The sequence below is a fragment of the Macadamia integrifolia genome, unplaced genomic scaffold (genome assembly GCF_013358625.1).
Source record: "Macadamia integrifolia cultivar HAES 741 unplaced genomic scaffold, SCU_Mint_v3 scaffold337, whole genome shotgun sequence".
Lineage (NCBI taxonomy): Eukaryota > Viridiplantae > Streptophyta > Magnoliopsida > Proteales > Proteaceae > Macadamia > Macadamia integrifolia.
In genome coordinates, this window is record NW_024869435.1 from 88785 (window position 1) to 158993 (window position 70209).

At 37.3% G+C, this 70209-nt stretch overlaps 2 protein-coding genes and 1 long non-coding RNA gene across 9 annotated transcripts; 2 read left to right on the forward strand and 1 right to left on the reverse strand.

Moving 5' to 3' along the window:
• Positions 1 to 398: 398 nt before the first annotated feature.
• On the reverse strand, positions 399 to 6091 carry LOC122068070 (MADS-box protein GGM13-like). 2 transcript variants are annotated; one of them, XM_042631917.1, is made up of 8 exons: positions 5960 to 6091; positions 5393 to 5612; positions 2420 to 2486; positions 1943 to 2104; positions 1722 to 1763; positions 1617 to 1658; positions 1023 to 1275; positions 399 to 626 (listed from the first exon to the last, which is right to left on the reverse strand). In XM_042631917.1, the coding sequence occupies exons 2-7, from the start codon at positions 5578 to 5580 to the stop codon at positions 1030 to 1032; spliced, it is 747 nt and encodes a 248-aa protein (XP_042487851.1). In that variant the 5' UTR covers positions 5581 to 5612; positions 5960 to 6091; the 3' UTR covers positions 399 to 626; positions 1023 to 1029. The 2 variants fall into 2 exon arrangements, with proteins under 2 accessions (XP_042487851.1, XP_042487852.1); XM_042631918.1 differs by having other exon boundaries at positions 5916 to 6013.
• A 6086-nt stretch (positions 6092 to 12177) lies between these two features.
• On the forward strand, positions 12178 to 13854 carry LOC122068053. The gene is made up of 2 exons (XR_006136958.1): positions 12178 to 12780; positions 12943 to 13854. It is a non-coding gene; the product is annotated as an uncharacterized LOC122068053 (long non-coding RNA).
• A 5755-nt stretch (positions 13855 to 19609) lies between these two features.
• Positions 19610 to 44486, forward strand: LOC122068068. 6 transcript variants are annotated; one of them, XM_042631911.1, is made up of 7 exons: positions 19611 to 19644; positions 19854 to 19972; positions 35637 to 35837; positions 40675 to 40990; positions 41209 to 41314; positions 43479 to 43622; positions 44142 to 44486. In XM_042631911.1, exons 4-7 carry the CDS (start codon positions 40722 to 40724, stop codon positions 44394 to 44396), a joined length of 774 nt encoding a protein of 257 aa, XP_042487845.1. In that variant the 5' UTR covers positions 19611 to 19644; positions 19854 to 19972; positions 35637 to 35837; positions 40675 to 40721; the 3' UTR covers positions 44397 to 44486. The 6 variants fall into 6 exon arrangements, with proteins under 6 accessions (XP_042487843.1, XP_042487847.1, XP_042487845.1 ...); XM_042631909.1 differs by lacking the exon at positions 35637 to 35837 and having other exon boundaries at positions 19610 to 19644; XM_042631913.1 differs by lacking the exon at positions 35637 to 35837 and having other exon boundaries at positions 19610 to 19644; positions 40698 to 40990.
• Positions 44487 to 70209: the final 25723 nt, after the last annotated feature.

Sequence of the window (70209 nt, forward strand, 5' to 3'; positions counted from 1 at the left end):
AGATCCCAACTTTCAATCCGATTCTCAAGTCTATGAATGTTGAGTTCAACTAGGTATGTCAAGTTCGATTAAATACCCCTAAGACTCAAAAGAGTTGAGCTCAAAGAGTGGGAACTACATAACAGCAAAGCGAAAAAGAATTGAACCTTTGGTTGCCCAGCCCTAAGCCCCAAAATCTTGAAGGTAGGTCCGGATTAAGCCCATAAGTTCTTATCCATAGCGTGAGAGGCTTATAATGAGCTCCTTGGAATGTATATTTATGTTCTCCTGGCTATCGAATACGCACTGGGTACACCCCTCGCTGGAGAGGATCTGAATCTGTACGTAAGACTCATTGTATACCATTTTATTCAAGTTACAAGCATGCATTTATGGCAAACAAGAGAGTTTAATCCATGTAGAGAATTACTAATAACTATATATCCTCTCAATGCTTACATAATTAGATACTAATTTATAGAATCCACAACACAAACCTACTAGTAATAATAATGAGTCCCAAATATAAAGTAATTAGACAATTGTCTCAGTTCAGTTGGGGGTTCCATCTAAAAAACAAACTCCTCATGACAACCTTCTTCATGGTCTGATGATGAAATCAGCCCTTTACAACAGATCTCAGGTTTCTGTGGAAATAAACAACAGTAAATTCAAATTAGTATAAGCTTATATTGACCTATTAAGAGCTTATAACAACTTCTCCAATTTTACAGTTGGATGTAGGGTTTCAAAAATTATAATTGGATTGGGTGAATTACTTGATTCGGACTCAAATTGACACCACCAATTCTAATTTTTAATAATTTGGTTACTTATTATGATCTTGTATCACTCGTATGAGGCTGATCCCACATCAATTTCGAAAAAGATTTGATGTGGGTTGATATGGTCTTAATTCTCTTACTATGTAAATCAGTTTATGAGGTTGAGTTCTTTTTAAGTTTGTATCATTGCCACTTTAGTTAAATAATGATGTTTTTGAAGAGGAGGAAGAATGACAAGGAAGGGGCTAGTGGATATACCGTACTATTAAAGCTGCAAACCTCCATGGCGTGGTGGGAGAGTGACTTCTTGGAGGTTAGGCTGAGTGGGCTGAAGACGGCCTTGATGAGGGAGAAAGTGATGAGGGGAGAGAGGGGAGATATGAAGCAAGTTTCTCCCAGCTCCCAAGTCATCTCCATAAAGCCCCATATCCAATACTGGCTGCTGCTGCTGCTCCTGTATGCTCTTCTGTTCTGCCATCACTACTGCTTGGTGGTGCTCCAGCTCTTGAATCTAATTATTATATATATATATATATATATCAACCTTTAATTGCACATGAACTTCCATCTTCAAACTTCAAAAAACACCTACCTAGCTACCTTAAACTATGCAAATGATACACACTATTATTCTAAGTCATCTTTCATAATAAATAATGGGTTTTGAAAATCTGTGAAACATGGGAAGCCAATTTGAAACAACCATAGCATAGAAGATCTTCTATAATTATGGGAATGTGATACAATTATATTGGATTGGCCCACATACTTACTAGGAGACTTTTTTTTTTCAAAATATTTGAACTATAGAAATCAGATATATTCACAGTATAGGTAATTAGCTATACTTACACAACAGTACATTTGGTTGTTCTGATCCTGTAAGATTTGCTCCTGCAACCACATAGACTAATAAGTTTCAAACTAGAGAGAGAGAGAGAGAGAGAGATTATGTACCTTCCTACGAAGATTGTCAAGCTGTTGATTCAATAGCTGATACTGTGAGTTATGAAACAAAGAGGATTAAATTCCATTATATATACATATATATATATATATATATATAGAGAGAGAGAGAGAGAGAGAGAGAGAGAGAGAGAGAGAGAGAGAGAGAGAGAGATTATGGGGATCAGAATTGCATATAAGAAGATTGACTTAAGGGAGGCATGAAATATTACCTTTCTGGTTCGAACTTTATCAACAGAATTCTCTAGTGTTTGTTCAAGCTGAAGCAAATCGTTATAAGGTAAAGATGCCAAATCCTCTCCATAGAAGTGTCGCATGCTTGCCTGAAGCTTATCGCTTTCACCTCTCATCTTTGTCAGCTCATTAAATATTTGCTGCCACATTTCAGAAATATTCAAAATCTTTAAAAGGGTTTCATAGAACAAATTTGATATGGGAAATGATTCACAAAGGGATTCATTATATATAAACAGATGATCCACACTCCTATTCCCACCCTCTTCCATATGAACTTCATATACCAAACTCTTAAAATTCATTGAATATTGTAATATTTTTTGTTGCTAAAGGTCAGCACCAGTATACTAGAAAAAAAAAAAAGAAAGGAAAGAATTTACGAATTTAACATCTAGGCATACCTAAACAAATACAAGAAGTATCAGAAAGTAATAATCTGAGATTGACTTTACCCTGTTATCATACTCTTGAACACGAGTCCCTGAGACTTTTTGGTACCGTTCGATTATTTGGTGCATGCTATAACATTAGAACAAAATCAAAATGTTAGTCAGGTTTAGAAACAATTGAGCTTAATTCATTGAATTGTTCCTTAGTGATTTAGCAAATTCTGTGACTAACTAGCCCCTATGGCCATGGTACGTAGATTTGAGTCCCTAGCAGGTAAGTGCTATGATCATGTCATGAAGAATTGTTACAAAAGAAGATATAGTATGGAGAATGAATCACAAAGAACTATCATTTACCAAATATGATAATCATTATGGAACCAGCAATTCATACATTCAAGACCAGTAAGTGATCAATTGTAGAACCTTATCAGATAAAACAATATGATAGCTAAAATATGGATATTACTTATATATATATATATCATAGTGTAGAAACAAAAAAATTAAAACGATGTAGGAAACAGATGGAAAATCCCAAACGAACAATCACTCAAAGATTTACAGAGTTAGACAAGATCGCCTATCATAGATAAAAATCATGATTCATGCAACGTGAGGTTTGGACGAAATGCATGCATCAAAGTTTTACGGTCAACTATACTGCACTACTTAATGCTATGCCACATAAGAGATAATCTTAGCAATTTATATTTGAATATATAAAATGGACATTATGATTTAATTAGAGTAATTCAAATGTTGCCAACGAGTGTGATATAAAAGAAGGCTACTTATCATTTGCATGAAATAACTGACACTTTCTTACTGTTATTCCCCCCCTCCCCTTCCCTTTTTTTTTTCGTTCTTTTTTCGCTAATGGTCAGCAAGAAATATATAAAAAGAAAAAATAGATTACAGTTGGTGTCTGAGAATCAGTTAGAGGAGAAAAAAATTAGAAGATTCACCTTCGGCTTTGCCATCAATAGGTACAACAAATTAACCCTAATCCTTAAAAAAAAAAAACGCCATAGTATAAGGAGGGATTAGTCCACAAATATAGATTTACTTCGCCCATGAAAATCCTATGAAACGTCATAACCTACAAAGCCAGGATGGTGATCCCAAGTGATTATAGAAAGCTTGTAACCTTGGTTCATGAATCAAGTGAATTTATAACTTTTTTTTGTTTATCTACTTTTTTCAATTTTATAAAATTCATTAACCTTTGATTTAGTCTGAATGTGAGATCAAAAGAAGCAAGAGCTAGCAGACGCAAATAATAAAATGAAAAAAAAAAAATCCTTCTCCCCATTGGCATTCACAATTATATTTAATTATAAGCTCATGCATCCACGCATATACATACCCCCTACGCTGATCAAACACATACACATAAACATACAAAAACTGGGTCCCCAAAACTAATTAGTGATCCTCCACTTGGGGTACACTAAAAATTAGAAGTCCTTGATCCTAATTATGTGGTCACTGGCTTTCAAGGGTCTTGACAGAAATCCATTTATAAGTTGATCAGAATTACCCAAAAAATGTCTCCTGTAAGCTAGGAGATCTCAACATTGACAGGTTCTTTAGTATAATAAGCTCAATATTACCAAATTATTATTATTTTTTTTTTGGGGGGGCGGGGGGGGGTGGATAAAACCACATTAATCCTCACACATGGTAATGTCAGTTAAGCTTGATCCTAATTGGAATAACAAGATACTTTTGATAAATTATGATTAATGTTGTCAAAATTTGTGAGCTCCTTCATATATAGTCTTGGATCGAGTTTTCCTAAGGCCATGGTGAATAGATTCTCATGGTGTAACATTCAAATGAGTGTGGAGACTATATATACTAAAACCCTACAAGAGTTTGTGAACCCTAATGGTGGGTGAAGGAAAACTTTCTTCCGTACTTTTTTATCTCAAAATTCTCTCAAAGAAAAACAAAAGTTATTAAATTTGCATTATATGAGTCCACTAATTAGACTATATATTAGCTTGTTTGAACAACAGCACAAAACATGATCATGTGACGTTATGGTACTGTTGTATGTGATTAATTAGACATGCATATATTTAGTTTGATCCTTCTTTCTTCAGGGGGTGGGAGGATTAATGATTAGTTTCATCCTTTATAGGATGGAAATTAATTACCACTATTCTTTCTCCATTAAACAAATAACTAACCCTAATTAAAATGGAAAAACAAAAGAATAAAACAATATCTTAATCTTAACATCTGATGTGTTTCTTCTTCTTCTTCTTCTTCTCACACTTTGTGAGGGGCCGAGGGCAGGAATGGATGAAATTCTGGTTGAAACGTCATGGCCACTGTAACAAAACTAGGAGACTCTCAGTTCATGATTGGTTCTGCAAGTTGACCGACTGCTTTGAATAGTACTATACTTTAGTTGCCTTTGATGTTTTTTTTCTGGGTTGCAGATCAGAGGACCAGTTGTTCCAGGGTTTTATGACGTCAGATGATGTTCCAAACCAGCCCTCATTCCCCTCCACACTCAAACCACCCTCTCCACACCCCTCGCCCCTCAAAAAAAAAAAAAAAAACTGAAGGTACTATTAAATACAAATAAGCAGCTACAGTGCTTTACTCATTGATTTCAACAGTAAGACTGCAAAATAATCATAACTGGCTGCCATACACATCAGGTCAGAGAAACTAAAGACCCTGCAAGTAACCCTAGGCACACACACACTCAGAGAGAGAGAGAGAGATGCAATGCAGCACAACCATGTCTTGTAGGACCAAAAAAAAGAAGGTACAGGGTAAGTCTTGGACTAGGTTTTACAAGAAAAGACAAATGAAAATGAAAGGTTAGACAATATGAACTATGAACTTGTAAACCTCAAATTACACCCATTATTATTGCATTAGATGTCACTGCAAGAAGAATAAAAGACTTAATAACAAAGTAAAAAACTTCACCCATATGCACAACCCACCAAAAAAAAAAAAAAAAAAAAAAAAGAGGAGAGAGAGGAAAAGATTATTGAGAAGCTTACAGACCTACGATGGGGGCTGCAATATTCATACAACTTGCCAGTGGTAGAGAAAACGATGAGGCCCAGATGAGCATCACACAGCACAGCAAGCTCATGAGCCTTCTTCATCAGCCCTCCCCGGCGCTTAGAGAAGGTGACTTGCCTGTTGGTTGAATTCTCGATCCGTTTGATCTCTATCTTTCCTCTCCCCATAATTGTCCAACACTGCAGCTTTGTCTCTCTTCCTGTTAGGGAAAGACCAAAAAAATGGAATTTTACCCCTTTTATTATGCCTGAATTTCCTGGTTTGAGTCACAAAACCCAACTATCAAAGCCAGAGAAAAAAAAAATCAATCCCAAGAAAGGCACAAAGGTGAAGGTTTTGGTTTTTGGCAAGAAAGCTTAATAAAGGATTAGTAGGCTCAAAGAACTGTCATCAAACGTGGAAACCTAGTATTTAAAAACACAACAAACTCTCTCTCTCTCTCTCTCTCTCTCTCTTAATACTTGCTTAGTTTGTAGTGAAGGAGATGAAAGAAGAGACACACCAGAGAAGAGAGTGGAGGAAGGAAGAGAAGGTGGAGTCTTCAACCTGTGCTTGCCTCTTCTTGCTAGGTTTGCTTGTTGGAGTAGACAGTGGAATGAAGTGTAAGATATTTGTAGGGAAAAGTTGAAAGGGAAGACAACCCAAAAGTGCCCACAGGACCATATCTTTACTTGAAATTACCAAATTGCACCTCATCAATAGAAGATGACCAGGACTAAAATGTAAAAACAGTGGAATATATAAAGAGAGAGATGGAAGCACCAGTCCAATTTCCAGTCCCAAAGAAAAGGACTTTTAACCACCACTGCCCCTGTCATTGCCAAGTAGCTTCATGGGTTTTGCTAATTATAGACATTGGGTTCATGGTCTTCTAAGAGAATTATCCTTTTTCGGCTACATGAGAAAGCTTGCCTACCTGGACTAGGACTTATAGAGCTATCCCATGTTGGTAACCACCCACACCATCCATGGGTGTGGGGACCATCCCCAAAGGTGGTCCCTCCACTCCATGGACGGTGTGAGATGGGGTGGCATGGTTACCTACAGGGGAGGGGATCTGGACTCAAGAGTATTCTACTTGTCTTACTAATTTTGCAAGATCACTTATATTAATAAGTATCTATTTTTTTGTTAAAAGGTCACTTGTATTTAGGTAAATATTGAATTAGTCAAATGATGAGTGTACCATAAGGCTTTAATACCAAATAGGGTTTTGTTAGTACTTGACTTCTTGCTGGTTTCACTTAGGTGCATTGGTTTTTGGTCTTGATCATACTTAGGCTGCATTTTAAAGAATTTATACCAAACACACCCTTAATTTAAAAAGAAGGCTCCATTATATGATTTCAAGCACTTTCAAAGTATATTGTATAGTTCATTCTCTTTGATCACGTTTTAATTACGAAAGACTAACGCTATGTTCGATATGATTAATTTCTTAGAATATATTATGGCAGCCTTTAAGAGTACAAAAGGATGATTAAATGGGTGGAATCATATGTCCATGATGGATAAATTGTTGTAATTAGTTCCTGCAATATCAAGTCTGAGGTTCTAATGCTGCATATGTTAGATTTTGATTAATGGTACAAATGGTAAACCTATATACTTCTTTTTAATTAGTATCCTAACAATAATCAGGTTGAGATAGGGGGTAATATTTTTTTTATTTCTATTCTTTCTTAAAATGTTAAATAGCAAAGGAAATAGGGTCCATGACATGGTGGTTTGTTCTGGACTAGAATGAAAAATGTAGTCATCAAATTACTCAATATAACATTTCTCTAATAATTGTTGGTATCAATTATGTACATGTTCACGTACAACCCAAATATCTACTATGTGCAAAGTCAGGGGAAGCTGAATTTTTGAGGTATGTAGATCCTAAGGTCCTCAACTCACATGTTAATTTCGACCAAAATCAAGTTTTTCGTAATTATCGTATCATGTAATTTCTATTCAACTACAGTCATAATTGTCGCATCATCTGTTCATGTGAGAGAAAGATCTAAGGGCTCTATAGGAAGCCCCTTCTAGGGGAATCTTAAAATCCCTTTTGCCTTCCACTATAGAAGAATAACAGGCATGTTAAATTCAAATTATTTCATATACTAAGAAATATAATTAGATTAAGAACTTAAGTCGAGGCTAATTATAAAGCATATGCTTCTATCCGTAAAGTGCTAAGCCAATAGTACATAATGTGTACATTCAAGAAACTTATTATTTTAACTTCTCTGAAGTTGTTATCCCATGTCTCTTTAAGGTTCTTGGTGAAGATTTTCCTTTTTAAAAAATGAAACTTTTTTTTAAAACTTTTAATGGTTCTATGTATTATGTCCATACCATTTATTAGTGAAATTGCAAAAATAAGTGCAAGCCAAGGGTATCATTTGTTTGTGGCAAGGGTTATTTTGTGAATTCCATAGTCCTTTTCATAATTTACAAACTTAAGAACATGTGAAGGACTACTTAGAGAAGAAACTTAGGTTAATGAGATTGGTCCCCTCATGTTCGATATCTGCCACCTTTCTTTCTCAGCCTAATGGAATCCCACTTATCCTGCTCTCTCTCTCTCTCTCTCTCTCTCTCACTCTCTCTCTGGACTGAAATGAAATGTAAACCCAGGGCCAACCAACATCTGAACCACTTCTGAATTTGCTAAACCAGACCCAACAACCCCTGAATCAGGTTTTGGATTATCATCCTCAATATCAAATGACTCAATATATCATTTCTCTAATAACTGTCGACACATATTATGTAACTTGTTAAAAATATTCAATGGGAAATGTGTCGTTACCATTATGAGCTGAAGAGTTTCATCCACAACCCAAATAGCTGCCATGTAGCAAATTGGATGAATTTTAATTTGTCAGCATGTGGACCTCAAGGTTTTCTGCTCACATCTCAAATTTAAATTAAAACATAGTCTTCATAAGTGGCACGTCATGTCATTTATATCCAACTATAGTCATATTAGTCATATCATTTGTCCATGTGAAAGAAAGATCTTGGGGCCACATGGAAAGCCCTCTCTACGGTGAAGCTTAAAAGACTATAGAAGAATAACAGACATCTTGATTCAATATTATTTCATTAACTAAGAAAATATAATTGTATTAATGAGAAATAGGGGTCTTATATCATACCAAAGGCAAAGATTTAAAAGCAAGATGTCACGGCTTTAGTCCTTTGTAAGCAACCACGCGCACTTAGCACTCTTGTTAGCTCTAAGTTAACTTTAATATGCTCTTTAAGGAACTTGGGAAGAGATCTTGCGACACTTAAAGAGAGTTTAAGAGAATAAGAATTTAGTTTGCACTACAAAGCTTTGCTACAAGACTTGTATGCTCACTTGCCTAGTGTCTTGGCCAAATGATGCCATTCCTATTTATAGGTAACCAACATCCTAAAAAATTCCTCGGATCCTTACACTTCTCCTCCATCCAATGTTTAGGAATGTTCTTACAACAGCCAAAAAATAAGAGGTTGAGGCATGAGGCCAAGAAGCTACGCAGTGGTGCATGTCTCCTTTAGTCTCACATCAGATAGGGGAGACGTTCCTGGGCGCACTTAATAACCTCATGTTATCCTCCCATATCAAAATGCATTTTAAAGCATAGAGGCCCATGACTCACAAAGACAGTATCTTGGCATGGTGATGAGCACATTTATGTGTGAAATCTAAGGTAGTAAAACATGCATTTTACATATTTAGAATGGAGCTACCTTGGGTTTTACTCTTTTTTTGCAGGTTTTATATTTTCAAGGCCTTAAGGATTATCGGGCGCTATATCTTCAATTTTACACGTAAAGAGGTCCTATTTATTTCCATGGTTGCGAAGAGGACGAAATTCTGAGCAAGATGGACGTGTTCAATTAAAAGTATACATTCGTTTGGTCACCCGTACAAATGATTATTCTTTTCAGGCCAGAAAAAGAATAATGGATTAGAACTGAACTGAGATGCAGAATTAGCCCATTTGCAGTTGTCCCAAAGGTACAAGGAATATTTCAAATGCCAACAAGGATCGATGGACCACATCCTTAAGTGATTAAAGATTTGTTTTTGGTAACAACAACTACCTAGTGTAGTTGGTGAGCTATGGTGTGCAAAATTCCCTTGCTCACCAAGAGTTCTTAAGTTTGAATCTTATGGTTGTTTTTTTTAGAGAATTTTGTTGAAGATTTTCTGTTTTTCACTCACTTAAAGCACTAAGGGCATGGAGGGGATTTCCATATCAAATTAGAAGCAAGCAAAATCGTGGAAGGGTTCCTTCCTTGGAGGGAGAAAAAGAAGAGAAATAAATTAGAAAAAAAAAAAGGAAAGAAAATAAGCAAACAAATTATAGGAAATTTCTCAAAATATATTTCTCTCTTCTCTCTCCTCCACCTTAGCACTTTTGGTCTCAAAAGATCTCACAACCAATTGTGGGTTTCTCTCTTTTAGGAAAGAGAAATTTGTTGCCCTACCTCCCCATTCTCTATAAATACAACTCATGTAAGAGGAGGAGAGACAATTCATTCTTCTTCTAGTTTTTTTTTTAGTTGCTCTCTCTTTCTCTTGCTCACTCTTTAGTTTTAGTTCTTCTCTATTTTTGCTTTAATCATTTTTGTAATAGTTTTTTTATGTCAATTAGTGCAAGCACTCTTTTATTTTTATTCAGCCTTTTTATGTTTATGATTTATGCAATTGAGTTGTAATTTTTTAAGTTATAGTTCTAGGCTTAGATCTAGGTGACAAGATCACGAGCCGTGGAGCAATATTTTTTTTTTTCAAGTTCAAGCATTGATTTAAGTAGGCTCCTTCAGTAGTCTTTTCTCCCCCCTCTCATTCCCTCTTCTAACTACCCTTTCTTTCTTAATTTAGGATTTTTATTTTCAGTCGTTACATTATTGCTATCCCTTTCCCCCAAGGTTCATGGCTAGTGTATGTGTTGGCTTTGCCCCTCCTAGCCATAGAACCATCAATTTATTGCTTTTATTTTAATTGTCTCCCTTTCCCTAAAGCCAAGTAGAGTAACCCTTGTAAGAGTGACTCTCTGGTCAAGTAGGGAAGCTCATATTATGATGCATCCCTCGGGCTAAGTAGAGAAACCTACTTGTGAGTCTCTCTCTAGCTTTATCCCCTTTCTTTTACTTTATTTTTATTTTAGCATTTTTTTTTTCATTTATTTTTTTTTAATTGCATGGGTTGTTTATTTTCAGTTATTTAATTATTTAATTTTAATTGTGTGGCTTGCGTCTTTAAATTCTTAGATGAAGAATGGTTAGGACGTTATTTTAGATACATATGTTTAGGATGGTAATTAGAATTAGATCACAACCATTAATCAGTTCACTTTCACATTATCAAAAGAAATAAAAAAAATAAAGTGGCTGCTCTCCCTGTGTTCGACCCGTAACTACATTGATCCATACGCTTGCAGTTACATTTTAAATCTCAAACACATGGTCTGAGGGTTGAGGCATTATAGTTCTAGTCATGGAGACTAGAAAGTCCCCACCTCCTTAAAGGAGAACTCTATAATCATCCTACTTTTTTTGCTATGTACAAGTAACATCTAGATCCTTCCTTACTTTCAAATGTTTTTCTAGAAGTCTCTTTGATTCCCTCACAAAATGATAGAAGGGTCCAAACAATGGACTATCTCTAGAAGTATCTAGGCTTGCTACACTTTGCAAGAAAGTTCTAGAAACTAAACCTTAGCCCAATGAATTAAGTTTATGGGATCGTGGTGTTGGGCAGGTTGTTGTGACACCTAGGGCCCATTTGATTTTGCTTCTAGAAACGGTTTTTCCGTTTTTCTGTGCTCAAAACAGAAAAACACCCCAAAAACCGTTTAATTTTTCTATTTCGTTTCACAAGTTTTTGAAAACAGAAATAGAAATTTATGCCTATTTCTATGTCCGAAAACAAGAATGGAGTAACAAGTTATTAAACTTGTTTTTCTGTTTCTAGAAATAAGTGGGAGCAACAAAAATTATGAAAAACCCGATGCTCCACTCAACCTACCCAAACCCCCAACCCATTGTCAAAACTTCTTGCTATCTAAATATAGCTATTAAACCTGGTTGTGTGAAGCTCACAGTTTCGGAATGCTTTCATCCTTCTGAAGCTCATCTTCATGAAGCATACATGCAACTCCAACGTCATGCCTTCACTCGTGAGTTGCATTCCTACAACGTCATGCCTTCACTCATGTCTTAAACTCGACTACACTATTGAAAATGTTTTGGGAAAGAAAAAAATCAAACACCTTTATGCATTTCCAAAAATCGTTTCTTAGCACAAAAATGGCAAAAACTGTTTCTGCTATTTCTAGACACATAAACAGAAGAAACAAAACCAAACAGGCCCCTAATGCTCTCTCTCTCTCTCTCTCTTAAACATAAATTTAAATTATACCAAAAAGAGCCTAAAAGGAATAAAAGTAAAAAAAAAAAATACAACTGCTTTAATAAACGGCCTTCTAATATATATGAATTTGTCAACAAATACAGCAAAAGGTCAATAAAGTACAAGTTGTCTCCCACCCTCCCCCCTCTTTCTCATAAATATATACTATAGAAGGATTACAATTAATTTAATGTTAAATGGCCCTACTGGCATACATACATTTGTCAATAATACGTCAAAAGGTTGATAAAATGAAAATGTTCAACGGCCCTACTGGCATATATACATTTGTCAATAATATTGCAAAAGGTCTATAAAGCACAAGCTGGCTTCCCCTTCATCTTCAGATGACAGAGAAAGTTCATTAGTCGGTGTTTTCATCCACTTTACAACCAAGGGATGAAATCTTTCTTCGAGCATGGGGGGAGGTGGGGTGTGATCTTGCCGATGAAATTTTTGAACCACCTTTGTATCGAGGTTTGATCTACTATGTGAGATTGGGACAAGCAACCTCTATTTGGAAGGAGAGACTGAAGTTGTTATTACCACTTCTATTGGAGGGGGGAGGCTTTCTCTAGATTTGAAAGCATATTTTGTTGGCCTAGCAACAGCGAGCTCCTCTTGAAAAGATGATCCAGATTAGCACAATCTTATGGAACCCATGTCCCTAGGTACATCAAGCCACCATTATTCAATAACCCTCCAACTCTATAGAGGATCATGAGATTAACGATTTCGTACGAATTGTAACTCCAGTTGACAATGGCGACCATCATTTCCAAATAGAAGCAACACTTGTTTGTTGTGCAATACAGGCCAGATAGCATGGCAAAATTTTTTTTCCTATGTCAAGAAAATTTCCAATGTGTCATCCCTCACAATAGAAACCACAAAGTAGCATGTTACATATTCGACATGGAGCCCCAATTTTCAAGCATTCTAAAGCCTCTCAAACTCCAAACAGGTACAAATTAGCTTTGTTTTGTGTAGAGAATCATTTTCCATATTCATTTGAATGCTACCATTCAGCCATTTATCAAGAATTGCCTCATGTTGAAGGCATTCATTCACCAAAAAGCCCTCATATGACTCATGAAATGCTTCTTTGCCCTTTTTTCTTTTGCAGGACTAAAAGGTAGAATGGCCACTAGTGAGATCCAACATCTAAAGAACAGATCGGTTAGTTGCCTGTACCGCCTTCTCTTCGGGAAATTCAAGTTCGATATCCATCTGTTTCCACTATTCTCGGTTCACAAATTCAAACATGTCGACACAAAATGCTATCATGCTCTATTGTTTTGTGTGTGTGTATGTGTGTATGTATCATCGTCTGTTTGTGACTACGTTTTTCTAGAGGTCTATCTTTGTTTCTAACCTCTTTCCCTTGCTTTCCTCTCTCCCTCTGCTTCGAGTCAATTTTTTTGTACAATTTTAACTCTTTATATTTCTCATTTTTATTGAGAACTACAACCTTATATCACTTTTTTTCTTGTTTCTTTCCCCTATGGGATTCTAACCTTGAATTCTCTATCTCTGCATGTTATTATAAGATTAACAGAAATGAGTGATAAGCCTAGAGGCCGAAACCATCCACCTATACAAGCGAATTGGTGGTTGGTTCTAAGTTTAGGCGGATAGTTTTGGGTCTCATGCTTATTTTGTCATTCATTTTTGTTGATCTTACAATAACATGCAGAGACAGAGAATTCAAGGTTTAGAGTCCCATAGGGGAAAGAAACAAGAAAAGAAGTGAGATAAGGTTGTAGTTCTCAATAAAAATGAAAAATCTAGAGAGAGAGTTAAAATTATATAAAAAATTGACTGAACCAGAGGGAAAGAGAAAAGTAAGGGACAGATGTTAGAAAGAATGATAGACATCTAGAAAGATAAACACAATCACAAACAGACGATGACACAAACATGCGCGCAAGAGAGAGAAAGAGAGTTTGTGTTGTTATCAACCTTTTGCATAATTTATTGACAATGTATATGCAATACTAGAGTCAGTTGAATGTTAAATCAATTGCATTCTTTTTTATATTTTTATTTCTCTATGTTGTGTATCCGACACATAAATATAAGAGATAAAAAATTCTATCTAGTCGTGCATCCTTACGCTCAAACACAAGGGTGACAAAAAGATCACCCTGGCCTACCTCCTGATTGAATGCCTTTGTACCTCCTCAGATTGATCCCCATATTGGAGCAATGATGCACGGCCAGTTAGAGATCTCTCCACCCCCACCCTAATCCCTAAACATAAATCTATCCAGAAGCCTAGTAGATGTACATAATGTGTACACTCAAGAAACTTATTATTTTAGTGTTAATTAATTTCTGAAGTTCTTCCATGTCTCATTAAGGTTCCTGTTGGTGAAGATTTTCCATTAAAAAGTTTAAGAAAATCAAATAATTCTTTCTTCCTCCACCATTTAATGGTTCCATGTATTTTGTCTTTACCAATTTATTGGTGAAATTGCAGAAATAGGTGCAAACCAAGGGTATAATTTGTTTGTGGCAGGGGCTATTCTGAGAACTCTCCCTGTTCATAACTTACATATATATGTAAGAACATGTGAATGACTACTTACAGAAGAAAGCCTGCCTAGGCTTAATAAGATTGGTCCCCTCAGGTCCAAATCAAATCCCACTTACCCCCACCCCCATCTCTCTCTCTCTCTCTCTCTCTCTCTCTCTCTCTCTCTCTCTCTCTCTCTCTCTCTCTTCATGTGGTTACTGTGCCATGGGAGGATAGGCAGGGATTGGACTCTCTCCAAGGACTGCACCTCCAATGCCCCTCTAAACGATCATTCAAGGGTTGGGAGGCTTGATCACATATCTCAACACCTATCAACAAATAAGGATGTGTGTTCAACCCTTTCCAGGTCGTTAGTGTTGGAGGGGATCCCAATCCGGTAGGCACAGGTAATGAATAGTCTGTGGGTCAAAGGGTAGGATAGTATTTTTATGCCCGCCTATGTCTACGACCAGAGAACATTATTTTTCCCTCACCTCTGTATTCATAGAATTCAAGAAGATAGGAGAGAATATGAGATTCACAATGAAATTATATGAAATTCTAATCAAAATTATCTCTCTTCTCCCTCTTACAAATAAACATTATAAAGACCAATCAAGTAGCATGTATGGTTTTAGTGTATGGTAGCGAATTAGGTATTAATCATCGCAAAAAATGATACAAGATCGGTATGGATCGGTATTTTATCATCCATATCAAATAGAAATATCCTTGATTTTCTTAAAAATTATATTTGTTTTATATTTGTACTTGATTTGTGTTGATCCAGTGACAAATCCACCGATACTAAGAACCATGCATGGTTGCGTGTAATGGTTTTCTAGAGAACAATTGAGAGATTAGTAACCCAAAATCTGGAAAAAAACATTGAGGAGAGAAATGATCAATCTGATGGAAGATTTTCACCAAAAGGAGTAAATGAGACGTTTCGGGGTCACATGACAAGTGAGACTAATTGGCTGAAATGCATGATTATCCTGCCATGCACCACCGACAAATAGAATCAGTATTTTTCCCATAAATGGTCGTTCAAGTGGTCCTATGATAGTTTCATGTCCCCTTCGTTCCATCCATTTTGGTTGCAATGGGCTCATGGCCCTTGCGCCTCTTACTACTACTGACAATGTGAACATGAAACTGTGAAAGATTGTGTGTGTGTCAAGAGAGAGAGAATTTGTGTATGTGCTAGAGATAGAGAGAGATGTTGAGTGTTATATATATGTATATTTAAGTGATATCGAATCAGATTCACATACGAGAATAATCTCGTACATCCCTGGTCTGTGAATTTGGGATTCACTTTTTCTCTCTTCATTTAAGAGATTCTAAATCCACGGATCTCATCCACGAATCTCAGACGTACGAGATTATTCTCATAGGTGAATCTGATCCGGATTCTGTTTGAGTCATCTAAGGTCATTATTATTCATTCTTACTAGATAACATTGACAATACCACTCTATTCTCGATACCTATTCCAATGGGAAAATCCGTTTGTGAAGGAGGTGGTTTCAACCTCTCTTTCATGTCTAAGGGTAGACATATTTTTTTTTCTTGTTACATCAGGGACTAAAGTGTCATTTCACGTAACGTGCATATCAAAAAAAAGAAAAAAAAAATAATAAGAGGGTAAAACTAGAATCATAGTCATGGTTTCCCTTCCCATCCCCCACCATGGCATATCCCTCCACGTCCATGCCTCGCTCCTAACCCCACCTTACCCCTACAAATCCCCTCAAGCCCACCTTCCCTACGACTCCCCCCCTCCCCCCTTTTCACAACCATAGAAGAACAGTGTTTCTTAACTAAATTTTCCCCATTACCACCAAACAAGCATTGATAAGAACTCAATTTCCTGTAGTGTGGATGTCCAAAATATGGCAATAAGGTCCTTTTTCTAAAGGGGGAAAGTGTGTGTATATGTATATGTTTTTTGGCTTACAACAAATGGGGAATAATGGGTACAGTTGTTTATTTGTATTGTGAAGAAATTAGATTGTCATTTCATGAATCATAGTGAGGTGTATATTCTCTAACAATAGTGTTAGTAACCCTAAGTAAGAATCTAATTTTGGTTCATTGTTTGTTGTATTGTCCATATTTGACAGTAATAACTCTCCCTAATCTTGTGTTCTCAACTTTAATTTGGCAACAAACAAATGTTGAGAATGGGAAAATAAAAATTAAACTAAGAAAAGAGAAACCCTTTCGGTGCCTCCCCTCGTCTCTTTCACATTGTTACTTTGGGTTCACAACATCAAAAGGAAAACATGTTTTTGATTTAATAAGGAAAAGTAGAGATACCTATGGTGGTATATGGTGCCAATCACTCAGAGCTTCATATTTTGAATCCATGGTATAGCACTTTTGTTAAGTTGGGTGTGTTTGCCGAACTTATTTGATGGTCGTATATGTTTTCGTTGTTTGGAACTTTTTTTTCTAACTCATGACCGGTTAATTGTGGGGTGTTGATCCTTGTCAATTTGTTGAATTGGTGTCCATCAAATCCAATATAATTAATTTGCATGACATTAATGGGCTTTGGTGGTCTATAGGTCTTAACCTAGCTAAAGTCATTCAAGGTTAGGGATGGAATCGGGCATTCTGCTCACTGCGTGATCTTGGGAATGTATAAATATTGTGTATATTGAACTAATCACATGAGAATCTTGAATAAATCATTGCCTATTGTGTTAGAGGAAAGATTCTCATTAGTACATTAAACTGGTTGCTAGACTTGAGATGTCCTTATTATCGCAATTAGGCATTATGTATTTTGATGTACCAATGGTTGATGTCCCCATGACTATATATTGGTCTGTTAGATTCATAGTGTTTGATTGTAAACGAAAGAGATACTCAACAAGGATTTTGCTTCCCTCAGGGAGAATATCAAAGAGAGATTATTTTACACGGTTAGACACAAATCAGATCTAGTTGCATGTTTTGTAAATTGCTTACAAATGATTTTGAAAAATATTAATTAAAATTAGTAATTATTTAAGAAATATTTTGAAAACGTTTTTTAGGTCGAAACAATGGTTCAAATTCTCTATATAAGATATTCCGACGGTCTAGTGTAGTGACAGTAATTATTTCAATGCATGGAGATTAATTACGTTATATGGTGAAATGGAGGGATTTAACTGTAATAAATCCACTTCTATAGAGCGCATATGTTATATCTATTTATAGTTGTCCTTATGTGCAAATATCAAAATATAGACAAACGCCTTTGAGATGCCTTGGTGGATTATCCAATAGGATCCCACCTCTTAGACTTGCTTAATAAGACAAAGATATTGAGATGGGGCTTTACCCCGAGAGAGAGAGAGAGAGAGAGAGAGAGAGAGAACAATTAATTAGGTTTTTAATTCCTTGAATTCATCACATCGTAACTTCTAAAATTAATTGGGGACCTAAAATTCATTGCATCGTAACTTCTTAAATTAATTAGGGATTTAATTCCTTGAATTCATTGCATTGTAATTTTTTGGATTAATTAAAGGTTTAATGTCTTGCATTTATGATATTGTAACTTCTTGAATTTATGAAACTATATGGTATAAGAACTATAAAGGGAAAAGAACACTTCTTAGTCCTCGAGGCCCTTCTGCTAGCAGGGAGACCAATGATGGGGAGCACATGGGCACCAACAGGGGGTAGGTATTTTGAGTTTCCCATGGGCGGGGTTGAGATCCTTTGTGTCAAGACAGAGGGGTCATGCGATCAAGGAGCAGTCATTTCCTTCAATTATAAATAGAAAGGAAAAGGGGAAAGCTAAAAGTATAGAGCAGAGAATTCTCTCCCTCTTGTGAAGTTTCTCTTCTACTGTAGAGAGGATATTTCCTCCATCCCTATCTCTGAATAGTCGTTAGTGTAGTCATCTCTCTCTTTCCTAATAGATTTAAAATCGTCCAAAAGATATATTCCCTAAGAAGATTTGCCCTTGTTAATTATCAGGGTACCGTACCATGCGATAGATTGAATACCCTAACACTACATGAGTACAATCAAAAAAAAAAAAAAAAAGTCATTATCATGCAACATAAGATTCATTTCCAAAACCCTATTTTGCAGATCTCTCGATGGACAATGATAATCACCCAACAAAATCTTGATTTCCAAAGATAAATATAATAAATGAGCCTTAGAATCAACGACGGTAAAAGAGGGTAGGTCTACAACTACAATAGAATAAACAGCTTTAAAACATTTCAATGTCACCCCTACCCTAGGATCACTCTCTAATCCCTGAGCTCTAAGTAGAAGAATGCTATCCTTTTTAAGCATAGCAAGTGACTAATCATCTCCTGAAAATCATTATGACTTCACCTCCTTACATACCATAATAGGAAGCATCAGCGTTTAAAAGACATCACTACTCTTCTCTTTAATTTCCCTTGCAATCAAATTGAGCCTTCCCGTCCCCTCCATCTACTGGCACCCAGATGTAGCCTTCAGAGAATAATATATATGAACATGCCGGTTCTAGTCTTGACCCTTAGGACCGGAATTGACCACGAACCAAATCAATAACCAGGAACTGAACCGATTTATATACTCCATGCTTTCGTGACCTTTTGCAAAACCCAATATGATTCGTTATTATTCAGGTTAATACAAGGTCAATATTCTTTTACCACTTCCCCTCCTTGTGCTAGCTGCTTTTTTTTTTTTTTTTTTTTTTTTTGGGTACATCTTGTGCTAGCTTCTACTAGAGAATGTTTGACCCAAACACAAGGAGAGTTTTTTTATCATCCATGATAATGAGAGATCTCTTAATCCACCATGAAGCAACCCTATGATTAGACTCAGACAGTTAACCCCATCATCAAACCCCCTCCACATATTGCATGGGATTGAAAGAACCCTTCCTTAATCCAATCCAAGGATCAAGAGTTGTGGGTTCAGAAATTCACTCTTAACCATAGGGTAAAAGGAAACTCAAGTCCCCTATTCACATTCAAATTGAAGGAAAGCATCACATAGGTGTTTTGGTCAATTTGAGGCTTTGAGACTGTAAAACTAGAATACTCTTTAGGAGCCGTTTGATATCGTTCTTAAAAAACGTTTCTATCGTTTTTTTGTTTTATTGAAACAGAAAACGTAAAAATCTGTTTGGTGCATCGGAGATGTGTTTCAGTTTTTATGAAACAAAAATTAAAAAAAAAAGGGGAAAATGAGGCAAAAGTCGCTCCAAAAGCTAGTTCCGACTGACGTTTCGTTTCAAAATCCCTAATTTGGAACTATCGTTCCCGATAGCTGTAGCGTGAGGAGCATCTGCAGGTAAACTCTTCCTCTTCTTCTCCTCTCTTCTTGTCTCTTCTTCTCCTCTGTTCGCGTACTCGTTTCTTCTCCTCTTTTCTTCTCTCTTCTTCTCCTCTGTTCGCTTCTCTCCTTTTCTCTTCTCTCTTCTTCTCCCCTGTTCGCACTTTTGTGTTTTTCTTCTTCTGTTCTAACCGTTTCTCCTTCTTCTTCATTTACTATAATCACAGATCAAACAGGAATGGGATTTAGGGCTTTTTTTTGAGTGATTAAGATAGAAATATATTCTGGGTTGAAGAAGATCAAACTTCAACGTTTTGAGGAGAAATTTCGATCACACGCATAGCAGGTAACATCTTCTTCTCTTCTATTTCTTCTTCTTCTCTTTCTGCTTCTTCTATAGGTAAATCGTTTCATTTTTCTATGCCATATGAAACCCTAATCACGTTTGTGAGAGAGAGAGAGAGAGAGAGCGAGACGATTTAAAGGGAGACACTTTGCTTCTCGTTTCTTCCGCTGGTCCTCTAAAGCTTTGACTGAAATGGCAATCCAAATCTCATAAAGGAGAGAGAATCCATTCCATCTCTCTCTCTTTCTCTCTGTAAAAGGACATTGCAGAGTGTGTCGGTTCTGTATTTTCTCACTATCTTTTATGGATTACACGGTTTTGATTTCATGTTAGACCCCACTCCATTATTCATATAACTTTAGGCTTCTCATCCAATCTGAGACCCCTCATGTGAATAGAGTTTCTTTGAAGTTTGATTGGAATCTCTCACTGTCAGCGTAAACCCAATTGGATATTTCTAAATTCCTCACTGGCTAGAATTTCAATAATAAAATGCGTTATTGGTATTGTTTCTACAGAGAGTATCAATAGACTTGGTCAATCTTTATAGTCTGTGAGGGAAGAGGGTCCCCTTCTTCAACTCTGCTTCTCTTTCCTCTTGAAAAAGTTCAATGAAGGGCAAACCAGTTCAAAGCTTTGTCCCTTTTCTCTCAAGTCTCTTGCACTTTTTTCTCATTTAACCCAATTGTGTTTTCTTTCTTTCTCCGTTTCCATCTCTGTTTCTCCTTCAACTTTGGAAACATTAATTACAACTTCAATCTCTCTTCTCCAAGCATTTAATGGCATTCATATCAGTTTCTCATTTCATCCCAGGTTTTACTTGCGTTTCATGTCCTTAGACAGAACCCACTAACCAATCTTGTTCCTTCTGCTTTTTCTAAAGATCTCTCTGTTTTGCTATCAAACCCAGTTTGGATTTTTCTCTAGAAGCCCTTTTGCAGATCCTTTCTCTCATGGATCTACTGAACAAGTTTTATTATCAACATGGAACTCAAGTTTAATTCAATATTTAATTTCAACGACCCTAATCACATCTATTAGTTGATATAGGTTGATAATCGTGGATGTGGTATGTTTGTGTAGTTCAAAGATGAAACACTTATCTCTATCATATACCGTACATTATGTTCAGAAAGCTCAACATCAACATCATCCACACCACCGTCCACTTCGAACGAGTACATGAAAGGATATTTGGAAGTGACACTTAAAGGATTAGAGGACCAAACAAACAAGGTGAAAGACATCCTCCATGCATTTAAATCTTTAGACTTAGACAAAAAGTGAAAATTTGGAAAATTATGTAATAATTAACTGGGACAAGGCATTGTTAATTCTGTATTTTATTCATCCTTTGGGAACCATGTTTTTTTTTAGTTGGTATGTAATATTTTATTGTCCCAAAGGATTTGTATGCTTATAGTATTTTAATGTTATTTTTGTAATTATTGACTTAAAAGAAAAGAAAAAAGAAGAAAAAAAAATGTTTCTGAAACAAGCATTACAAAACAGCAGAACTGTCATTTTTTTGCTCTGAAACTGTTCTAGAAACAGATTCACCAAACAGCCTTAAATTGTTTAAAAACGGCGTTTTGACACAGAAACTAAAATTTCCGTTTTTGACACGAAACAGAGTTTCTGGAACAGAAACGATACCAAACAGACCGTTTGGTATCGTTTCAAAAAAATGTTTCTATCGTTTTTTTTGTTTTGTTGAACGAAAAAAAGGCAAAAAACTGTTTGGCAACCTTCCGTGTGTTTCAGTTTTTTTAAAACAAAAATGAAAAAAAAAAAAAAAAAACGATTTGGAGGACAAAAGACGAATTGTTGTTCCGTCCGTGTGGTATAGTTCCAAACTTGTAAAACTCGTTCCCGATAAAATCACTCGCCCTCTATCACCTCACCCTATCACCTTTGCACACTAAGAACTGGAGAAGCACGATCGACCCTCACTCCTCGACACAGCTGGTACATCTTCGCTTTCTTTCTTCATCTTCATTCTTCTTCTCCTCTGTTTTTGCTATTCTCTATTTCGCCCAAACCCTAACCAAATGGTTCTTGTATCGTTCTTCTCAAGGGAGAACTCCGCTGCTCATCTCTGCTCGTCTTTGCTCGTCGATCACGTCTGGAAGTCTCAGATTTCATCTGTGAAGACTTAGATCTCTGCTCGTTTTCGCTCAAACAAGTATCCCTATTTCTCTCCCTAGACTGGGAAGCCTCTGATGAACTTCCATTGACCCATCTCTCCAATCTAGAAGTGGCTCCATCTCCCTCCGAAGCCTCTCTGCAATTTTTTCTGCAATTTGTTTTTCTGCGAAATTGTGATATTGAATGGTACTGTTATGGAGAACAACTAAAAAATTAGGCAATTGGAGACTTGGGTTTTCTAGGGTTAGTGGTTATATGTGGAGTCCAAGTGAGTTATTAACTGAACGATTCCATGTGCCATAGTTATGTTTGAGGTAAGGAGAATTTAACAATTTCTTCTTTCGTTAGCTTCTCTGCTGATTCCTCATTGAGTCGAATTTATACACTTTAATGAGGTGGGTAATTCCCATTAGTTGATGCTGAAGAAAGTTTCCATTCAGATCAGAAATTTCATATAGATATTCTAGAAAGGCAAATTTTGTGCCCTGTTTCGGAATTTTCTTAAATTTGACTTTCATTTACAAATGATTGGACAATAACAGAACTAAAATTTCATTTGTTCATATAAGATATATGCTTTTTGAGTTGGGGAATTTCACATCTGGTGGCAGAAAAGAGCACTAAAACTAAGGAAACAGAGCATGTGAACTGGAAAATGAAGTATTTTGTCCTTGCAATTATTGATGTTTTCTCATCCTTTGGCTCCTCTTGTTGAAGCAACACTTTTTTATCCTTGCATTCGACCACATTGTTTTTGTTGGTACAATTCTCTAATTGTTGATCCTTCCCTTGGAATCTTCAGCTAGTGGCTCATCTTTGTCTTCACTGGCCCCTCCGGTTTCTTTAACACTGTCTACACCTTTAGGAACTAGTTCTCAAAGAAAGTGATCTTTGATCAAGGGTTCCTTCTCTTTGATTTTTTTTTTTCTGCCTTTGACAATGCTAGATCGAGCGCAGCTTACTCCTTAAGTTTGTTGTTGTTAGGATTTTGGTAGTACCTCAAGATTTAGCTTGATGGATGCCAGATTGGAAGATCTTTGTCTTATGTTGCTTATATTACTTTTTGTTTCTTTAGTACAAGAAATTGTTATTCTGGGAAATTTTTCAAAGCTGATTTTTCTGCATGCATGCAAGTTTTATTTACAAGTGGTTGTATCAAACATAATTTACAATTGTTTGTATCGAGATATAATTTTAGATGTGCAAGGAGAGGCCTTTAATTGGTTTGTAGGTGTTGAATTTGGTCTTGTTTGTCTAATGGGAAAGAGTGGAGGGTCACGGGTGTGTTATCTTATTTTTTTTAGTAGTTCTTGAAAGAAGTGTTTGGTTGCAAATCTTAGTTTGTCGTTCAAACTCAAGAACAATATTAAAAGGAAGATTGGAACCAGAAGATGAGCTTTGTTATTTCTTTTTTTAGTGCTTAGTCTTTATTATTCAGAATGAATTAGAAAAGGAAACATTATTGGTTAATCTAAACCAACCCAACACAAGAGAAGTAAGGATATAAACAGACTCCAATTTTACTAGTTGATGCATAGGGGCACACACATCATTATTGTTTGGATATATGGTGGCTATGAATCATAGCTACTACCCTCTATGGAGGGTCCCAAATTTGGAAATTACCATTACAGAACCTGATCTAACAATAATATCCTTTTTTGATAGTTGGAGGGGTCCTCTTTCTTGGGCATTTATATCATCTTGTACTTGATTAATGCATGATCACAACCATTGATCAATTACAATTATTTCTGCTCCATTTTTGATCAATTTTTATATTTATGTCCTTAGACGTAGTTGGTGATGATCCAATTGATGACAATTGAATTGAACTTTGAGATACATATTGGGCTTTCTATCTCAAAATTGCATCGATTTTCTAATCTTGTATTATTGAAGAATGTATAATAACCCAGTATGCTAACTTTTTACGCTAACTTATAATGTCTAGTTATTATGGCTGGAAGTAGTATCCCTGCCGTTAAGTGGTCAGAATTTGAGATCACTGTTTTCATTGAGGCAATGAAAGAAGCTGTAAAAAATGGTCACAAATCTGGTAATTCATTTAACAAAATTGGATGGGCGGACATTACAAAGCAATTTGAGAAGGCTTTAAATCGTATAGTTGGGAGAGAACAATTACGCAAAAAGATGAACAAGTTGAAATCAACAATTCAAGAAACTACTTGACACAACTGGATATGGGTGGAAGTCAATGACAAAATCAGTCACAGTTGATGATGAGTCCGTATGGAAGTTAGTAATCTCTTACCAACTTCTGAATTACACTATTTTCTTGGGTCAGTCAATGAGTAGTTTTATTGTCACACCAAATTAGGCCTTAAATGCAAAGTATTCACCATTCTCATGTTTCCCCAGATACTCCCAAAATAATGCTCAGTAGTATTAGGCCCTTGTTTTCCCTAGATGCTCTAATTAATGGTTTACGGATTGAGAAGCTCTGATCCAAAGTTGTTGTCGAGAGAGTGAGAGAATACCTACACCGAGAGTTTGAAAGCAAACAAGGGACAAAAACGAGAGAGAGATAGGAAGACGGATACTGCATAGGGTACTAATACTACTGAGCATTATTTTGGGAGTATCTAGGAAAACATGAGAATGGTGGATACTTTGCATTTAAGGCCTAATTTGGTGTGACAATAAAACTACTCGTTGATTGACCCAAGAAAATAAAGTGTAATGCAGAAGTTGGTAAGAGATTACTAACTCCCACAATGTTAACCCCAAAGTACACAATTTAACAACTCCACAATAGCCTTAAGGATGGCTGATAGAAAATCAGAGGAATAACACAGAAACAACCAACAACAATACTCCTGAAATATAACTTGAAAACAGAAAAAAAAAACCCAAGCTAAACAGTCCCAAAAGAGAGGAGAGAGAAACCTGCGGCAGGGAAAGAGAGAGGGGTGCGGCTGGCTCTGTGTAGCTCCAATGGGGCTGCACTTCTGGTCGAGTGGAGGTCCTTGAGGGCAGTAATAACTTGTGAGTTTGAAAAGATTCTGACGGTTGAGGTTGAAGATACGGTAGATCTTGAATTCCAGCCCTAGGAGAGAGAATTTGAATTGATTCTTCCATAACTTGCAACTGGTTGACTGAACAGCTTCAAGAAAATAACCGATTGGTCCTACAGTACATCTGAACACCTTCCAGTAGTAGTTCTTTAGTCAGTTATCAGATCGAGAAGAGATGAGAGTTCGTAGATCAAGAAACATCCCATATTTCCAAGCTTGATCGATTTTGATTTTTGGGAATTCTGACCAGATTGTTGTGTTCACAGTAGCAGCAAATGAACAGCAGATAATGATGTTCGAATACAAGAATTAAAGAGCAAGGAACAGAGATAAAGTGGGGGAGTGGCTGTCTCGGCTAGGGCTTCTCACCCACAGCTATCCCGGCTGTTCTAACAGTTTGACTGCAATATTCTTTTATTCAAATTTGAAAATCAAGTTACATAAGCTCCTCTATATATAGAGGGCAGATCTAGCTACAAGCAGCCATATTAGGATTAAGAGATGAACTCCTATTACAACTAGGAGTTAGAAATAGACTAGAACTAGGAATTAGAAATAGACTAGGACTTATAACTCCAACATGGAGTGACTCACTTAACTAACAGCCCCTACTGGGCCTTACAACTGATGGGCCCATATGGCCCTTTATTGAAAATATAATAAACTAATGAAAGAAATCGGTGGGCCCATTGGGCCCACTCTTTAAGTGAATCGATCCACAGAAAAAAGATATATTTAATGTTTAAATAATAGTAGCAGAAAAACAGACGAGAAATTGAAGGGGTGAAGTATAACAGAAATCAGAGAAGAATAAAGATTCAATAGGAAAAGAAAAATGATCAGAAAGATACCATCTACTGCCTAAAATTTATTGATAGCTCCAGCTATAGAGCAATAATCACACAATGTCTTAAGCCACTTTATTTTTATGAGTCAATGAGTTATTTTCATACCATATGAAAAAATTGTCTTGTGAATGGTTCATTTTTTACATATCTATATATGTAATACTATGCATTTCTTTAACTTCTGTTCACATCACAGGAGCTAAAGTCTCTGTACGTTCACCTTCTATTACTAAATGCTAATACCCTTACAACTCTTGACTCTTTTTTTTTATATAGGGTTGGGTGATGTAGATTCACATTATGGAAGAAGATATGAGAGGAAGAAGGGTCCAACGAAGAAGGCCCAATCGACCCCCACTTAGACCACTTGAGTGGCTAAGTCATTATTTAGAAATAAGGGCCCATCGATTAGGATGCTATTTAATTATTTTTTTTAATAAGTAGAGGCCCATTGTGCCCATTGATTTATGTCCCCTTAATGGGTATTAGTGAAGTGGTATGTCCAATCAAGTTTGTTTTAGGACTCTATTTCTCCACATAGGTTTAGTCCTAGTCTTAGTATGACTGTAATTAGGAAGGTCCTGCCCTCTTTAAATAGGGGAGCTTATTGTACAATTATTTTTGGATTTGAATAAAAGATTTTTGCAGTCAAACTGTTAGAACAGCCAAGATTGCTGTGGGTGAGAAGCCCTGGCCGAGATAGCCACTCCTCCCCCACTTTATCCCTGTTTTTCTCCTTCATTCTTGCATTTGATCACCTCTTATTTTCTGTCTACTGTTATTACTGTTATCATATCAGTTCTGGCCATTAAATCTTAGAAACCAGAATTGAGCAGACCTGGAACCTCGGTTTTTGAGACCTGTGATCTCTCTCTGAAGGGCATTCTGAAATCTGATTGAAGTATTACTGTTGGGAGTTGTTCCAAGGTCCTAAAGGATCAATCGATCCTCTTCTTGAAGCTGTTCAAGTCAACCAGTTGCAGGTTCTTAAGAATCTTCTCAGTTTTCTCTCTCATAGGGCTGAAATCAAGAATCTTCATATCTTTAATTCCAACCTTCAGAATTTTATTGGACTTACAGGTTTTTGTTGCCTTCAAGGGACCTCCATTTGACCAGAAGTACAGCTCCATTGGAGCTACACAGTACATACAACCAGCCGCACCTCTCTCTCTCTTTCCCAATCATAGGTTTTTCTCTCCTAATTTTGGGTCTGATTTTTTGGTGTGATTTGCTACTGACTTTTGGTTCTTTTTACTGTTATACTTGCTGGTTATTTACTGTAATATATCCTTGGGTCTTATTCTCTTATAATCGAGTACCTTGTTGGGGAATTACTTTTGTATTTGGGGTTATCCTTGTAGGGGTTAGTAATCTCTTACCAACTTCTACATTAAGTGGTATCAGAGCTATGTCTCAATCAGAAGAACCCCAACTCACTCTTCAAGATGTGATGAAAGCAATCCAAGCCTTATCTACAAGGATGGATGGATATGACTGATAGCTGACTGATCTAAAAGAGAGTACTGCTGCTCACTTATAACACCCAACCAACTGCTGCCCAAACTAATGTTCAGCCTACTGTCAATTACACTGGTAATGTTCCCAGAAGAGTCACCATGCAACCTCGAAGGAATGTACCAGCTTGGAATGAAGAGTATGATGAGTATGACAATCACCTTTATCATCCTGATGATACATAGAAGGTCAAGCTGGAACTGAAAGAGTACAATGGAAGACATGATCCTGTCTATTACCAAGATTGGGTGAATTCTTTTAATGATTACTTCCGGTGGTACCGTGTGCCTGAAGAAAGAAAAGTCCAATTAGTTCTCACTAAGCTGATTGGTGGAGCTAAGGACTGGTGGTATAATGAAGAAGATAAGCTCATACACAGTTGTGATATGTCTCACAGTTGGGAAGACTTAGAGTTTATCCTCAATAATAGGTTCCTACCACCAACCTATAAGTGTCGGCTTTACGAGATGTTGAATACCCTCAGGCAAGTTACTATGACTGTAGAAGAGTACATTAATCGCTTCAATGAGTTGCTTTCACGAACAAGTGCCCACAAAGAAGAAGAGTTACTCATATCCCGTTTCAAATTGGGACTGAGACATGACATTCGTGATAAGCTTGGAGTGATTGAGATGCCCTCCTTCAATACCTATTTTGATAAGGCATTAGAGGCTGAAGATTTGATTAAATCATCCCCAAGGAGGTATAACCAACCCCCGGAAAGCAGACTACTAGTGGCACCAACAAAACCTAGTGGATACCCTACCCGAACTCCCTCTGATACACAGGATAAGGGTAAGGCTCCAATAGGGGCGAGAGAATGGATCTGCAACCTGCTACAATTGTGGAAGAACTGGTCATATGGCAAAATTTTGCCCCAAGCATGGACGATCCAACTCCATCATCAGTGCCATTGAGTCCATCCCTGATCTACAAGTTTATGATCCTCAAGATGATGATTGGACTGTCAACATTGTGGAAGGAATGGAAGATGAACCTGATGACATCGTACCAGAGGATGATTAATGCAAGAGTAGATTACACGAAATTACCCCAGCAGTTTATAACCCCAAACAATACAAGTAACAGCAGGAAACAAAGAAATATGACCATTAAATAAACCTCCAAGGTTACAATACCCATACAGGAGCAAAACTAGCCCAAAACCCAACCCGATAGGAGAGAGAAAGACTTGTTATAGAGCTGGAGAGAGGTGCGGCCAGGTCTGTAGGATTCCGATTGATCTCACTCTTGGGCGTAGATAGTCCCTAAGGAGGGTACAAAAACCCCCAAAGTTGAGAGGATTCTGTACTGGTTGTGAAGTTACAAGCTTTCTTGATTTTCTGACCTAGGAGAGAAAACTTCAAGATTCTTCAGAACAACAACTAGTCGACTCAGATGGTCTTTAAAAGAGGATTGATCGATCTTCTAAAAGTGTAGGGCCAGTCCCCAAAAGGATCTGCAGACCAAATCTTAGACTTGGGCAGTGATAAGTGTTGATTGGCTTCAAGAAAAGGAACTCCTCGGCTGATCGATTCTGGTTTTTAATGCTTGGACAGATCTGAACTTCTTTAATACTCACAACAATAAACATAAACAACAATTAAGAATGAAAATAGAAAGATTAAACAAAGAAAAAACAAGGGAAAGTGGGGGAGGAGGTGGCTATCTCAGCCTGGGCTTCTCATTCACAGCTATCGGTTGCTTTTAGAATTTAGTTGCAAACTTTCTTTTCATTCAAATCTGAGAAATAATGGTACATATGCCTCTCTATTTATAGAGAAGTTTACAATCATACTAAGACTAGGAGCTAGTTTCCAACGGACTAGGCACTCCTACGATAATTAGGAGTTCAAAATAGGACTAGGACTAGAACTTGACTTTATGACTCCAACATGGAGTAGGACTATCTAACTAATAGTCCATATAGGACTTTACAACCGACTAATGGCTTAAAAGACCTTTATTGAATTAAATAACAACTAATTAAACTAATGAATTAAATCCCGTTTTTCTACCTTCTACCCATATTTTAGGCCTAGTAAAGTGGCCAATTTCAAAGAAAACCTATGGGATCAAATGCCCAACACATACATAACACAACCCAAGGCTTATTAGCAATAAAATAAGCCCAAGTGACTTATCTACATCAATGATGATCCCTTTGCTTATGTTAATATGGTGGCACGAATCTTGATGGCTGAAACTAAATGAGAAGATATTATCTTCTACACTTTGATGTCTAGTGGACCTAACAAGGCTCAAGTGATTGTGTGAACATCGTCTCTCAAGCTTTTGTGATAGAAGGAAGCTCAAGACAGAGCTCCATCCACAACCATATAAGTTATCACTTCTAGACAACAACACCATAAATGTCACTCAACGTTGTCCTGTACCACTGAAAATTGCAGAGTATGAAGATGATGTATGGTATGATGTCATTCCCATAGTCCTCATCGACGTACTACTTGGAAGGCCTTGGCTCTATGACAACAATTTGCTAGTTCAAGGTACTAAGAACCAATGCTTCTTCGATCACAAAGGTAAGCCTTTCATTTTAAATCCACTCAACATACCACAAGTGAAGGACAAGTTAAGGGCTGCCCAAGTAAGAAGACAACATGTCCTAAAGAAGATAGCAACAACCCCTTCCAAAGCTACTACTGAGCAAAAGAAGCCACCCTCCAATGACAATTTCAGCAAGAAGGCCACGGTGGACAACAAGCTATGTGTGCTGCCCCATATAGAGTTCTTAACTACTAGTGAAGAAACCGGTTTGATTTTGGCCTTTGTGACTAAGATGACTGAAATGGTGAAAGAGGTAAAGCATCCACCACAAATCAAACTACTTGCTGATTTTTCAGATTTGGTGCCTGATGAATTACTGGATGAACTACCACCTATGAGGGACATCCAACATGCTATTGACCTTGTGCCTGTCAGTGCTCCCAAATTTGCCCACGTATCGTCTCAGCCCTACTGAGCATGCCGAGCTCAAGAGACAAGTGGATGATCTACTGAGAAAGGGTTTTCTAGTAGAAAGCATGAGTCCATGCGTAGTACCAACCCTACTAATGCCAAAGAAAGATGGATCTTGGCGTATGTGCATTGATAGCCGTGCAATCAACAAGATCACGGTAAAGTACAGATTTCCTATTACTCGCTTGGATGATATGCTTGACATGTTGACAGGAGCCTCCATCTTCTCAAAGATTGATCTACGAAGTGGCTACGATCAAATTTGAATCCATCCAGGGGATAAATGGAAAACAACCTTTAAAACAAAAGAAGACTTCTATGAGTGGGAGATTATGCCTTTTGGTCTCACTAATGCACCTAACACTTTTATGAGGGTGATGACACATGGACTATGACCCTTCATCGGCAAATTTCTCGTAGTATATTTTGATGACATACTAATATACAACAAAGCACAAAATGAACACTTGGAGCATCTGAGACGTGTCATGAGAGTACTACGGGCAGAGAAGCTGTACATCAACTTGAAGAAGTGTTTCTTTATGCTGCCCAAGATTTTCCTTGGCTTTATTGTGTCTTCATAAGGTATAAAAGCTGATCCGGATGAGGTAAAAATTGTGGTTGATTGGCCTATTCCAAAGACCATGACCGAGATTCGTAGCTTTCATGGTCTTGCCTCATTTTACTGACGACTCTTCTGGAACTTCAGCCCCATTTTAACCCCAAATACGGAATGCACAAAAGGGGGAAAAGTTCCATTTCAATGGACTCTTGCAGCCACTAAAGCTTTCAACTTGATCAAACAAAAAATTACAGAAGCACCAGTGCGTAGACTATCCAATTTTGATCTTATGTTTGAAGTGGCTACTGATGCATCCCATGTTGGGATAGGAGGAGTGCTTATGCAAGAGGGCCATTCGATTGCCTTCTACAGTGAAAAGTTGAATGATGCAAAAAGAAGGTATTCTACTTATGACTTAGAACTCTATGCCGTTGTTTAAATTCTCAAGCATTGGAGACATTACTTAATTGGCAAAGAGTTCGTACTGTATTCGGATCATGAAGCACTAAAATACTTGCATTCACAAAAGACCATTAGTGATCAGCGCGCTAAATGGATCTCATACTTGCAAAGATATGTATTTGCTCTCAAGTACAAAGCTGGAAAAGAGAAGTGGCTGATGCACTTAGTCGAAAGATGATGATGAATACCTTCACAGTACAAAGTGCAGGAGTGGAACACATCAAAGTGGAGTACATTAATGATGCTGATTGTTAAGAAGTATTCAACAACCTACAAGGAGGAAGGGATGACAGATTTGCTATACACGATGGGTATCTTTTCAAAGGCACTCGTTTCTGCATCCCAAACACCTCTTTGTGACATCACTTGATTCGAGAGCTACATAGAGGAATGGGTGGACACTTTGGCAAGAACAAAACATACTCCATGATGAAAGACTTATACTTTTGGCCTTAACTCTTGAAAGATGTACAACATGTGATACAGAGATGCCGTACATGTCAACTTGCTAAAGGAGAAAAGAAGAATCGGGGTTGTACACACCTCTGCCCGTTCCACACGCACCTTGGCTAGACATAAACATGGACTTTGTCCTAGGCTTACCAACTACATGGGAAAGGTATGATTCCATATTTGTGGTAGTTGATCGTTTTTCCAAGATGACACACTTTATCTCGTGTAGGAAGACTCTTGGTGCAAATCACTTGGCCAAACTCTTTTTCAAAGAAATAGTGCGGATATATGGTTTGCCACAAACAATTGTTTCAGATAGGGATGTCAAGTTCATGAGCTACTTCTGCAAGACCCTATAGATGAAAACAAATACTAAACTCAAGTTCTCCACGGCATTCCATCTTCAGACAAACGGACAAACTGAAGTGGTGAATAGAAGTCTTGGTAACTTACTTTGTTGTCTAGTCCGTGACTATGAGAAGACTTGGCTATGTATACTAGACATTACAGAATTTGTCTGTAATAGCTCCGTCAATTGTTCCACTGGTCGTACACCATTCGAGATTGTTCTTGGACTGAAGCCACAACGATCGGTTGACTTGGTACCTTTGCCACCTCAGGCCCGTAGTAGTGTTGAAGCAGATGAGTTTCTTAGACACATCAGAGAGGTATATACTGATGTTCGTAGTCACATTGCTGTTAGCAATGGCGGGTATCAAGCAACTGCTAATTGTCATCACCGCTACGTGGAATTTCAGCTTGGTGATATGGTAATGGTTCGAATTCCACCTAAGAGGTTTCCTCCTGGTACAGTGCACAAGCTCCATCCTCCGAACATGGGTCCCTACAAGGTCTTGAAACGCATTGGCACTAATGCTTACATGCTAGAGCTACCTCCTAATCTGAAGATCAACAATGTCTTTAATGTTGCTGATCTCACGATATATTTGGGACACCATTCTGATGAAAGTGACACTGAGCACGCCCTCAAGCTTCCTCAACTTGCGAGGCCAACAGATGAGGTTATTGAAGATGTTCTCGACAACAAGTTCACTACAGTTCATGGGGGCAAAGGGTACTACTTCCTCATCAAGTGGAAAGGGCGACCACAAGAAGATTGTACTTGGATCCATGCTAATGACTTTCGACGCCTTGATGCGGATCTCTATGAGTACTACATGTCCTTTATCCATTCATTGGAGTTGAATAATTCTAAAAAGGGGGGAGCTGATGTAGATTCACATTGTGGGAGGAAGAAGGGTCCAGCCAAGAAGGCCCAATCGACCCCAACTTAGACCACTTGAGTGGCTAATTCATTATTTAGAAATAAGGGCCCATTGGGCCCATCGATTAGGATGCTATTTAATTAGTTTTTTTTAATAAGTAGAGGCCCATTGGGCCCATCGATTTATGTCCCCTTAATGGGTATTAGTGAAGTGGTATGTCCAGTCGAATTTGTTTTAGGACTCTATTTCTCCTATAGGTTTAGTCCTAGTCTTAGTATGACTGTAATTAGTAAGGTCCTGCCCTCTTTAAATAGGGGAGCTTATTGTACAATTATTTTTGGATTTGAATAAAAGATTTTGCAGTCAAACTGTTAGAACAGCCGAGATAGCTGTGGGTTAGAAGCCCTGGCCGAGACTGCCACTCTTCCCCCACTTTATCTCTGTTTTTCTCCTTCATTCTTGCATTCGATCACCTCTTATTTTCTGTCTACTGTTATTACTGTTATCATATCAGTTCTGGCCATTAAATCTTAGAAACCAGAATCGAGCAGACCTGGAACCTGGCTTTTTGAGACCTGCGATCTCTCTCTGAAGGGCATTCTGAAATCTGATTGAAGTTTTACTGTTGGGAGTTGTTCCAGGGTCCTAAAGGATCAATCGATCCTCTTCTTGAAGCTGTTCAAGTCAACCAGTTGCAGGTTTTAAAGAATCTTCTCAGTTTTCTCTCTCCTAGGGCTGAAATCAAGAATCTTCATATCTTCAATTCCAACCGTCAGAATTTTATCAGACTTACAGGTTTTTGTTGCCTTAAAGGGACCTCCATTCGACCAGAAGTACAGCTCCATTGGAGCCACACACAGCCAGCCACACCTCTCTCTCTCTTTCCCAATTATAGGTTTTTCTCTCCTACTTTTGGGTCTGATTTTTGGTGTGATTTGCTACTAACTTTTGGTTCTCTTTACTCTGTACTTGCTGGTTATTTACTGTAATATTTCCTTGGGTCTTATTCTCTTGTAATTGAGTACCTTGTTGGGGAATTACTTTTGTATTTGGGGTTATTCTTGTGGGGGTTAGTAATCTCTTACCAACTTCTACATAATTGGGTGCCCTTCAACTTAGCACTTGCCACTAAGCAAAGACTCTAGAATAGAATAAGAGCTCCTTCATGCCAGTGCCTATTGTAAAATATAATTGTTGAGGATGAGAGTTATTGAATAAATGGGTGATATGTCATAATCCTTGTGGCTTAAAAGGCCTATCTTGTTCAATGATGTCAATTGTCGTATGAAAGTAGGTAGTTTTCTCGAGGTTTTATTTGTTATTGAACATCTTGTTTTCTTGTATAAAAAAAAAAAAGAAAAGAAAAAGGAAACATAGTATTTTCTTTGATATTGACATTACCCAATGAGGGTCTGATCTGTTTACATTTTGAAGAGGGCCTTATGAGTAGGGTTAGATTCAGATGTTTTAGTGAGGTGTCTATGAAGATGTTAGACTCAGTGATGTCTTGAATCTTCCTTGCATTTATGCAGTAGTTGTCACAAGAGATTTTGTATGTGTTGACATAGGCTCCCTCCTATCGTTGTTGTTGCATTTGAAAATGCAGCTGAGAAGGAGAAGAAGAGGATACAAAGGAGTTAACTGACCTAAGTTTAGGTTATTTTGGAGACACAAGAGACTGCATACGTGGTGATATGCCAATTAGTTGTAGAGTTGTTCAAAAATGATAGTCTCTAATATGACTGCAGCTTTAAGTGCTTGAATAGTAGGACACTATGACATGGTTGCTGATATACTCATATACAAGTTTCTTCTCTCTCTCTCTCTCTGAACAACCATCTTCAAATTACTCTATTTTGTGTTCATAGTGAAATTGAGGTGCGCTCCAGTTTGGTGTGCATGTGGAAAGCCTGATTGGTCCTCCATGCTGTCCCAATTAAGAGGTCACTAGGTGGTTTGTCATTTAACCTAAGGACCTTGAGATTTGGTAGTGGGGAGCCAGCAGTCGGGCCAGGTTCAAATCTGTCAAAGGTGGGACCGCTGGACAGTGATGGACCATGTTCACATGCCTTGCAGTAGATAATGGCAGCCCATTCACCAAATAGACACCTTAAGCAGTGGCCTACAAAAAATGGCGATGGACCTGGTTGGTTACAACTTAGTAAAGTGGGCTGTGCTACAGATTTTAAAATTTTGTATCCAACCAAACAGTTTTGTTAAATTAATTTCACTTCACTTGCAACAAGATCACTCAAAAATCTAAAATGTTTTCTCCTCACTTCCCTTGCAACCGAAAGGAGTTGGTTCATTGTGATAGTTATCTTCAGTATTTGGTGTGACTCTTAAGTTCTAATTAGTTTCAGTCGCTTTTTTTTTTGGTTTTCCTATTTAGTTGAGATTAAATAGTTGACAAATTTCGAAATAATTTGCAAGTTGCTGGGGAAAACTGACAACTCGAACTACAAATTATCATGCTCTTTCTGAAACCCAAGCATACCATTTGAGTCGTACGACCATTCCCTCCTCCTTTCCCTTGAAAACAAGAAACCTAAACGGCAGTGAACTCAGAACTCGAAGCAAGGGTTGATCTCGGATGCACATAGGGCCAACAGTGAATCATTTGTCTGTCTTCTGGCAAGTTGTAATTCAATTTTCAATTCCCCCTGGCTTTTGCTCTCATTCCTATATGATTGTGGTAATTTTGACAAAAACGTTGAGTGATTGTTAATAGTTGCATTTGTATAGTGTGAATGATTGAATGTTGAAACCAGATTCTTGTTGCAAGATTTCCATTGCTAGTTTGTCTCTATTGGAATCTAATTGCCCTTCTCTTGAATTGTAGCTCATCACTCTGCAATCTCTCTCTCTGTGTGACCATTTTAGTGTGTTTTCTATTGTCGGAAGCAAGGTACTGAGCTCTTGCAAGCAATATTGGATCTTTAACGGTCAAAAGCATTGAGTTGATAGATGTTATAAGGAGAAGAAAGATTAATGTTGCGTGTACACGAGAGACTAGACGGAAGGGTTAAAAATCGAAGGCTGTAGATGACTTTGAACTCTGGTATTCGGGAGATCAAAGTTATAATGGTGGAGTGGGAATTGTTGTGGACAAAGACTTAAGGACGTTGTGGATGTGAAGAGAGATCATGTCCATCAAGATGATATTTGAGAAAGAGGCTTTACAATAATCATCAAAACAAAATTTTGCAGTACCTATATAGATGATATAAGTATTAATCTAACAAAATTAAAGCTTTATGACATGAATGCTTTTGTAGACTGTGCAAAAGCATACGTGCATTATTGTCATCTGTTAGATGGCCCACAGTCTAACCACTGGTTACAACAATTTTTCCCAAAATTACCACCACCTTAGGATGAATTATGTGTCAAAACTTATCTTGAATACATCACTAGTTTAGGAAGAATAGATACCTTAGGAAATCGGATAAATTTCGTTTTCCGCCTCATCATTGATCATACTCTTGCTCAGCATTTTGAAGACAACAAACGTTTTCAAAATTATTACTCAAGTCAGTTTTGAAGACGACATTGAATATAAGCTTTCCGGATTTTTAACTGATTTTCATGATGTGACTATTGAGAGAGGAGGGAGATGCCGCAAAATGATTTTTTTTAGATATTTGGGATCTATCGTATATAAAGAATGCGATATAGAGGATGATGAGTCACATAGAATTAAAGTGGGATGGATGAAGTGGAAAGGTGCATTATGAGTTTTGTGCAACAGACGTGCCCCTGAAAAAACTTAAAGTAAAGTTCTATAGGACAGTTATACTATCAGCTATGATGTATAGGTCGAAATGTTAGGCTATTAAGCTGTCTAGTGGAGATGAGAATGTTAAGATGGATGTGCGGGGAAACTAGGAAGGAAAAGGCAAGGAATGATCACATTAGAGCAGATTTGGAAATTGCCCTAATAATTGATAAGCTTTGGGAAAGTCATTTGAGATGGTATGGCTATGTTCAACGGAGGTTGTCGAATGCTCTAGTAAGGACGAGTGATCTAATTCAGATAGAAAGATCTAAAAGAGCTAGGAGCAGGCCAAAAATGACCGTAGGAGAGGTTGTGAGGAAATAAATGCACAATTTAGGCTTTGCCCCAGGTATGACCTCAATTAGAGAGGATTGGAGGGCTGGGATCCAGGTAGTGGACTCCATAGCTATTGTGTACTACTTCGCTACTGTTTTTGGCATCAGTTGTTTCCTTCCACTTTTACTTTTCCTTTTCCTTGTCTTATTGAGATCCATGTAGCTGACCCCATTAAGTTGGGATAAAGCTTTGTTGTTGTTGTTGTACTTAGCTTAATTCTTTTCATGATGGCAGTAGACTTTTATACCATACTTTTCTCTGATAGAAGAAGAAAACCCTGTAATCTTCTAACTAGTAGAGACTCGCAACGCCCACCCATTCCCCCCAACCCNGATGGACCATGTTCACATGCCTTGCAGTAGATAATGGCAGCCCATTCACCAAATAGACACCTTAAGCAGTGGCCTACAAAAAATGGGGATGGGCCTGGTTGGTTACAACTTAGTAAAGTGGGCTGTGCTACAGATTTTAAAATTTTGCATCCAACCAAACAGTTTTGTTAAATTAATTTCACTTCACTTGCAACAAGATCACTCAAAAATCTAAAATGTTTCTCTTCACTTCCCTTGCAACCGAAAGGAGTTGGTTCATTGTGATAGTTATCTTCAGTATTTGGTGTGACTCTTAAGTTCTAATTAGTTTCAGTCGCTTTTTTTTTGTTTTCCTATTTAGTTGGGATTAAATAGTTGACAAATTTCGAAATAATTCGCAAGTTGCTGGGGAAAACTGACAACTCGAACTACAAATTATCATGCTCTTTCTGAAACCCAAGCATACCATTTGAGTCGTACGACCATTCCCTCCTCCTTTCCCTTGAAAACAAGAAACCTAAACGGCAGTGAACTCAGAACTCGAAGCAAGGGTTGATCTCGGATGCACATAGGGCCAACAGTGAATCATTTGTCTATCTTCTGGCAAGTTGTAATTCAATTTTCAATTCCCCCTGGATTTTGCTCTCATTCCTATATGATTGTGGTAATTTTGACAAAAACGTTGAGTGATTGTTAATAGTTGCATTTGGATAGTGTGAATGATTGAATGTTGAGACCAGATTCTTGTTGCAAGATTTCCATTGCTAGTTTGTCTCTATTGGAATCTAATTGCCCTTCTCTTGGATTCTAGCTCATCACTCTGCAATCTCTTTCTCTGTGTGACCATTTTAGTGTGTTTTCTATTGCCGGAAGCAAGGTACCGAGCTCGTGCGAGCAATATTGGATCTTTAACGGTCAAAAGCATTGAGTTGATAGATGTTATAAGGAGAAGAAAGATTAATGTTGCGTGTACACGAGGGACTAGACGGAAGGGTTAAAAATCGAAGGCTGTAGATGACTTCGAACTCTGGTATTCGGGAGATCAAAGTCATAGTGGTGGAGTGGGAATTGTTGTGGACAAAGACTTTAAGGACGTTGTGGATGTGAAGAGAGATCATGTCCATCAAGATGATATTTGAGAAAGAGGCTTTACAAAAATCATTAGAACAGAATTTTGCAGTACCTATATAGATGATATAAGTATTAATCTAACAAAATTAAAGCTTTATGGCATGAATGCTTTTGTAGACTTTGCAAAAGCATACGTGCATTATTGTCATCTGTTAGATGGCCCACAGTCTGACCACTGGTTACAACAAATTTTCCCAAAATTACCACCACCTTAGGATGAATTATGTGTCAAAACTTATCCTGAATACATCACTAGTTTAGGAAGAACAGATACCTTAGGAAATCGGATAAATTTCGTTTTCTGCCTAATCATTGATCATACTCTTGCTCAACATTTTGAAGACAACAAACATTTTCAAATTTTAGTTTTCAAAATTATTACTCAAGTCAGTTTTGAAGACGACATTGAATATAAGCTTTCCGGATTTTTAACTGATTTTCATGATGTGACTATTGAGAAGGGAGGGAGATACCGCAAAATGATTTTTTTTAGATATTTGGGATCTATCGTATATAAAGAATGCGATATAGAGGATGATGTGTCACATAGAATTAAAGTGGGATGGATGAAGTGGAAAGGTGCATTATGAGTTTTGTGCAACAGACGTGCCCCTGAAAAAACTTAAAGTAAAGTTCTATAGGGCAGTTATACTACCAGCGATGATGTATAGGTCGAAATGTTAGGCTATTAAGCTATCTATTGGAGATGAGAATGTTAAGATGGATGTGCGGGGAAACTAGGAAGGAAAAGGTAACGAATGATCACATTAGAGCAGATTTGGGAATTGCCCTGGTAAATGATAAGCTTTGGGAAAGTCATTTGAGATGGTATGGCTGTGTTCAACGGAGGTTGTCGAATGCTCCAGTAAGGAGGAGTGATCTAATTCAGATAGAAAGATCCAAAAGAGCTAGGAGCAGGCCAAAAATGACCGTGGGAGAGGTTGTGAGGAAATAAATGCACAGTTTAGGCTTTGCCCCAAGTATGACCTCAATTAGAGAGGATTGGAGGGCTGGGATCCAGGTAGTGGACTCCATAGCTATTGTGTACTACTTCGCTACTGTTTTTGGCATCAGTTGTTTCCTTCCACTTTTACTTTTCCTTTTCCTTTTCCTTGTCTTATTGAGATCCATGTAGCTGACCTCATTAAGTTGGGATAAAGCTTTGTTGTTGTTGTTGTACTTAGCTTAATTCTTTTCATGATGGCAGTAGACTTTTATACCATACTTTTCTTTGATAGAAGAAGAAAACCCTGTAATCTTCTAACTAGTAGAGACTCGCAACGCCCCCCATTCCCCCCCCCCCACCCCCAAAAAAAAAGAAGAAAGAAAAAAAAATAATAAGAAAAGGAATTTCCTCTTTTTTGTAATTTTCTTGAGTTGATTTGTCTTGATTTGGACCAGTATGATTTTGACGTGCATTCGCAATTTTATTATATACTTCTTTATATTATGAAAAGGTTTTATTTGTTCAGATTTTATTCAATTTTTATGTGAATTGGACACTATTAGAACATGATAATTGACTGATTATGTGAAAATAGGTACAGATAAAAAAAATAAAAAGCTTAATTTTTTGCTCCAAACTTTTGAAAGGTAATTGCTTAATTCCTGAATTAATCTGTTTCTGAATTTTACTGTAGTCTGCTTTTCTGATCGAATTTTGACGGATTCTTTCAGATTAGTAAAACGAGTAAATTCCAAATTTCGTTCTTGAACTTTTCTTCAATCCGAATTATCTAACTGTGGTTGGGAATGGGAATGTTTTAGCTATTTTGTGTTAAAACAATATTCTTTAGTTTCTCTCTTCTATTTTCTGCTTTTGAATTCAATGTAAATTTGTCATGGGAGCATTTCATTTTTGTGTTAATTACATTGCAAAGGTTTACTGGTACATGTTATTCTTCTTTTTTATTAGTCGTGCATACACTTTATAGCCAGGTTCATAAAATATCCATAAGCTCCATGGCTTTCCTGGAAGGTGGAGAGAGTTTTTTAGAACCCGTTGACTATGAGGTAAGCATAGAGGATGTAGATATGGTTGATGTAGAAGAAGGTGAGTGTGTGGAGCATGATGAGAACACTGAACCAATAGAAGCTGGTGGAGAAGATGATAAAATGGCTATTCAAGATCCACCCGACAGAAACAGCAGGGGGAAGGGGAAGAGAAAGAAGAAGAAGAAGAAGAATAAGAAGAGGGGCATCTCAACGTCTAGCATCACGGACATAAACAGGTTAAATATTGCTACATTTTGATTTCTGATTTCCAGTCCCTGACGATAGCAATGCGATGGTGTGGTCATTATATATTATTATTGCTATATTCCTTAACACTTACTAACCAAAAAGAAAGATAAATCTATACAAAGAGGATTTAAAAGCTAATCTATTCATGATTTAATTTTTTCTCGACTGTGAGGTTCTCATTCATTCTGTATTATATCTTTTGCAGGTTTGTAATTGACACATGTAGACGTTTGAAAGAAAAGAAATCATACCTAGTCTGGAATGCTGTTGGTTGCCTTGGTATTGGTGCATTTAGTGATCTTGTCAAAGAGGTATGAGATCTTTACCCACTCCATAATATCGTGATTTATGAGAGTTGGTCAACAGATCACTAGATCCTGATTGCTGATTTAAGGGTTATATTCTTGTTCTAGACACTTTTCTCTGTCAGAAAGATGGTGACATTCAATAATCTCCTTTTACATATCTTAGTATGATATGAATTCAGATGAGTTCTGCTGAAACTAATGGTTTAGGACAATGAATGCTAGTTGAGATTAGTTGAATGTCCCTTTGTTTTCATATGAGATGCTTTGACCGCATTTTTTGCAATGAGTGACTTTGTGAATGTTGTGAATTAGAACCCTTTTTCTGGGGGGAGTGTGGTACACTTGGATCTGAAACTGGCCCTTGGTTCTGATTGATGCTGCCAGTATAATTTTGTTTCCCTTGCATTTGCTAGCTGCTGTAGAGTTCTTTTTTGCATGCCATTCAATTTTTTGAAAACTGGCTATTCACCTACTCAGAAATACTCCACCATCCAAGTTGGGCCAATGAAATCTAGGTTGTCTAAAATGCTTGGATGTTTGAAAGAAAAATAAAAAAATATTAAACTAGTAATTGCATGACACAAGTTTGAGGTTGTGGATTAGTGGTGATGTATGTATTTGGCGAAATTTGTGTGGGACTGTGGTAAAATGCACCGTTAGCATCTAGGAATTTTCTTCCAAAATGTTGTATAAAATACAGAAAATATAAGCATGTGGTGGGCTTCTAATTGGTTGGGTGGTGGGTCTAGTGGTTTTTTTTTTCTTTTGCTGTATAATTTGGTCTTTGAGTAGGAGAGGGTGGACCTTGGTGTAATGGTAAGGTTGCTTTATTGTGACCAAGTGGTCACTGGTTTGAGTCAGGAAACAGCATCTCTTCGAAGCAGGGGTAAGGCTGCGTAAATTATGTCCCTCCCCAGACCCCACAGTGGCGGGAGCCTCAGGCACTGGGTATGCCCTTTAGTTGGTCTTGAGTGGCGGCTTGGTTACGTTGGTGACCCTTTATTTAAGCCATGTGAAGAGATATATGATGAAAGAATTTGGATTGGCCACGAGTGAATTTTGTTTGATCTCAACTGTATAGCCTCTTGTTTTGTTGCTTCCCCACCTTGCTTTATCACGCGTTACACACTTCTTAAGATGTAGACATTTCAATCATTTTTCAAAAGCATTATTCCGTACATGGTGAAACTATTTTGAGATATCTTCTGGTTGTCAACTAACTTGAATTATGGTAGAACCAGGCTTATGTAGGTGAACTTTGCTTGTTGCACTGCAGCAGCTTTGGAGCCCAGCTAGCTGACTGTGCTTGTATTGTAGACTTGTACATGAGTTCTATTCATTGGGTGGCAGGACTTCATTTCTATTCTTGGCATGGAAAAGATAAGCTTGTCCTATGATGAGAGTATACTTTTAAATAGTGAATAATTGAAGGCCCCTGCTGACTGCTGTCATTGGCTTTGCAAAGCAAATTTAGTATAACAATTTTGGGAGTATTGTCACTTAACAGTCCAGTGTACCTAAGCTTGTCTTAGTGGCCCAGCGAATTCACCCACATGGAAAAATGATGTGGCAATTCCTACAGTTGGATAGATAGTGGATGGTCTGGATAGGCCATTTGTTGAATTTCAGACTCAAATTTAACGATATACTCCCATGTATTGGCATGCATCCCCATTCTAGTCTATTCGTGCCTATGATATCTTGACCACAACTGTATACTTTTCCCGTAGTCCTAGATTTTTGAAGCTCTATCATACCAATTGGCAAGCTTTGTTTAGGCTGAAACTTGATATTTGAGCGGGGGACCTGAGGATCTACCCGTCCACAAATTTTGGTCCCATCTGACATGACATGTGGCAGATTTTTGGGCCGACCAGATAGACTTTGCTGAATTTGGTTTTTTGAAGAACTTTCTTTTGCTTTGACTTTAGATGGAGTTGTATAGAAAAACAGGATACATGTAGCTGACCCCATATAGTTGGGATGAGGATTTGACGGGCTCAATTTAGTTTATTAATTTAATTGCTTCCATCCATGTGGTCTGTACAGAATTCAAACTGCCATAGGATGTTGTATGTGCATGGGGTTCAAGAATATGATTTTTCGTTGTACTGGTTACCTGGAATTTGGTCATGGTTTGGATTCTTATGACTCTTTGAAATTATAGGTGGATGCAATACAGGCTTGTGGAGGTCAGATGACAGCTGATGGCAAGCGCTTTCGTACAGGGGGTGGCATATTGTGGAGCATTTTGAAAACACGTGGACCAAAGGCTTACAAAGAGATAATGATGAAAGGGAAGGAATTTGAGGTGAGATCTCTCTCTCTGTGTGACACACACACATATCAAAATGAGAATATATTATTGGACCATAGGTTTCTTCTTTGTCTGACACTTCCTATTAACCAACCGTCGTCCACTGGGATGTGGTGACATTTCAGAAGATTCAGACGGACCACACACTTCAAAACTCCTGATGCATGAACTTGTCCCTGTTGTGAACTGTTGTCCTAGCATTCCAAGTTTCATGTTTTATGGCACTCACTGTTCCTCTGGGTGGTCTGGTTATTGTTGTTTCTGCTGATTTAGTGCTTTGGGTTGTTGAGTTTTTTGGAGAGGATCATAGGTTATGCCAAGAAGACACTTAAACCAGTAACAGTTCTTATTAAGCTCTCCTACCCCCCCCTTTTTTTGGGGTGTGTGCCAGTGTCCATCTGACGCTGTGACCCTCACCGCCCCCTAGAGCCGCCATGGAGGACCTGGAGGCAGTTTAAGGTGCCTACCTGAGAGCACGACTAATGATAATCTCTGGATTCTGTTGCATTGCAGAAGCAGTTCAGGCAGCAAAGAGTAAAACAAGTGTCAGAGCAGAACAAAGAGGACCCTTCTCAGAAAATTGCCTGTGATCCTTCTGATAGTATCACTAACCGAGTCTCAAAAGAGAGTTTGCAGCATTCACTGCAAACACAAAGTGAAGAAACAAATGAGACTGATTCTCAAGGGAAAAGGATATCTGTCCTGAACAGGATTCGTGTACCGGTCTCATATGATGACTTGGTTGGAGAGGAACCAAAAGATCAATAAAATTGATTATTACAAATCAAATGATTTCGAGTGTATAGAGGCTTATCATTACCTGTATTCAGTTTTGGCAATTTAATTCTTTTTTTAGTATACTTTATCTCAGCCGGATTGAAATGCACATGTTATCCATAGGTGATCATCTTTCTCTCGCTATTCACCCCCCTGCTTTCCCCAAACGTTTTTTCTTTTTATTGGGAAAATTTTTGACACCCCCAAACTTACCCCTATTTACTCAAACTCCCTTCTTAGAAGTTTCACCTCCGATTTCTCCCCAAAAATTGAACTCTTACCATGCCCCCTACTATGTTAAAATGGTCAAATTACCCCTCTTTTTCACCTCATAATGGGTTCCCTCTTTTTTTTTTCTTTATTTCTTTCTCCCTTCCTGATTTGTTCCTCAAAAAAAAAACAAAAAAAAAAAAATCATCTAACTTGAGAGCTCTCGTTTTTCCTTACAAATTGAGATCTACAATAGAAATTCAAACCAACTAGCCTTTCGCAAATGTTAATCGAAACAGTTTCCACTAGACAGGTTTATATGTAGAAAAGCTATGGATATCTGTGATTACACGAATACAGAAAAAAATACACCATATGAAGATGGGAGACCTAATTTCTCTATGACAATGCTGCATGACTCACCTAAACAAACTATGATAGCCCGTAAATACGATCCCCTCCAGACAACTCCAGCCAAACAAGAAAACCAGCCAAACAAGAAAACCATTGCAACATTTAAAGGCTTAGGCTGAGTTGGTAGTCATCTGAAAAAAATGTTTCTAGCATTTTATGGGAATAAGAAAATGGAATCTTCCGTTTGGTGTCCATCAAGTAACTTATTTTATCACAATACTCCTACCAGTGTGGGTCAATTGTTTAAGTTATGACAATTTCACCATGTTGTATAGAGGGTTCTAGGGTTTGTGCAAGTATATGGGTCATATCTTAGTGCATTTCACTATTGGGTTGTGGGTAATTCTTTTCAATGGCAGAGGATTTACACTGACTTCTTCTTTAGTGGTTTGTAAATCTTCCAGTGTTTTAATACATGAGTAATATGTGCATGTGGGGTTATTCTTCCCTCTATGGCAGAAGATTGCTGCTATCTAATAACCATTGATATTGGCATCCTCCTGTGATTCACTTACAGTCAGTCACACAAGAAAATTTAGGGCATAGGTATAACACATGTTAAATTGAATCTCTAATCATATTTATCAGTATTAAAATCTTTCCATGCAAATACTTTAAGAATCTTCTTGGCCGCGCAAAATTTGGCATAGAAGAAGATGGACAAACTAATGAAAATTACTATGGAAAATGATGAACCCATGCTTGTTGCTTAAAATCATCGAGCATATAGTGGTCCTGCAACGAATTAAAGAGACGAGGGGAGCATAATTAGGAGAATAGCGTGTCTGATTAGCACAGCACAGTCCATCATGCATTACTCAGCTTCCTTCTGGTTATATTGAAAATACTTTTGATTGTAGATCTAATGATTCAAGAAGATCTACTTCTTCTGTAAATTCTTCTTCTTCTTCTGAATATCCTTTGTTTCAAGCACTTTCCCGTGCTTCTACCTCTAGAGTTCAGAATGAGAATTATAATGGAATTGTAAATCTTCAGGGTACCAACCGTACATCTTTCCAGGTTAATCAACTTGTTTATGGTCCTTTGCAAAGAGAACAATCCTAGGCTAATTTTCAGCCTCCTCTTGCTCCGATTAATAGGGAAAATGGGTATTCTTCTCCAACCCCTTTTGATATGCAAGCCCCTTGGGGAATCATGATGCTTCATATCACTGAAGAACCCAAATTCTAAATTAATAAGAAATTCCTAATTCAGGAATACAGATCCGCTAAGAACGAAGGAAAAAGAAAACTATTTGAAGAGTATTATTCTTCCATTTTTGAGCGGCAAGAGCTTCACGAAAATTGGGTTTCTCACATGGAAACTCATCAAATAAATCTTCATTTCTATCAGTGGTTAAAAATCTATCTTCTTAATAAATTCTCTAACCTTCATCAGGTTAGTGAGATCAAGAAGGTAACAACCACTTATGTTTCTAAAGAAGGAACATAAATTGAATTTGTTCACCCTCCATTTCAAGCCTTAAAGATAGGCAATAATAAGATGGCTGTTCCTCTTAAAACTTCTAGCCATACCTCTTCTCCTCTGTCTGAATCTCATCTTAGTCAAGTTGTTGAACAAAATAAATTTACTAATTTATGTCTTCAGTCTATTGGAAATCAAATTGATCGTATTGAGACAATAGTAGACTCATTAAAAGCTTCTACTCTGTCTACCTCTTATGCTAAAATTGAGCATATCTGGCCAACCTTTGCTTCTCAACCTACAAGCAAGCCAGAAACTGTTTCTCAACCAAGAAGCAACCAGTCTGTCCTATTCAAACCTCCTCAAGTTTTAGATATCCCAAAAAAGAAAACTAAGTCTAACATTCTTGATGAGATTTGTTACCTGACTCCAAAAACTCTAGGTATCTAAAAGTAAATTTGAAGAAAGACAGACCCTGACTCTTTCTCTTGTCAAACCTTCTGATTCTGAAATTAAACTAGTAGAGAAAGAATTCCAGTCTATGCTACCTCAACGGGCAGCAGTTCCTGAGTCTCTTCCTCAACTTAATCAAGTTATGAGGAAAGCTCGAAAAGTTATGCCTACCGCTCCAACAAACTATTATTACCCTCGACCTTCTCCTGTCGATCTTCAATTTGAAGTAGAAGGAGAACCTGTAAATTTTTCAATCGATGGTAATACTATTTTTGAGTGAAATATTGATGGTTTATCTGAATATCAAATCATCAATCTTTTGAAACAGATGCTTTTGTATATTACAATGGTAAAACTCAATCATTCATCTGATTCTGAGGTTGCTAAAATGATAGCAATAGGATTTTTTGGCCAACTTCGTGGTTGGTGGGATTTCTATTTGTCTGAAGAAGTTAGACTGTAAATTATAAATGCTGTGACCCGTATTCGACAACAACTTACTGAACAACTAGCTGACGGTAATTTTACCCAACGAACTGTTTATGTCAACCAAGAAGATGCGGTTAATACTTTAGTCTACACTATAATTCTTTATTTTGTTGGACTAGCTGAAATTCTAATTGATCGAACAAGAGAACAACTTATGAATCTTTGTTGTCCTACACTATCTCATTATAGATGGTATAGATACGTCTTTTTTGCTAAAGTCTTTTCTAGAGAGGACTGCAACAATTCCATATGAAAAGAAAAGTTCATCTCTAGTCTACCTCCTTTATTTGCCTAAAAGGTACGGTATAGACTTAAAGCAAAGCATAATGGCACTATTCCCTTCGAACAATATTCTTACGGGGAATTAGTTGCTGAAATATGCAATGAAGTTCTTCAACTCCGCACAGACCTAAAACTCAAAAAACAACTGTCTAAAGAGAGACAAGCTGGATTTAGAGAACTTGGAGATTTCTGTGAACAATTTGGGTTCGAAAAGGTGTGCCTTCCAGGCTCCAAGAAAACCTTTAGAAAACTCTTTAAGTTTTCTAAGCCTAAATACCAGGCCAAACACTATAAAGCTAAACCTAAGCGCTTCTTCAAGAAACGCTTTTCGAAATCTCGTCCTCAAAACACTTTTCCTAAGAAACCTCCTGTTTGTTATAAATGTGAAAAAGTAGGACATTATAAGAATAACTGTCGAACTAAAGCTAGAATCAATGCTTTAGAAATTGATGACTTTCAGAAGCAAAATCTTGAAAATGTCTTGCTATACAGCTCCTCTGACCCTAAGCCAGACTTCGAGTCTAACTCAGATCAAGATATTTCTCAAATTGAATTTGATAGTGATTCTTCTGAGTCTAAATCTCAGACTTCCCATTGCAGTTGTGATCCTTACCAGGCTATGCTAAAGAAAAATGGTTTGATGGTTCTCTCATCTGAAGAATCATTCATTTTAAAAACCATTGACCAAATCGCCGATTCGACCACTAAGGCTCAACTCTTACATGAGTATGTCACCTTAGTAAAGGATAACACTAGGCCTAGCCCAGTTCCTCAAAAACCTAAGGTTTAAGATTACAACTTTAAAACTATAATCAATCGGGTTAAAAGCTACTTCTCTTACCTGAGAACCAACTATTCAAGAACTTCGTAAGGACCTCAATGAAGTTAAAAATGAAGTTCGATATCTTAAACAAAGAATTCAGATTCTTGAACTTTATAATGCACAATAGGTTATTAAGTAAGATTCTGACGAAGAAGCTTCCTTCAAGGATCTACTAGTAACTCAAAATATAGTAGCTAGTACCTCTGCGACTCCTGCTGCAGTTTCTTTTGATGACACTCAAGTTTTAACAATCCAACAGGTTCAAACTCATCGATGGCATGTGATGATTGACATCGTTGTTAATCATGAGTTTAGCTTAAAGACTATCGTCTTAATCGATTCAGGCGCAGATATAAATTGTATTAATGAAGGACTTGTACATTTTAAATACTTTGAGAAGACCACTCAAAAGTTGGTTACTGTTGACGGATATAGAATGCAAGTTGAGTATAAACTCCCTTCTGCTTCTATCTGTAATATTGGACACTGCCTGAAGACTCCTTTTATTATGGTAAAATGACTCTCTCAATTTGTACTTCTTGGTACTCCATTTCTATCCCAGTTGTATCCATTACAAATTGACACAGTCGATCTTCACTCAGTGATTCAAAATCACCCTATCACTTTTTATTTCTTCAAACCTCCTAAGGTTCATACTGTGAATGAAATCTGGGCTCAAGTTCAGTCCAAAGATATATGCTCTTTATCATCTGAAATCCAACAAAACAACATACAACAAAAAATTGATGACCCTACCTTTTAAGTTAGAGTTAAAAAATTTCAAGCTCAACTTGTAAAGGAAGTCTGTTCAGACATCCCTACTGCATTCTGGTCTACAAAAACACATATTATTACTCTTCCATACGAAGATAACTTTTTCGAAAGCCAAATTCCCACTAAAGCTCGAGCAGCCCAAATGCCTGATCATTTAAGGGAAAATTATCAGAAGGAAATCTCTGAACTTCTTGCTAAAGGTTTTATTAGACCAAGTAAGTCTCCTTGGAGTTGCACTGCATTTTATGTCAATAATTATGCCGAAATTGAAAGAGGTGCACCCAGACTTGTCATAAATTGCAAACTTTTAAATAAGTTTCTTAAATGGATTTGGTATCCTATCCCTAATAAGAGGGATCTTCTCAACAGATTATACACCTCCAATGTATTTTTCAAGTTTGATATAAAGTCCAGATACTGGTAAATTTAGATAGTAAAGAATGATAGGTATAAGATAGCTTTCGTTGTCCCATTCGGTAAATATGAATGGAATGTTATGCCTTTCGGACTTAAAAATGCTCCATTTGAATTTCAAAACATTATGAATCAAAATTTTAATCAATACCCACAGTTTAGAATTGTATATATTGATGACGTCCTTATATATTCTCAAGACATTTCTCAACATTGGATAAATTTAACTCTTTTCTTTTCTGTTATTCGTCAAGCAGGACTTGTTGTTTCTACCAAGAAAATAAGTTTATTTCAAACTAAAGTTTAGTTCTTGGGACATTACATCTCATTTGGATCAATCATTCCCATTGAACGAGCTATTCAGTTTGCAGATAAATTTTCTGATGAAATAACAGACAATACTCAACTCCAAAGGTTTCTTGGTAGCCTAAATTATATTGCTGAGTTCTATAAAGACTTAGCAAAGGACGTCAAACCTTTGTTTAATTGGATTAAATAGCAGCCTAAACCTTAGATAGATGTACATACTAATTCTGTTCACAAAATCAAGCTTAAAGCTAAAAGACTCCCGTGCTTAAATCTAGCACGACAAGATTATTTCAAAATTGTTGAGACCAATGCATCTGAATTTGGATATGATGGTATCTTGAAGCAAAGATGTCCTAATCTTCTGAACGAAGTTTTAGTACGTTTTACTTTTAGTACTTGGAATCACATTCAACAAAAATATTCAACAATAAAAAAGGAGATTCTTTTACTTGTTTTTTGTATAACCAAATTTGAAAGTGATCTTCTTAATCAACATTTTTGGTACGAGTCTACTCTAAAGCAGCTAAAGATGTCCTTAAAAAATATGTCAAAAATCTTGCCTCAAAACAAATCTTTGCTCGATGGAAGTCACTACTCTCTGTTTTTGATTTTAGTATTGAATTCATTAAAGGCAATACTAACAGTTTACCTGACTTTTTAACTCGAGAATTTTTGCAGGGCTCCTAAACAGAAGGCTATTATCCCTGTCTCTCCTAATAAAGATGTTGCCTCAACATCCTCCAGGAAAATTCAAGAACTTCCTTCCCCTCTCTCATCCTAGTCTCCATCACCTGCCTCAACCTTAAAGACTGTCAATAACTCTCCTTTCATAGCAACAAACTTTATCCTAGTCATTCCCATTGAATTCATCCATCTTCGCCACACTCCTTCTGAAATTATCACTATTTACCTCCGTGATCACCTTCATCTATCCACTGGCGATAAAACTCGTTTTTTCTATGAAAGAATTCTTGAAGAACTCAAAGTGCTCAAATTTAGCACAATTATAGATCTGCACATGTTCGGGCTTATTCTAAGCTCAATATATTAAACATCATTTGTGATCGCAAATGGGGATCTTCACCTTCATTCAAACGTGAATTTCATAATATCACCAGCCTTAAACTCAGGTCTTATGATTATGCCGATTATGTCAAAGCTTGGGACATGATCTTCTTATATCAGAACGATCATGAGACCCATTCCTAGTTTGTGAAGTTTCGACTTCAACACACCTTATTAGGCGTGCCGAACTGGTTTCTCCAATGGTTCTTCATTTGGGGACCACTTCCAGTTGAGTTCCTTCCTACAGCTCTTTAGCAGTCCATTACTGAGTTTAAAGACTTCAATCAACCTATGGATTCTCGGGCTCTCTTCGTTCAGGTTTTTATCTTATACGAAGTACCCTGGATCCTTCAGTGGAAGTATCAGCTGACTACAGATGACTTCGAAGAATGGAACTGTGTTCCTCATTTGGAGCGACATTTATTTATTAAATGGTGGGATAAATTTGACATTTCACCATTAACTGGTCCCCATTTTATGCCTAAACAAGGCATTGGTGCCGATCTGCCCTTTGCACCTTCTTCTTCAACGGCAGCCCAGACGCCTTTTTATTACATGTTTCAAGCTACTTGGCGCCGTCTTCCATATTTGTCTGATGAGCAGATCCCAGAGCATATTCTCACAGCTATCGGGTTTAATCTTCAATCCGATGACCTTGCACCATCCTCCTCGTCATCATCCACTCTTCCTCCTTCGGATGATGGTGGTCAATGCGCTCAACGGCCTGAATATTGAGGCCTCTTGTCAAAAAAAAAAAAAAAAAAAAAAAAAAACCCAAGAGGGGTACAAGAGGACTCATTGCCAGGTGTCAAGCATCCACACCTAGTGCCACTCTAGTCAGACTAACGTCTTGGCATGCGTCACGTAGCACTATAAACGTATTATAGTGAGTGTCACGGGTGGACACTTTAATAATTCACCTCACTAAGACTCTTCTGGAAAACAGTGGGTCCCCCTACGTTGAATGCCAGAGAATCTTTTTGTGGCTTAATTTTAGTCACACACCTGGACTATGGATAAAATAACTTTCGGTTGAAGCTTATCTACTTCTGACACAAACCCCACACCTTATTAGGTGTACCCTCTTTCAGAAAAGAACACCTTATCTTGAGGCTATTCAGTGGTCCTACTCGGTTGGTTGGATGCCCATTCGACGCCATCTCTATCAAGGCCCATCAACATCCCTCAACCATAATTTGTTACAATTTGGTGTCTGCCATCTATAAAAAGAGATCTCATTCTATGAGGACACCATGAAAATATACAGAGAAATAAAGAAATAGATAAGTTTGTGAGTTTTGTGAGTGTTCTGAGTCTGTAAACATTCTTCGATTTTGTAACTTTCATCCAGTATGCGTGTTCAATTCTGTAAATTGAAGTTTCTCATGTAAGTTTGCCTTCCTTACTTTTGATTTCATGCATTATGTTTGTTATTAGAAAATAAAAAAAAGAACTTGTTTTAGTAGACAATTTGATTAATATTTCTTTTGACTATATTGAATTTTATCTTTGTCTTGTTACCGTATATCCTAGCACTACGCCAAGGAACTTCATAAACGAGAAATCACTGAATTGGCTAACTTGCAGTCTAAGAAAAGATAGCTCCTTAGCCTAATAGCTTCTCTCGCTGCTTAAATTTTGATGATCTTTGATCCTGGTTGTAAAAGGAAGCTATTTTTTATTTTTTATTTATTTTTTAATTTTTTTTTAACAAGGAGCCTCAATATTCAGGATGTTGAGCTCATTGACCACTATCATCCGAAGGAGGAAGAGTGGATGATGAGGAGGAGGATGGTGCAGGGTCGTCGGATTGAAGATTAAACCCGATAGCTATGAGAATGTGCTCCTGGATATGCTCATCAGATAAATACAGAAGACAACACCGAGCAGCTTGAAACATGTTATAAAAAGGTATCTGGGCTGCCATTGAAGAAGAAGGTGCAAAGGGCAGATTGGCACCAATGCCTTGTTTAGGCACAAAACGGGAACTAGTTAATGGTGAAATGTCAAAATTATCCCACCATTTAATAGATAAATGTCGCTCCAAATGAGGAACATAGTTCCATTCTTCGAACTCATCTGTAGTCAGCTGATACTTCCACTGAAGGATTTAAGGTACTTCGTATAAGATAAAAAATTGAACGAAGAGAGCCCGAGAATCCAGAGGTTGGTTGAAGTCTTTAAACTTAGTAACGGACTGCTGAAGAGCTGTAAGAAGGAACTCAACTGGAGGTGGCCCCCAAGTGAAGAACCATTGGAGAAACCAGTTCGGCATGCCTAATAAGGTGTGTTGAAGTTAAAACTTCACGAACCAGGAATGTGTCTCATGATCGTTCTGATATAAGAAGATCATGTCCCAAACTTTGATATAATCGGCATAATCATAAGACCTGAGTTTAAGGCCGGTGACATCATGAAATTCACGTTTGAATGAGGGTGAAGATCCCTATTCGTGATCATGAATGATGTTTAATATATTGAGCTTAGAATAAGCCCGAACATGTGCAGATCTATAATTGCGCTGAATTTGAGCACTTTGAGTTTCTTCAAGAATTCTTTCATAGAAAAAACGAGTTTTATCGCCAGTGGATGGATGAAGATGATCACGGAGGTAAATACTAGCAATTTTAGAAGGAGTGTGGCAAAGATGGATGGATTCGATGGGAATGACTGGGATAAAGTTTGTTGCTATGAAAGGAGAATTATTGACAGTCTTTAAGGTTGAGGCAGGTGATGGAGACTGGGATGAGAGAGGGGAAGGATGTTCTTGAATTTTCTTGGAGGATGTTGAGGCAACATCTTTATTGGGAGAGACAGGGATAACAACCTTCTGTTTAGGAGCTCTGCAAAAATTCTTAAGTTAAAATGTCAGGTAAACTGTTAGTAATGCCTTTAATGAATTCAATACTAAAATAAAAAACAAAGAGTAGTGACTGCCATTGAGCAAAGATTTATTTTGAGGCAAGATTTTTGACATTTTTTTCAAGGACATCTTTAGCTGCTTTACAGTCAAATCATACAAAAAAATTTTGAATAAGAAGATCGCTTTCAAATTTGGTTATACACAAAACAAGTGAAATAATCTCCTTTTTTATTGTTGAATATTTTTGTTGAGTGGGATTCCAAGTTCCAGAAGTAAAACATACTAAAACTTCATTCGGAAGATTAGTACATCTTTACTTCAAGATATCACCATATCCAAATTCGGATACATTGGTCTCAACAATTTTGAAACAATCCCGTCATGTTAGATTTGAGCACGGGAGTGTTTTAGCTTTAAGCTTGATTTTGTGAACATAATTAGTATGTACATCTATCCAAGGTTCAGACTGCTGTTTAAGCTTATTAAACAAAGGTTTGGCGTCCTTTACTAAGTCTTTATAGAACTCAACAATATAATTTAGGCTACCAAGAAACCTTTGGAGTTGAGTCTTGTCTGTTATTTCATCAAAATTTTTTTCTACAAACTGAATAGCTCGTTCAATGGGAATAATTGATCCAAATGAGATGTAATGTCCCAAGAACCGAACTTTAGTTTGAAATAAACTTATTTTCTTATTAGAAACAACAAGTCCTACTTTACGAATAACAGAAAAGAAAAGAGTTAAATATTTCCAGTGTAGAGAAATGTCCTGAGAATATATAAGGACATCATCAATATACACAATTATAAACTGTGAATATTGATTAAAAATTTGATTCATAACGTTTTGAAATTTAGATAGAGCATTTTAAGTCCGAAAGGCATAACCTTCCATTCGTACTTACCAAATGAGACAACGAAAGCTGTCTTATACCTATCATTTTCTGCTATCTGAATTTTTCAGTATCCGAACTTCATATCAAACTTGAAAAATACACTGGAGGTGTATAATCTATTGAGAAGATCCCTTTTGTTAGGGATAGGATACCGAATCTATTTAAGAACCTTATTTAAAAGTTTGTAGTTTATGACAAATTTGGGTGCACCTCTTTCAATTTTGACATTATTATTGACATAAAATGCAGTGCAACTCCAGGGAGACTTACTTAGTCTAATAAGACCTTTAGCAAGAAGTTCAGAGATTTCCTTCTGATAAGTTTTGTAATACCCTGCTTCTTAAACCAGGTCTGATTTCACGGTTGAACCGGTTTAACCATGCAGGAACCGAACTAGAGGGAGTTAGAGCGGGCTCCTTATGGGCTATGATGGCACGGGTGACCTTTAACACTGGCTGGCCCGACAAGTCCGAGCCAGTGCCAGAAGAGACGGGAGTGCCCAAGCCGTGTACATGCACCTACCATAAGGCCATGTACAGATAAAGTAGGTATTATAGCCGTATTTTAAGGTATATACGTATGCTACATCGTATGCCAGGGGTGGGGTTCGCGCCGAGGCCCGAACTCTGTCAAAATCCCAAGTTTTGGCCCTCAGGTGGGCGGACAGGTGGGTGCACCCACCCACCTGAGTGACCCATCCATGTGCACTGTTCACTTAATGAGGAATTATATATATAGCTTTATGACTTTATTTTCTTTTCATTTATGACACCCGTACGTTGGTGAGAAGAGTAAAGAGGAGAGAGAAAAGGAAGGGCAGAAGAAAAGAAGAGAAGAAAGGAAGAAAAGAGGGATTTCAGCGGTGCCGAAGCTTGATCTTCCCATTCCGGCGCCGGGAGAGTGATCTTCAACTCTAGATCTACATTTGGAGGTAAGCAAAGTTGGGTTCTTTGAACATTCACCATACTCAAGCTTTAAACCCTTGATTCGAGTAGGGTTTCTTGAGATCTTGTAAATCCCCTTTAAAATGATGAATCTAAGGTTTAATAGATGATTTGTGTGTTGATCTTGAAGGATTTGAAGAGGTATTGACAAGGTGGAAGAAGCATTGTGGGTTTGAAGTGATTTGGAGGGTTTGAGGTTGTTCTTGAGCAAAGAAGGTAAGATGGTTTCCCATCCCTTGAATCTAACCTAGATTTAGGTTAGAACCATCCTATAAGACCTTGAAGGTGTGAAGAATGGGTTGGGAAAAGCCTCATTTGAATCTCCAAAGAATGGAGGAAGTTGGGAAGAAACAGGGGTTTTCCCGCCAAGATCGGTGGGCCCCTACCCGCCTGTGGGCACCCACCTGAGAGGGCAGGGGGCCTTCGGGCACAACCGGCGGGCCACCCTACCCGCCGGTCCTAGCAGGGACCCCTGGCCCAACCGGCGTGTGGAACCGGCGGGCCCTACCGGTGGCCCCTACCCGTCGGTCCAAACCGGTGGGTAGGACCAGTGGGCTAGACAGCCCACCTGTCTGACCAACCCGTGTGGCCCCGAAGGTGATTCTTACGTCCGATTGGACCCAAATCGGACGTGTGACCTTCTTTTGACGTTCTAAACACGATTTTGTCATCGGATTTCATTAATTTTGATCCTAAAATGGTGAAGTACTAACCCCGCTCAATTATGTTAGGTTCACCAAATCCTACCCGATTCGCACCGAATCTCACCCGTACCGAACGGGAATCCTTGTACGCTACAGGTAAGTGGGGAGAGGACATTTGGCCTTGTTTCAAGGAATTGTTTGGCATTCATTTAATTATATCTAGTCTAGTCATGCCATCATGAATATGCTATGTAGATTAGTTATTCCTCACATTGTTATGCATATGTGCTATGTTTACTTTCTAAATGCCAATTGAATGAGATGTTTATATGTTGAATGTGGACATCATGGTGCATGATGCATTGATAGACTAGATGCCGTAGTCGACTTGGAAACGAGTGCATTGGTGGCCCTTGGAATGGGACACAGAGGCACTATGCAATCGTACTATTATCATATAGGAGCATGCGGTATTAGGATTTTCACCATCCCGTGCTACGACCCTTCCCAACAAGGGTTAAGGTGTTGGCTTATCATTTGGGGGGAAGCAGTGGTCGCGGGTGTCGGGTCACTGTGGCGGTTAGACATAACGCCTGACGGGTCATGTAGGACAGTCGACAACCCCGGTGGTACATTTAAGAGGGCCAATCGTACTGCTTTTAAATTGCTGGAGTCAGCACCTTTATTTTCAGTCATTTACAAATCTGTTGAGAGCCGGTGGATGGCATTGTCTTTACTTTTTCGAGTACTCACGTTGGGCCTTCTCTGACAGCCCTATGGGCGTATCGCGGGAGGGAGTTCGTGGCTCGTACCCGGAGTATACGCGCACTGTGGCTGTAGTAGCACTAAAACCAATGACTTAGTAATGTTGCTTAGGCGGATGTGATTTAAAATGTATAGCATGACATGTAGTGCATATGATTATGTTTTGATGTGTGGACTGCTGTGTGGTCCATCTTACCACTTATTGAGCTAGTGAGCTCATCCCACGTGTACACCCCTTTTTAGATGATTTTGCAGGTCATACATCTGAGGAGCATGGGGTGGGTCCCACAGTCGAGTTTCCTGAAGAGGACTAGTGGACCCCTGAGGAGGTAGAGCACAACACTGACTGCTAGTGCGAGAGTTGTGCTGCGGGACAGCAGTTCTGAGGCCGAGCTGAGCTCCACCTTTGAGGTCGTGCTGAGCTCCACATCTGAGGCCGAGCTGAGCTCTTCTATGTGATGCCTAGCTGGGCTCAACCCTTGATGCTGAGCTGAGCTCTAGCCTTGATACCGAGCCGAGCTGTGTACTCTGATTGTTTTGGTGGATTCCATTATGTACTTGATAATTGAACTTTATTTTTATTATGTAAATATCATGCCTTCGGGCCCAAATGTATATAATTATTGTATCACAAATCGGGTATCAAGTATTATGGGATTATTCATAGGTAAAACTTAGTCTTCCGCTGATCTGATGAGCTTATGTTAGTTGTGTGTATGCTGTGGTGGAATACAATATCTGATGATCCTGGCAGGTTTGGGTTAACCGGTGTTAACCCGGTCACTGGCCCGGTTCTGTGAGAACGGGGTGTGACAAGTTTTCCTTAAATGATCAGGCATTTGGGCTGCCCGAGCTTTAGTGGGAATTTGGCTTTCGAAAAAGTTATCTTCGTATGGAAGAGAAATAATATGTGTTTTCCTAGACCAGAATGCAATAGGGATGTCTAAACAAACTTCCTTTATAAGTTGAGCTTGAAAGTTTTTAACTTTAACTTGAAAGGTAGGGTCATCAATTTTTTGTTGTATGCTCTTTTATTGGATTTTAGATGATAAAGAGCATATGAACTTTTCTTTGGACTGAACTTGAACCCAGATTTCATTCACCGTATGAACCTTAGGAGGTTCAATGAAAAAAAAGTGATTGGGTGATTTTGAATCACCGAGTGAAGACCGACTATGTCAATTTGTAATGGATACAGCTGGGATAGAAATGGAGTACCAAGAAGTACAAATTGAGAGAGTCCTTTTACCATAATAAAAGGAGTCTTCAGGCAGTGTCCATTATTAAAGATAGAAGCAGAAGGGAGTTTATACTCAACCTGCATTCTATATCCGTCAGCAGCAATTAGCTTTTGAGTGGTCTTCTCAAAGTATTTAGAAGGTACAAGTCCTTCATTAATACAATTTATATCTGTATCTTTAGGCTAAACTCATGATTAACAACGATGTCAATCATCACATGCTATCGACGAGTTTGAACCTGTTGGATTTTTAAGACTTGAGCGTCATCAGAAGAAACTGCAGTAGGAGTCGTAGAGGTACTAGCTATTATATTTTGAGTTGCTAGTAAATCCCTGAAGGAAGCTTCTTCATCAGAATCTTACTTAATAACCTGTTGAGCATTATAAAGTTCAAGAGTCTGAATTCTTTGTTTAAGATCTCGAACTTCAGTTTTAACTTCATTGAGGTCCTTACCAAGTTCTTGAATAGTTGGTTCTCGGGTAAGAGAAGTAGCTTTAACCCGATTGATTATAGTTTTAAAGCTGTAATCTTGAACCTTAGGTTTTTGAGGAACTGGGCTAGGCCTAGTGTTATCCTTTACTATGGTGATATACTCATGTAAGAGTTGAGCCTTAGTGGTCGGATCAACGACTTGGTTAATGGTTTTTAAAAGGAATGATTCTTCAGATGAGAGAACCATCAAATCATTTTCTTTTGGCATAGCCTGGTAAGGATCACAACTGCAATAGGGAGTCTGAGATTTAGACTCAGAAGAATCACTATCAAACTCAATTTGAGCAATATCTTGATCTGAGTTGGACTCGGAGTCTGGCTCAGGGTCAGAGGAGTTGTATAGCAAGACCTTTTCAAGATTTTGCTTCTGAGAATCATCAATTTCTAAAGCATTGATTCTAGCTTTAGTTCGATAGTTATTCTTATAATGTCTTACTTTTTCACATTCATAACAAATAGGAGGTTTCTTAGGAAAAGTGTTTTGATGACGAGATTTCGAAAAACGTTTCTTGAAGAAGCACTTAGGTTTAGCTTTATAGTGTTTGGCCTGGTATTTAGGCTTAGAAAACTTAGAGAGTTTTCTATGGGTTTTCTTGGAGCCTAGAAGGTATACCTTTTCGAACCCAAATTATTCACAGAAATCTCAAAATTCTCTAAATCCAGCTTGTCTCTTTTTAGAAAGTTGTTTTTTGAGTTTTAGGTCTGTGCAGAGTTGAAGACCTTCATTGCATATTTCAGTAGCTAATTCCCTGTAAGTATATTGCTCGAAGGGAATAGTGCCATTATGCTTTGCTTTAAGTCTATAAAGGAGGTAGACCAGAGATGAATTTTTCTTTCAATATGGAATTGTTGCAGTCCTCTCTAGAAAATACTTTAGCAAAAAAGACGTCTCTATACCATCTATAATGAGATAGTGTAGGATAACGAAGATTCATAAGTTGTTCTCTTGTTCGATCAGCTAGAATTTCAGCTGGTCCAACAAAATGAAGAGTTATAGTATAGACCAAAGTATTAACGCATCTTCTTGGTCGATATAAACAGTTCACTGGGTAAAATTACTGTCAGCTAGTTGTTCAATAAGTTGTTGCGGAATACAGGTCACAACATTTATAATTTGCTGTCTAACTTCTTTAGACAGATAGAAATCCCACCAACTACGAAGTTGATCGTAAAATCCTATTGCTATCATTTTAGCAACCTCAGAATCAGATGAATGATTGAGTTTTTCCGCTGTAGCATACATAAGCATCTGTTTCAAAAGATTGATGATTTGATATTCAGATAAACCATCAATATTCCACTCAAAAATAATATTACCATTGATTGGGAAATTTATAAGTTCTCCTTCTACTTTAAATTGAAGATTGACAGGAGAAGGTCGAGGGTAATAATAGTTTGTTGGAGTGGTAGACATAACTTTTCGAGCTTTCCTCATAACTTGATTAAGTTGAGGAAGTGACTCAGGAACTACTTCCTATTGAGGTAGCATAGACTGGAATTCTTTCTCTGCTAGTTCAATTTCAATATCAGAAGGTTCGGCAAGAGAAAGAGTCAGGGCCTATCTTTCTTCAAATTTACTTTTAGATACTTGGAGTTTTTGGAGTCGGTGAACAATCTCATCAAGAATATTAGACTCAGTTTTCTTTTTCGGGATATCTAAAGCTGGAGGAGGTTTGAATAGGACAGACTGGTTGCTTCTTGGTTGAGAAGCAATTTCTAGCTTGATTCTAGGTTGAGAAGTAAAGGTTGGCCAGATATGCTCAATTTTAGCATGAGAAGTAGACGGAGTAGAAGCTTTTAATGAGTCTACTAGCATCTCAATACAATCAGTTTGGTTTTCAATAGACTGAAGATATAGATTAGTAAAGTTATTTTGTTCAACAATTTGACTAAGATGAGATTCAGTCAGAGGAGAAGAGGTATGGCTAGAAGTTTTAAGAGGAATAGCCATCTTATTATTGCTTATCTTTAAGGCTTGAAATGGAGAGTGAACAGATTCAATTTTTGTTCCTTTTTTAGAAACGTAAATGGTTGTTACCTTCTTGATCTCACTAACTTGATGAGGGTTAGAGGAGTTATTAAGAAAGATTTTTAACCACTGAAAGAAAGGAAGATTTATTTGATGAGTTTCCATGTGAGAAACCCATTTTTCGTGAAGCTTTTGCCACTCAGAACTGGAATAATAGTGCTTTTTAAATAGTTTCCTTTTTCCTTCATTCTTAGCGGATTTGTATTACTAAATTAGGAATTTCTTATTAATTTGAAATTTGGGTTCTTTGGTGATATGAAGCATCATGATTCCTGAAGGGGCTTGCATATCAGAAGGGGTTGGAGAAGAAGACCCATTTTCCCTATTAATCGGAGCAAGAGGAGGCTAAAAATTAGCCTGTGATTGTTTTCTTTGCAGAGGACCATAAACAGGTTGATTAAACTGGAAAGGTGTACGATTGGTACCCTGAAGATTTACAATTCCATCATAATTCTAGAGGTAGAAGCACAGGAAGGTGCTTGAAACAAAGGATATTCAGAAGAAGAAGAAGAAGAAGAAGAAATTACAGAAGAAGAGTAATTTAAACATCACTAGAAGGAAGCTGAGTAATGCATGATGGAGAGGTTCTCATGGGTGGCTGAGGTTGAGCCACAAAGGTTAAGGTCCAAGAATCAGGAAGATTGACTTCTGACCATTTGATACATCGGGCCACAAAAGCTTGAGATCTTTCAGAATTGGCCTGAAAATAGACGGTTTAACCTTTTGGACCTATAACCTTAGCATTTGGTGCACAGGTGGTCATTGCCTTGTAATAGATTCGATAAATTACTATAATATTCTGAGTTCTTGGGAGAATATCGTATCCAAAAGTCCTTAAGGTATTAACAATACCATTTAATATATTTGGATCTGTGAGGGACATGGATAACTTTGGTCTACTTTGAAAATAGAAGGGTCCTTCATAGAGGTTGGTCTCAATAAGACCCATAGTTTTTAAGGTGGTAAGGCGACGAGGCGTTTGAGGGTCTTTCGGAGCACCTTAGGCGGGTATAAAGCATCGCCTTATCGACTAAAGCGTTCCTGTGTAATTTTTTTATAAAACCAATCTATTTGGCTCAAATCCTAGTTGAATCCTATTACTCATATGTTAAATAAATATTAAAAGTTCATATTCATACCAATGTAAGATATTCATCAAGAAAACAGATCAATAAAGTGAATAAACTAAGTTCATCTTCATCAATCATCAATCATCAATCATCAATCATCAATTATCAATTATAACAACATATTAACATATAATATAAATAGATAATTATGAAACTAAATTATAAATATAAAGAAAAAAAGACATAAAAAATACAAGTATTTATTATACTTACCTCTATGATGCCAAAATGAGTGCCTAAGCCCTAAGGTCATCCACTATATTTTTACTCTTGTCAAAGAAGAATGAAGCTCACCGCTGCCGGAGTAAGCTTACTGCTGCTAGAGCAAAATGGTCGCCTGGATCAGTAGTTCTTCCTTGTTCTTTAGTTTCTTCTCGAAGCCCTTTCTTAAAACCCTTGATAAAATCTAAACCCTGTTGGTGAATCGTGTTTTTGATTTGTTTGTTTTGGTTATTTTTGGTGGAGTAAATTTGATCCTATACATCTCAAGTGTTAACAAAACCATACACCTACCAATAAAAAATCTATATTTAGAATCTTCATCAAGTAATTTTAAAATGTGTTTAAAAAAAAAAAATCTATAAGGCGCCACTTCACATAAGGCAGAGCACTGCCTTACCATCTCTAGACCGCATCAGCGCCAAGGAGCTAGTAAGGCAACACCTTAGCAGCGCCTTAAAAACTATGATAAGACCCATTAGAGATTCATTAAAGTTATTCATTCTCGCATCTCTAATGGTAGCAAAAACTACACTATTCAACCCTGGAAGAGTTAAGGGTTTCAAGGCGACCTGAACAAGGCCGATGTGGATGAATTTAAATCCACGCTCTCTATGCCTTTGAATCTGGGAGCTGGTCAAAATTTGAATTTTCTCTTGATCAGAAGCAAGAGTATGAGTGCTTTCGCATGTCTTAATAACATAGTCACTATGAAATGCGAAAGTGCCTTTATGATATACCTCAGATTCAAATATTTTGGGAATGGTATAGTTGTTAATAGAAACTTCAAGATTATGAAAAACCACTTCTTCGGAATTGTGGACTGTATATATATCTAGAGAGAGAGAGAGAGAGAGAGAGAGAGAGAGAGAGCTAATGTTAGAACATAAATAATGGGTAGACTATAAGACTTATCTGTATATGTTGCATTTACACATGGATGATGTACGAACTCACAACATCATAGTAAATCCTTCTTCTTATATTAGGAACAAACAAAATTTGAGTTGAGTCGTATCAAAATGATATTATCCTTAAGGTTTTTAAACACCCCTAATTGTACAACCAGGTTGACCATTGCTTTATACTTCTAGGATAAAACAACTCCCAATCACATAAGGTGCGCTCCAATATGTGATTATACAGGGAAGTCCAAAGGCTATACTCATTATCATACACAAAAAGACTTGGAAGAAATGAACATAGAGTGGAAAGAATAAAAACACTTGCTAAAAAACCCCTTGTCAAATTTTCATACCATCTATAAAATATATAGACAATGCACCTTTTCACATATGGGTGTATCTATTCATATACAAATGTGTCTGTACGTGTACAAGCGTCCTGTACATGTGCTTATATGCGTACAAGTGTCTTCGTACACATACAAGTGTGTCTACACACCCCTATATAGATGTAGACCACACCCATACCCATCATTAGCACTAGAAATATTTAGAAACTTTGACAATAAATCTAACAGCTGATGCTGTAATATTTATAGAGTCTAGGGTACATATGATGAAAATAGAGTTCTACTCCACCTAGGAATATGGGATTGAGTCTGGGTCGGATAATAATTGCTCTCCTGCAACACTAGATAGAGAGAGAGAGAGAGAGAGAGAGAGAGAGAGAGAGAGAGAGGGGTAAGACCAACAACCTTTAGTGGGTTGGTCTCACTAAGTTGTGTCATTAAAAAATAGAAGATAGATATGCGAATACAATTCAGAAAACCTCCAATAAGAGACACATAAATATGGCTGGCCATGACCAATCTCTAGTTTCACATCAAAATCCCAATTAATTGTTGCGATTGGAAGCAACGTTTTACTTTCGATTTGAACGACACACAAATTTAAAAATCAATAAAAAGAAAAAAAAATTAAGAGATAAGAGATTTATGTGATTGATAAAACCATCTACATCGATGAAGTAAAATAAAAAACCATCTACATCGATGGAGTAAAATCAATCTTCCACTAAGAACAAGAGAAGAAAATGATTACAAGCTTGCTATTTGTCTCCCAAACCCAAGTCCCTTGTACATCCCTCTTTTTTCCTTTTTCTGACTTATTGACTCACTCACTTTCCCTCTTTCTCTACGACACTCAAACTCTCTACATACCCATTTTATAGACTCATATTTGTTTTCTCTCTCTCCGTTGTAAAGAAAACTTCTCATTCTCTCTTCCTTCCTTCTCTTGGAAGAAACTCCCACTACACACGTCACAAAGTGTCTCTTTGGATTCTACAACCTAATAAAGAAAAGATAGAGGATACCAACACATTGGTTCTTGACTTCACATAGGTTTTAGATCAACTTAGCCCAATCACCTAAAAACTTTAATGGCTTTGACAACTTCATTGTTAACCACACTCGCCATTGCTTCAACAATAAAAAATTTCTTTGATGAACACTCCACTTACTCCCTTTCTTTATTAGACCATTTATACCATTGAACCAATCCACCAAATCGGTGTACATAAAAGCCAATAAACTCAACAATCTCCATCTTGGCTTTTATCATAGCCGCCTGGAGACTTGTTGAAAAAATAATCACTTCTCAATATGATCGACAAAAGAAACTTTACACAAATTTCTACCAACTTGTGCATTTTTTTTCCATTCCCTCATTTAGGTTAGGAGATTACTATCAGCCATTATACTCCCCACCAATCGATACAACTCTATACATTCTTTTCCTTTGATCATTACTAGACCTTCATGTGAGACCTTCATTGCTTCATCTACAATTGAAGTCTTAAACCCCTTAGAATCCAATCAACTAATAGAAATTAGATTCCTATGCATCTCCAAAATATACTTCACATCACCAAGAGTGTGAACATCTCCATCAAACATTTTTATCTTCACCATTCTTTCACCCTTGATGTCACAAGTTGATATATCACTAAGTGACAGTCCCTTTAGTCTCTTGGAATTTTTCAACAAAATTCATGTTGGAACAAACATGAGAAGAACTTCCAAAATCTAAAATCTATTTATTACAAGAAACAATATTCATACTTTCAAAAGAATGTGGATTCTTCTTAATTTCCTCCTTTTAGGCACTCCCTCTTTATGTGCCCAAATTTCCACACTTGTACCAATGTATGTGCTTCTTGTCCACCTTCAGTCTCAAACTATGCTTGTCACCAACTGTGACAAGGACATCATCATCCATCAAATACTAACAATTTTCAGTCACACTTGTTCGATTCATATCATTTTTCTTTTCTCTTTCAAATATTTATTTCATTCTGAATAATCTCTCTTTATGTGTCCTACCTTATCAAACAAAAAAATATATGATCACATCATTGTTTTTACCTCTTGATTTGGACCGCGAGTATCATTTCTTTACAAATTTTCTGTCACTATTCCTACCCTTTTGTTGGTTCTTATCACTAATCATCATCAATACTTATGATTCTGAACTAGTATTGGGTCTTTTGAATGTTTCTATGTCCAGAAGAGCTGATGTAACTTCATCAATCTTAAGCATGTCATTTCAAACAAGAAGTGTAGTTACAAGAGTATTATAAATAGTTGGAAAAGAAGATAAAAGATGTAAGGCCTTATCATCCTCTTCTATTTTCACCTCTAAACTCATAATTGAGTGAGGATCTTGTTAAACTGATTAAGATAATCAATAATACTTGATCCATCCTCCATTCTTAATTGATATAATTTCTTCTTAAGAAACAACTTATGAGTGAGGGATTTTGACATATATCTTTGTAAGGGTGTCAATTGGTTCGATTTTGGTTCAGTTCCAAATGACAATATGATGGACCATAACCGAACCGAGAACCAACTCGGTTCCATATTTAGATACTCAAATCGATTCAATTTGATTCGGTTCGATTTTGGTTTTGATATTCGGTTTTAATTCTATTTTGTACCTCGGTTTTAATTCGGTTATGAAAAGTAGTTCCACTTTTGAACCATGACTATGATGGACTAAAGACCATAATAGGCTCAAGTTATGAGCTTTATGGCCATTGTTAACTCCAAAATTGTCTTAGCATGTAAATATGTGATGATAAATTTCAAAAAACACGTATATTTTTTTGTTTAAACTTTTAAGAGTAATTCGATTCGGTTTTGGTTTCGAACCGTGGTTTTAACATCCTAAACCGAAACTGAATCGAACCGAATAGCAATACTCACATACCCAAACCGAATATGAACCGAACTTATTCGGTTTGGTTCGGTCCGATTAATTGGGCTTGGTTTCGATTTTGGTTTGAAATTGACACATTATATCTTTGTTCCAAATTACTCTACAATTTAGTAGTAGAAGTTTTATTAAAAACAATGTATTTAATCTCATTTTTAAGACACAAACAGATAGTGCTTACTGTTTTCATCTCCATCTCTCCCAGTCTTCAGCTGATATCATTTTTGGCTTCTCTCTAATCAATAGTTTGTTTGTTCAGCCTTGTTGCACCAAGATGTCTTTAATAGTGCTCTGCGACAAGCCAAAATTGTTCTTTCCATCAAACTTCTCCACCTTGAACTTTGTTGATCTCAAATCAACATTCTTGAAAGATCTTATGTGCTCATTGTCCACCAAGCTCTAATACCCCTTGTTAGGATTGAAAGCAACATTCTACTTCTGATTTGAGCAGCACACAATTTTAAAACCAACAAAAAGAAAAAAAAAAAAAATTAAATCCCCTACATCCACAGAGTGAGATCAATCTTTCACTAAGAACAAGAGAAGAGAAGGATTACAAGCTTACAGTTTGTCTCCCAAATCCAAGTCCCTTATACACCCCTCTCTTCCCTTTTTCCAGAGAAGGATTATAAGCTTACAGTTTGTCTCCCAAACCTATGTCCCTTGTACACCCCTCTCTTCCCTTTTTCCACTTACTCACTCAATTTTCCTCTTTCTCTACAACATTCAAACTTTCTATACACCTATTTTGTAGACTTATATTTGTTTTGTCTCTTTATTATAGAGAAAACTCACTCATTTTCTCACTCATTCTTTCTTCTCTTAGAAGAAACTCCCACTACATACGTCACAAAGTATCTCTTTAGATTCTACAGCCCATTAAAGAAAAGATAAAGGATACCAACACATTGGCTCATGACTTCACATGGATTTTAGACTCAACTTGACCCAACCACCCAAAAAATTTACTGGCTTCAACAACTTCCTTGTTGACCCACACTCCATTATGCTTCAACAACCAACAACTTCTTTGATTAACACTCAATTTATTTCTTCGCTAGCCCATCTAGACCATTGAGTCAATCTACCAAATTGATCAAATAAAAGTCAATAAATCCAATATTAATGTCCAAGAATGAGTGAATTTCTCCTCCACGGATGGTGGAGGCAGCTAAAAAGTACCTCTCACTGCTCCACCTCAAGCAACCCTAGTATTCTTCAGCTTCCAAATTCCAATGGCTATGTGAGTTTAGGATAAATGGAGGATACATGGGGAAGAAGATGAAGAACAATCAACAATGTTCGAAGAAGAAGAAGAATTAGTGAGTGGGTCCTACTTAAGTAATGTCGTTAAATAAATATAAAAATTGACAGCTTTGAACAAATAACTCTTAATAAAATCCAAATAACTCTTAATAAAATCCAAGGGAAATCTTTCAAGTCATGCATTAGAATCGGCTAGGAACGGGTATGCTTTATCCATAATGATTTAAGATACCAAAATTTGTCTTGGGATCAGGCTGGGCCAATATCAATCTGATTGATTTAGATCCACCTGGATTAGACAAAAATACCTTTGGTTTTCATTAAAAGATGGCTTTTTTACCTCATTGGCCTTCATTGGTCTTTGTCCATATTGATCCAACAAATGGTATTTGCTTAAGAATCAAGTAGCAAAGCCAATATCAATTTGATCCAATCAATTCAAATCATTCTGATCTGATTCATCAAACTATACTATCCATCTTAAATAGATTTTCTGAGTCTTAAATTATTGTCTAATAAATTATTTTCGGATTGAAGCTTTACATGTGGATATTGAACATTTAACTTTACTTATCCCCAAAATTTAGATTCCACAAGCCATGTGAAAAATACTTTGGGTCATCATGGGAGCACCCCTTCGTTGGCCGATCAATAACTCTTAGATATAGCAGGCGTGGAAAGACCATGCTTCCCTTGCCCTGCACGGTGCTGAAGATGCTTTCTTGCATCTTCCCATTATCCTGTGCCCTAGCATGTACTTGTGCCAACAAGGTAGTGTTCTCTTGCCTAAAAAAATAAAATAAAATTTGAAGCATCTAAAAAAACATAATGTAAGCAGTCTCCAAGGAACTTAAAATAGTTATTAAACTTCAATTTTACTAGGTCATGTTCACGTGATCAGGTTAAGTTTAGATCTTAAACTCAAACGTAAATTATAATTAGACCCCACTTTAAGAAACATATAGACTAGGCCCTAACATTCTATGGTTTAAGCTAACAAAACAAAGCTTTATTGCTGAAGCTCAAGTGGTGCCTCATCTCTGACGAAAACTCATTTTGGTCTCAAGTTTTAAAAGCTAAATATTTTCCTAATAAATCTATTTTTTTATCCTTTCACCTTGAAAAAAGAGGTTCCATTATTTGGAACAACATTGTTGATATGGGAACTGGTTATAAAACCTCATTTTGGACCGATCCTTGGATTTCTTCCCCACTGAATTTTTACGTACCTGACTCTATCACTCATTGCAACTCTTACAAGTGGGTAAGTGATTTTCTTCTTAATAAGTCTTAGAATATTAGTCTTTTATTCTCATTTATCCCTATGCCTCTCATTAACAAAATCACGAAAATTTTCTTTTCCGCCAAATTAGCTACAAAGTTTTTGAACTTTGGTGGCTCTACTCTCTTGGAATATCAAATAGGTGCATTTGTTCATCTCTATGGTCACGTTGGTGGCATTTCTTCCAGAACTCAAAATCCACCCCAAGTTTAAGTTCTTCTAGAGACTTATCCTTGATGAAATCCCTACAAAGGATATTTTAAAGAAATGGATAGATTTTGATCCTATTTGTGGATTATGTCAATCTCATTAAGAATTAATTTGTCATGTTTTTCTTTCGTGTGAGTTCTCCAAAAGAATTTAGGCCCTCAAATTTTTAGGTTTTAGGACTAATAATCTTACCAACACCTCCATTACTTCCTTTATTATATATTTGTTCAACTATGATCTCAATCCTGATCAAGACAAATATATATATTTTTTCTATGTTATGATAATTTTATTCTATTTCATTTGGTCTCACAAGAATCAGGTAGTCCACTCAAAGATTAAGCCCAACCTACATATTGTTATGTTGCATTTCAGAAACTCTTCCTCCCAGTGTGTAACTGGACCATCTTGTAAAAGATGTTATAATAATTAAGCTACCCTCATTGATCTTCCAAACCCCTTGGTACTTTTCTTATTCTTGGTGGGGATACCTCACCGATCTCCCAGGTGGTTCTCGTACTTGTCATATTCTTGAGTGTCACAACTTCTCCATTTTCGGCACAACATCCCTGCTGTGGCCCCACACACTGTCAGGGTCTATTCTGATACCATATATAATACCCCTGTCCCATTAACCTTGCACAATATTGTCCTCTTTGGCCCGTGGTCCTCAAGCATATTAAGGAGGTTAGAGATTATTAACTAGCCAATTAATCTCTCCCTAGGCGATGTGGTACTAAAGTTTGCACATCCTCACCGATCTTCCAAACCCCATGGTATTTGTAGTATTCTTAATAGGGACACCTCACCGATCTCCTAGACGGCTTTGGTACTTACTGTCACACCCCGTTCACACTGAACCGGAGCGGTGACCGAGTTAACACCGGTTAACCCAAACCTGCCAGGATCATCAGATACTGTATTCCACCACAGCATACGTACACTAACATAAGTTCATCAGATCAACGGAAGACTAAGTTT

Coding starts and splice junctions, on each gene's coding strand:
- LOC122068070 (XM_042631917.1), bottom strand. CDS start 5,580: ATGGGGAGAGGAAAGATAGAGATCAAACGGATCGAGAATTCAACCAAC. Junction 2,487..5,392: donor TATTGCAGCCCCCATCGTAG/GTCTGTAAGCTT, acceptor CTAATGTTATAG/CATGCACCAAATAATCGAAC. Junction 1,764..1,942: donor ATAAAGTTCGAACCAGAAAG/GTAATATTTCAT, acceptor CATAACTCACAG/TATCAGCTATTGAATCAACA.
- LOC122068068 (XM_042631909.1), top strand. CDS start 40,722: ATGGCTTTCCTGGAAGGTGGAGAGAGTTTTTTAGAACCCGTTGACTAT. Junction 40,991..41,208: donor AGCATCACGGACATAAACAG/GTTAAATATTGC, acceptor TATCTTTTGCAG/GTTTGTAATTGACACATGTA. Junction 41,315..43,478: donor TTAGTGATCTTGTCAAAGAG/GTATGAGATCTT, acceptor TTGAAATTATAG/GTGGATGCAATACAGGCTTG.